We start from the raw sequence: 72,089 nt of genomic DNA on the forward strand, positions 1-72,089 counted from the left end.
GAAAAGTTCTTTCAAACATAACCTTCCTTGTTTAACTGTCACAAGAGAATGGGGAGATAAAACTCATTATCTCATACTACAGGTGAAGGAATTGAGTTCTGAGGGATTACATGATTTGACCAATGTGACAAAATTAAGGAGTAAAGCTAAAATTATAAATTAGTATTCTGACTCTCCAGTGCTGTCTACTTTGCCACCCAGCCTTTCACTACCACCAAAGTCACACTTTTACCTTGACATGGGTTTCTCTGGATACAATAGCATTTCATAGGGGACAATGTCCCTGGGCCTCTCAGAAGGGAACAAGAACTACCATTCACAAATAATATGATGGGGAAGGTGGCACAGCCCTGTAATAGTTAACGGTTCAAACACTCAAGGGGGTTCTTGGGGAAAAGTTTTCCTGGAATTACTCCCAGTGAGTCCATACACATCATATTCTAAGAAAGGAGGAAAAAATAAATAACATGTATTCCCTCTTGAGAAGTTTATTCTTTAAACAGGAAGTTTTTTTTCAGATTTTATTTATTTGACAGAGAGAGCACAGGTAGGGGGAGCAGCAGGCAGAGGAGAGGGAGAAGCGGACTTTCTGCCCAGCAGGGAACCTGAGGAGGAGCTCTATCCCCGGACTCTGGGATCATGACCTGAGCCGAAGGCAGACGCTTAACAACTGAGCCACCCAGGTGCCCCTAAACAGGAATTTTTATGATATTTAGTCATGTAAAGTTTGCAAAACTGATGTCTTTTTCAATCACTTCCTTGCCATGAACTTACAGTCCTAAAGCAGGCTGAATTGTTTATTTTTATGACTCTTCTTCAAAAAGAATCTCATTCTTATTGCATAGAAAGAAAATGATGTTGTCAAATTAGTGGCTAAAGAACCCTTAACAACCTAGTGGTTGCCCAGGATTCTAAGGCAAACACCTCAATTCTCTTGTTTCTTAACCTATGCCATGCTACTCTACAACCTGAGGGTTCTATCTCCCTGGCTTCTGGGTAGAGAATAACACGAATCTCAGCAAGCATAGGTTTTCTAATGGATCAAAAATAATCAGAGGGAAAGAGTACAGAAAAAGGATAAATAATCAGCCATAACTGGGTAAGGAACTTCTTGACAAACTTACAGAAGAATTACCTCCAACCAAACATATATTAAATTTACTGTTTCATAGTTATTAATAAGTTCAACCAAGGGACAAGAAAATTCCAAAACTGAGTTTTCCCAAACTGAGGTTTTATTCCCAAATAAATCATTTTTAAGAAGTCACTGAAGTAACAGCTTATTTAGTATCTTTTCAAAATAAGAAATTAATACATCTTCAAAGTTTATAACCAAACCATAGGTCTGAGGCTTACATTTTGACAGCAATTAATTTCATCACAGTCTTAATTGGCTAAACTATATTTTCTGTTGAATCAGTGCATTCTCTGTCTCCAAAAGTCATATAACAAGAATGTGAGGGAGGTGATTAGAATAGGAAAAGAAGAAACGATTATTAGAAGAGTCAAGCAATATTCTAATGCCTCACTTTCCCCATTTGTAACCTAGGGCAATCTAGGGCTCATTATTCTTATTCATTAATGAGTTACAACCTATTTAGACAAAGCCCTCTAATATGTTTCAATTAAGTGGTATCTATTTCAGGTAAGGAGGTTCTTAAAGAAGCTTCTGGTTTTTCCTTGTTTCTGAGTGTTCTAGAATTGTCCCTTGATAAAAGGGCTATGAACTTGAGAACAACCTAACCCAGTAAAGAGATCAAATGACCCTATGTGACCATTGACTACAAAGCCCCGTAAAACACAAAGCTGTGGTTCTGACCTCTGCCAGCCTTACCCAGAGAGAACATCTTGCAGTTGATAGAGAAATGGACTCAAATCCAAAGTCCAGAGTCCTACTATGGACTCTTTCATAGAGGTTATTTGGCTTTGGCAACTAACTTCACCTTTCTAAGCTGACTCTTCATCTGCGGCCATCGCTCTGGCCTTGCCTGCTTCACAGGGTTGCAAAGATGATCAAATACAACAATATATGAGAGTATTGGAAAGTGTAAAATGCTACAGAAACAGAGCACCTAGTCTATAGGATAGCTGACCCCATTCTATCTCTGTACAAGTCACCTTCTCCATGGTGACATCTGAGATTCTTTTATTTAAAGAAAGGCTGAATAGAACAAAACCTGCGCCAGGAACATGGGCATACCTGGGAAAGATGACTGCAGCTATTGCTGCAAGATCCCGGCATAGCTTCCTCAGCAGATTTACTAGACTCTATTGTGAAGCAAAATGCATTCAGCTTCCTGGTATTCTCTATCCTGGAGCTGTCGTCCTCCAGCTTTAGTGCATGGCTGAGACCCACACAATGTCCCACATGGTAAAGGCATGGAAGAAACTGAACTGAGAAGGAGGAGAGGCTAAATGGCACATTTGTCCCTGGTTGTGTGGTGCGATGCCATTAAAGAAATGATAAAGTCCTGCCACAAATTTTCCGGTGCCAAGGCAGCCAGCCATTAGGGAACTGAACAGGATTTCTATGGGCATAAGAATTTAGTCATTATGTATCGGATCCTGACACACCCTGATAACCTGTGCTGCCTCAGGCCCCTTTCAGCAGCAGGCTAGAGTCAGATAGTATCTAAGAAACATTAAAAAGACATTTCAGTTATCATTAAAATATCTCCAGTACTGACAAGAGCAAATCCAAAAGATCACCACAAAATCCTTTCTCGGGTAAGAAGTCCCATCCAATTTCCCAGTCTTCCAAAGAGCTTCTCAAAATAATCAAACCAGCAAACAAGCCCCCTGTTTCTTCCTCCACACTCCAACCTCTAGCTCCTGCTAATAGGTTTTACTGATCCATCCCTGCTCATCTTAATACTCTGGTTCCTCTTCCGGAGCGCTACAAGCTCTAACTTTTATACCAATCTATCCTCTTTTTAATTCTGATGCTAAATCCACTCCCCAGACATCAAAAACAAAAACAAAAACCAAACACCACCAACTTTAGACACTCGTAGGTTGTTCCCCAGCAACAAAGTTTCTTTCTGGGGCGTCTGGGTGGCTCAGTTAGCTAAGTATCTACCTTCAGCTCAGGTCATGATCTCAGGGTCCTGGGATCAACCCCCATGTCAGGCTCCATGCTCAGCGGGGAGCCTGCTTCTCCTTCTCCCTCTGCCTGCCTCTCCCCCTGCTTGAGCTCTCTCTCTCACTCTGTCTAATAAATAAATAAAATCTTAAAAAAACAGCTTCTTTCTGTTTTAGAAAGTGGTCTGGAGGGGAGATGAGAAGAAACTCTAAATAAATTTATATCCTTCAATTTCCAGCTACACCTGGGTAAGTGGGAAAAGTCTGATCATAGATAAAAGGCATCTATTGAAATATAAGCACATTGATACTCATGTGGAGTTGAAATACACTGAATGTCAGTGGGTTTCCAGGACAATGTGTTTATTTGAGAGATGTGGAATACCGGTGAGGTACTGTGGAGGTTCCCAGGGTTGGACAGTGGAAGAGCAGAGACAGTGGTACTATGATTCTTGCTTCCCACGCCATTCGTTCTTCCTCTATGTGTCAATAAGAAACTGACTAAAACAAGCACGCATATGCAGGTACCCATATGGGCACAAGTTATAAGACATCATCAAGTATTTGATTTTAATTAAAAATATACACAAGTAATACAATTTTGATTCCATGATTAAAAAATATGTTCCCATCAGGTGATTTTAGGTAACACTTTACAGTGTTATGCTTTTACTTTTACATTTTCCTCTGCAACTGAAGTTCCAGCTTCTCATTAACTGGGTCAGTAAGCAATCACTAATGGAAATAAACAAAAAACACTCATTAAAAATAATCTTTCATCATGAAATTTTGGAACCTGAGTCTTCCTTCATCTCAGCAGCATGTAACAGCACATCTCTGGGATGTACTTTTCCCATCCTCTGACTAAAAGTGACATCGACTTGGTCCCTGTGTCATGGTCTCTACTCTAGCTCATTCCAATTAGTCAGCAGCACAATCCCCAGATTCTCTACTTTGGTGATTTCTGGGAAGCAGGAAAGAAAACAGCCAGGCTCTCATGCAAACTGGAGTGAGACACAGAATTATTATTTAGTAGCATTTTTCCCCTTCTTCCCACTTTACCCTATTTCTCCACCTGCCAAGAGACTGTTCAGAGTTTTTATAGGATAAGATCATTGAAAACTAGTTTTCCTCTAAGATATGTTATCATTCACAGTCACAAGAAGGATGTTCTGTTCCCAAGACCAGAGAAGGAAGGTTTTGAATAATTTATCTTGCAAGAGTCTGAGAGAACAATATGTTGGTTTGCTGAGACCTGTAGGGCTAAGAAGATGCAACTGGGAACCAGGAGGGGAAAAAAAAGACCTTGTTTTTTTAAGCTCAACCTGGTGTTGTATATACATGTGAAAGGTGCTCAGTAACTGCTTGAGGAACTGAGTACAGCTACGTGGTGGTCCCAAAGCAGGGAAGCAATAAAGGGCAGAGACCTATGCTACAGGCTAAGAATGGAGCCAGCTGTGGTGCCCATGGGAAGTGAAGGCTGCACAACTACTTAGGCACAAACTCAGAACCCACTTTTTGTTCTCTTAAACCACATTACTGCCAAGGCATGCCTGGTTCACCACTTTCAGAAACCCAGGAATCCAGAAAGAGCAACAATAAATTTGAGGTTACCACTTTGATCTTGTGGATAAACTGGTGCTTGGGAATCTCTGCAATCAGGGAAATCAGGAGTCCCCATGCCGCCTATCATGGCCCCACAGCCTGCCAGCTGGGTGAGCCACTCCAGTCTCGTGGCCTTCACTTCTTCTCTGTGAGATGAGTGAATGGACTAAATGGATTCCTGAGACCCTTACACCTAAAAAATCCTCTTCTCTATCTGCCATGGGAAGTTTGAGAAAGAGCAGGGGGGCCACAGATTGTATGAAACTATTTCACAGGCTTCAAGTCACTTAATCCCTGAATCGTCCCTGCAAATTACGTATTATTTCCACCCCCACCTCTTTTTTTTAAAAGATTTTATTTATTTATTTGATAGAGATAGAGACAGCCAGCGAGAGAGGGAACACAAGCAGGGGGAGTGGGAGAGGAAGAAGCAGGCTCATAGCGGAGGAGCCTGATGTGGGGCTCGATCCCATAACGCCGGGATCACGCCCTGAGCCGAAGGCAGATGCTTAACCGCTGTGCCACCCAGGCGCCCCCCCACCTCTTTTAAATAGGAAATCTGAGGTGTATAATGGTTACAGAACACGTCCAAGGTCACACCACTAGTAAATGGCAAAGCTGGGACTCTAACTCAGAGCATACTTATAGTTGCAAATTTTATAGGCAGATTAAGGGGAAGCAGCCTTGGTCCCATTCTGAAAACAACAATAAAAGGACGATCACTTTAGATTGCATCCTGGTGCTTAAAATAGGACTGTGACATGAATTGTCATGAAATGATTATTTTCTCCCTTGTGCCAAATATAAATAAGTGGGAACTGCCGTTGAAGCCTGAGAAAAATCTCTGTAGAGTTTTGAAATCATCATTGGATATATAATATAACTGTACTAAAACTCCATTAACCCCTGCTCTTGCTTCAATCAACAAAACTCTACTGAGACATCAAGTGTGGACTGAATGCTGAATGGAGAACTCTAGTCAGCTTATCTTAAAATCCTGGTAGCATGTAAAGGGAGCAGCACATGTAGTTAGTGTTCATGAAAATAAAAATAGGGAGGGAAGGATTTTAACTTGTCTAAACTAAAACTGAAGGTTATAAACATTTATAAATTATATATATATAATTTACATGTACGTACATGTATCAGAATTTATATGTGTATACACAAACATATCCATCTATTTTTTAGATCCAAAAAATGGATGTTGGATAAGAAAATTATTTCAGGATCAGTAAACAGATCATATCCATCTATTTTTAAGATCCAAAAAATGGATGTTGGATAAGAAAATTATTTCAGGATCAGTAAACAGATCATATTTTTCATGGGCTAAATCTGAGGAAATTAATCCCAGTTTGTCCAAGAAGATGGAGAGGGAATTTCTGCATCAGGTCATATAATCTCTAGTTATTACACACACACAGAGTTCACATTTTAATTAAATTTTATTTGTTAGGGCCTACCTAATTTCATTATGTACTAATAGTTTTTGTAACTGTATACTTTAAAACATATACACATACACATCTGTATGTATACACACATACACACATACACACATACCTACTTAGGTATGTCTATCAATCTCTCTCTCCATCCCTCTACCAAGTAGATTTCCCACTGTAAACAGGCAACTATAAACTAGAGAGACTGACACAAGTCCTTCATGTTTTATAATCAGACACATCATTTATACCTTGGACTTCCAACATGTAAGTGATATATCTGTCAGACACAGAATTAATCAAAATCAGGAATGGGTATGAGCTGTGTGCCTAGTGCTGTGATAGGAGCTAACAGGAAACAGACATGGCTACTCTGCATTCTGAAGTCTTCACCTCAGACTAGGCCAGCATCAGCTGTTAGGTGAAATGTCTGAGGAAATGCTGACAAACTGCATACTCTCAGGAGGGACTTTGGGGTCTTGCCCAACAGTAAAACTCAATGACCGTCCCATTTTTTGGCAAACAACAAGAATATTCTGTCTACTCAATCTTTCTGTTCCTTTTGAGAATAAAAACCACTGCTGTCTTGAAGCTGGGCTTCCCCAATGAGGAAAATATGACTCTACATGGAGTTAGGGAATGAAAAGATAGGTATTTTATAGACACAAGATGGTATAGGTTGTCACATTGCTTTGAGGAGTTATACCCAGTTACTAAGCCTTCCTAAAAATCTTATAGAGACTCAGGCTGTGTCAGGGTCGATCACTGTCAGGGGACTTGTTTTGTGTCCTTGGCTGCTATAGTCATTTTGTTCAGCTTTTTTCCTTCATCTTTTTTTTTTTCTTAGTATACTATATACCTTGATTGTGACAGTATTTCTTATTATGACTCAGTATTGAGATTTTTTTTGAAGGTGCTGATAAATTTGTCCTCATTTGAATAAGTATTTTATAACCAAATGGATAAAAAAGAATTCTAGGCAGAGCATTGCTTTCAGTATTGTCATTCCCTATGTGCCCCAACACATATGCACCAAGGAGTGGGGGAGGTTTCATTTTTTTTTCCATTTAATTCTCAGCCATCTGGCTATTGTCATAATTTCCCTTTACTAATGGATAGACCAATATATAGATGGGTAAATGTCAGAACATAATTGTTTGATTGAGGAGGAGGACCTAGAATTTCTAACAACACTGGCTGTGAAATGGTTAAATAGCAACACCACACAGATTGCTGAAAAGGGTATCTTTAATGTTGTTACTTTCACCTTAGATGTCATCAAAGCAGTGGCTCTCTTCACCAAAGAGAATGGAATAAGATCCTTCCTTTTGCTATTAAACACAGTCAAGGAAGGATCAGCAGGACCAACCAAATAGAAAAATAAACTCATTCCTGGTATTAACATAAAGCACAGAGTACAGTCTTGCTCTGCAGGGTACAGCCCAGAGTTCAAATCATGGTTCTACTATTGCCCTGGGGAAATACTTATACCTTTAAACTCCATTTTCCTTTATTTTAAAAAAAATGGGATAAAAAAATCACCTCTCAGAATTATGAAGATTGAATAAGAAAATTACGTAAAATCTAACAAGGTAGTTAGTGTTCAATGAATGTCAATCCCTTTCCCTTACTCTGGTCACATTTGAAAGTGACAAAAACCTGTAATTTTGGTAGACTTTGATGAATAAAAAGACAAGGGCCATCTATAAATAATAAAGATCCTGAATATCTCTCATAATAAAACAGGAGTTAGAACTCAGTGGGACACATAGAAAGATGGGTAGAAGTAAGATGGTACAAAGTGATGACAAGTGCGTAATCTGGTTAAAGATTATCACCAGGATCTTTGGCAGGAGGAAACAGAGATTAGTATTTCTCCAGAAAAGGAGTTTGTGAGGTTATATTGTATAAGGGTTAAGAGCACAGGCTAGGGAGCCTGAACACAAGTTCTACCACTTATTAGCTATATTATCTCGAATAAGTTGTTTTACATCTTTGTTCCCCACTACAAAATGGAAATAATAGGAACGGAAATTTGAGGTATGGTTTTTAGGGTTACCTGCGTTGATATACACAAAATGCTTAGATGAGTTCTCAAGATGTGGCAAACACCATTCGACAGTGTTAGCCTGTCTGTGTGCATGCTTAAGATGGTCTAATACAATACAAATAGCTGCCACTTCAAAGTAGGGACTGGTCATTTCTGAATAAATCAATTTGCCTTTCTCATAAAGCCCATGGCTCTTGCAGATAATTCTAAACAGGGGCCGAGGCTGGGGCAGGGGCAATCATACCGAATTCAGAAAAGATATGATGACCAGAAATAACAAAACACACAGTACCATTCCTTCCATGATGTTTCTCAGAGCATGGAATTTAGGCCCCTTGTATCAGGATGACCTGAAACATGTGTTTAAAATGAAGATTTCGAGAGCCTATTCCTAAGGTGACTATATACTTCATTGTTCAAACCTGGACATTTTTGAAAGTGAAAGGGATTGCTATAAATAATCATGCCAGGCTAACAAGCATAAACTGTACTGCCCTGGGCAACACAGAACACAGGGTGCCCTTACACATCCCAGATCTGTAGCATTTTGGGGATTGGGTCTCAGAAATTTGCATTTCTTTTTTTTTAAAAGATTTTATTTATTTATTCAACAGAGATAGAGATAACCAGCGAGAGAGGGAACACAAGCAGGGGGAGTGGGAGAGGAAGAAGCAGGCTCACAGCAGAGGAGCCTGATGTGGGGCTCGATCCCACAATGCCGGGATCACGCCCTGAGCCGAAGGCAGACGCTTAACCGCTGTGCCACCCAGGTGCCCCAGAAATTTGCATTTCTATGCTTCCAAGATGATTCTTTTGCAGTGTTAAGTTTGAGAAAAGCTGTCTTAAATTGTGCTTAACAAAATTTAATGACTTCAGGGACTCTGTGAATTATATACCATATTTCCATTTACTGAGTTTTCTATCATACTTCCACTTCCATTTCTTTGTGATGGGGAAGAAAGAAAAAGGGAAGAGGAGGGAAGGGGCCATTTACTGACCATCTACTCATGCTAAAGCTTTCCCTCTTTTTGGCAGTACAGTGTCTGGTGTAGTCTATAAAATAGTTTTACAGGTCTGCTCTTAAAATTGAGTGAACCCCATGTGAATATGGTAAAACCACACTACCCTAGCTATTTTACCAACCAGCATTTTACCCCAACAAACTCCTGCAGAGACTGATCCTGGGAAGAAAGGAGACAATGATCAGCTAACTACCCATAATAATAGAACAAAGTAGACATTCAATAGGAATGAACCCACCATGCTCTCATCCCTGCTTACAGTAGTCACCACTGGCAGTACAAGCCTCCCAGTCATCTACCAGGGCATGGACTCAATCTCATGGAGCTCTATGCCACCCATAATCTGACCTAAGCTTCTGCCCCTTTTAGCTCTCTCCCCAAACCTTTCAATTGCCTTCTAAAGTAGTCAGTCTCTCATCAGCAAAATCTCCTTTACCCTCAACATGCTCTTCTTGTACTTGCCTCAACTGTAATGTAATTATTTCTTGAGATCACAGATACCCTTATAGTTCTCTCAGTGGAAGGCTCTCCCATGGCTTAACCTCAACCCTGAAAACGTCCTGGAGGTGGGGTCACCTTCCTTCATGATCTTCATTGTCACGCTGGACCACTTCTCCTTCCTCCTCTCTCAACAACTCAGTGTTGAAATATGTCACCATTGCACAACATCTTCTATTGTTTCTCATTTGAATCATCCACTGACCTACTGGCTATCCCTTCTTTCATTAAAAATATATAGAACCTGCTTAGTGTCTTTGAAAAGACTTGAATTATCGCTTTATTCACCATATAGGTAGATAATCCAACAGCTTGGGTTACCGATTTCTAGTTCTTTTCACTTCAGTGATCTTTTCCCCAAACTCAGCTAACCACTCTGGTGGTGGTTCACTACACATTGTTATCACCAACTCTAAAATCTTCATTTTAATCCATCCAGTCTCTGTTCCACTTCCTTTTCTTGAAAGCCCCTCATTCTAGCCCCTCAGTTGCTCTAATTCTTTGGCCCTAGTGAAATTGCTGATCCATTTATCACCATGTCTACAGTTTCTCTCTTCCTTCTCATCCTGTTTTCATTTATTTTTCTACAAAGCTTAGATGGAATGATTCATCACTACAGTAATCCCTTGCAAACACCATCAACTCAAACCTGGTTTTCCTTCATGTCAAAACCCTAGTGGGTAAAATCTGGATTTTCTCTTCTTCCATTACTGTACGTGAGCAGTGTAAATAGGTGAGAAAAACACCAAACTCTGATGACTGGACCTCCCCTAACTTTCGACCATGTATTTAACATGGGACTTTAGTACTGCCAACAAGTCTACACTTTCTCCAAAGTCAGTTTACAATTTCATTTTTTAGGAGGACTATTTCATACCTTTGCCTCTCTCCTGAAATATCCCGTAAGACCCAACCCTACTTCGTTATCAACTAATGACCTCAATATTTATTTGAGAAAATAGAAGAATTCTGAATAAAATTATCCTCACTTGTCTTCCATCAAATCTTCCATCCTGCTTGCATTTGGATCAATATACTCTGCCTTTCCTCCTGTTTAAATTGATGAACTGTCGCCACTCTATCTAAGGCCAACCCCTGCACTTGTGCTCTGGAGGCCGTTTCCTTTCACCTACTAATGGATTTTACTTTGCACTTGTCCTCTCTCTCTCCTACATCATCAACTCTCTCCTCTATAGCAGATCATTTCTATCAGCATATTAACATGTAGTAATATCTTCCATGATATAAAAATAAAATTCCCCTTTGACCAAATACTCCCTTCTAGCTTCGGCCCCTTTTCCCTGTTCCTCCTCTCAACAAATCACCTCAAAAGAGTTACATATATTTGCTGTCTAAACTTCCTCTGCCATTCGCTCTTCAACCTATTCTGATCAAGACTTGGTCCTGAACATTTCAGGGAAACCATTTTTTGTCAAATTAATGATGATTTCCACTTTGCTAAATTCAATAGTCAATTATTTGTGCCTATCTTATCTACTTTTTGGCAGCATTTGACACAACCGAAATATGATTTTTACTTGGCTCTCATGTTTCCCGGTTTCCTTCCTACTTCATTGGCAGCTCCTTCTTGGTCTCTTTGCTGGATTCTTTCCCTGACCTCTAAAGTTTGGAATATTATAAGACTCAAACCTCATTCATCTTCTCATTTCTGTTTTTCCTCCAGTATTGATTGATTGATTAAAATATGTTTGACATACAACATTTTGCAAATTTAATGTGTACAATATATTAATTTGATATGCTTGTATAGTATAATATGATTGCCATTGTCGAGAAGATTAGCACCTCTATCTTATTATATAATGATTTGTTTTAGTGGTTGCTATCATTAAATTTTTTAGCATATTATGTTAAGTGAGATACATCAGAGAGCAAAAGATAAGTACAGTATATCACTTATATGTGGAATCTAAAAAAAAAAATACAAACTTGTAAAAATGGAAAATAAAATGGTCACCAGAGAATTGGGTTGGGGAACAGGACAGGTGTTGTAATAAGGTATAAATTTGCAGTGAGTAGCAGTGAGTGGTGCATAGTACAATGAATATAGGCAACAGTATTGTATTATAATCACCAAACTTGTTGAGAGACCAGGACTTAACGATTCTTCTCATTTCTATTTACTCCCCTTAGATAATCTTGTCCAGACTCATAGTTTTGTTTTTTTTTTTTAAAGATTTTATTTATTTATTCGACAGAGATAGAGACAGCCAGCGAGAGAGGGAACACAAGCAGGGGGAGTGGGAGAGGAAGAAGCAGGCTCATAGCAGAGAAGCCTGATGTGGGGCTCGATCCCATAACGCCGGGATCACGCCCTGAGCCGAAGGCAGACGCTTAACCGCTGTGCCACCCAGGCGCCCCCAGACTCATAGTTTTAAATACCAACTGTATACATACAGAAATATGTATATATTTACTGATAAAATGATACACTCTCCATAGTTCACTCTGAATAGTACAAAAGAGACAAAAGTGGTGGGGTTATGGATCAAACCATCTTGGCCATGAGTGGATAATTCTTAAAGCTAACTAATGGGAAATCTGGATTCACTAAGCTCTTCTGTATCACATATTGTTAGATTTTCCAGAAAGATATATTTTAAAATCATCTTGAATTTTCTTTTCTAGTCCCATCTATAACCTTCCAAGTTATAGATACATATATTCATTAGTCAACATTTTCACGTGGGTTTCTAAGAGTCATAACAATTAACATGCCCAAAAGAGAACTCTTAATATCCCTTTGTGTTAAACTTACTCCACCCTTGTGTCCTCAATCCTAACAATACCTCACTGATGCAGGTCCCAAATTTACAAGCCATTACAAATTCATCTTTATTCTCTCACAGATTACAGCTCATCTGGCAACAAGCATTGTTGGTTTACATTTCAAATGACATGGCATTTTTATCATATCTCGCCATCCACACAGCTCTCGCTCAAAAGCGACCATGTAGCCTTTTACTCAAACTACTTAGGAACCCACTAACTCTTCTTGGTTTTTTTCTGTTTTTGCCCACAAAGAATCCAACTCAAGTGATTCCCGAAGTCACTTGTTATTCCCTTGTTCATTCGATTAATGGTATTCTTTCTCATTTTAAAAAATAATTGGAATCAAGACCCTGTGTGGTCTGTCTTCTACTTACTTCTCTAAACTCATTTGCTGCAAATGTACCTCTCATTTATCTACACCTATAAAAATGGCCTGTTACTGTCCTCAAATACACCAGGCTTATTCTCATCTTAAGGCATTTGCACATGTCGCATCTCCTGGCTAGAACGTTCTTCCCCCAGAGCTTCACATGGCCCATCCCTTTACTTCCCTCTGCCTCTGTCAACTCATTAAGAGACCTTCCCTGACAAGCCTTTCACCTGTCAGAACCCTTTCTCCTGCTTCATTTTTGTTTCTAGCACTGATTACTACTTAAAATTATATTCTACCTATATTATTTTGCTTGTTAATTTCTGTTTCCCCAGCTACGATGTAAGTTCCCCAAGGGCCATCTTTTGCTATTAAATCTCCGGGACCTATATAGCACAGCCTAGAGTCGATAGATAGTGAACACAAAAGGCACATGTGTAGATGACATAAATGAATGCCAGACTCTGTTATGTACTTTCACATAAAACTGACATGTATGTGCTTGTGAAGGTAGGAACTAGGTGCTTTGAAAATGGGCTTTCTCTGTGAATCTTCTCTGCTTTAGTTTTAAGACTTCAAGAGGCACTAAGACCCTCACAACAGCAGCCCAGCACCCCAGTGAGATTTTTGGCTTCAGTTTGACCTGTCAGTTCTCAGGAAGTGAGCCTAGGCTTAACACTCTGCTGCTGTTTCCCTGATAGTTCCCTTTACCTAAAACCACACAACCCTTTCATTCCCAAATTACAAACATGCAGATTGCCACAAGAGAAACCAAGCAACAAAGACACTACCTTTCTTAGTAATTCAGGGTTAATGAACCTTTTACTTTGAGTGATATTTAAGAGTAGGAATCTCTACCTCTCTGATCAGGCTCCTTCTGTAGATGAAGAGCACCCCAGGCAACTTGTAGAACCTGTATTTATCCAGTCCTTAGAGTTCTCTTCAGCCAAGGGTATGATAAAGTTCATTGACAGTTGCACTCTACCAAACAGTTTGTGAGTTTCCGTTATACCATTCTGAGCTTCTTTTGCCCTAATCTTCTGGGCTATGAAAGTTGAAATTCCTTTCTAACTCTCCTCCTAATAGGTGGCTTTTCCTAGTTCATGAGGTCAATATCATACACATTTAAGCCCAGAGAAAATTCTTAGTACATACGAGTGCCTCATGTACTTGAAACAGTACACATTTGCAGTGAACTTCAAGAATATCTGTGTTCACAAGGTGTGCTTACAAATACTTTCACTGGGGTTCTTATTCACTGACCCCTGGCTTGAGTGTAATTTATCTGGGAAAGAATTGGAACAAGGAAAGATATACTTTTATTTCAACAACATAACAAGGGGGAATAAATGTTCAAAAGCTAATTTCCTACCGTTGTGTCAGAATCCAATGAATTTATCTGCCCATCTTTTCTTCTTCCTTTCTTTTCTCTCACTCCCACCTGCCTGAATTGTACCTGTGCTTATTTGATTCACCAATGAAGTATTTTATGGAGCCCAACCATCTGTGCCTTTTTCTTTCTCAAATGCATAAAACCATAATCCATATACATAAATTCATAATCCATGTGCACTGCTTATAACTCTATTAAGACAGTGAATTTTCCAGTGCAATTAAACTATGAGCTAAAGAGATGATTGCAGTTTCAGACTCTATCATAAATAGTCAGGCCCTTATAGCTATACACCTAGTGAGAAATTGGGGCTGGTTTGTATTTTGAAATGCCTTAAAGTAAAACTGAAAGTATAGCATAAAGCCACAAACCCTTTCGCCTCTAGTTATCCAAACTCTCACCAGCCAAAGTCAGGATAGAGAAGAGTTTGGTATATCTATAAAATATCCCTTGTTCTCTGAGCCTCCTACATAAAACACACAAACAAACTGAATAGATGAGGAAGCAATTAAATCCCTTGCTACCTGAATATGGTATTGAAATTCTTATTATCCAGATTGAAGAACTGCATAGATTTGCTTAGTGAAAGATACACTTGGAAACTCTGACACTGTCACCTTTTAAAATGAACCAACATTATGGGAGTAAGGTAGTAAGAATCACTTTTGTTCTATAGGATTCATAGTAGAAAGTAATTGCCAAGTTCTGTGGAGAAGTAGAGAGGTCATAGGGTATCCATGACCCTAATGAGTAAGTTACTCTGTGCATTCATAACCAGTGCTGCAAGATCTCTTGGTAAATTTTTTATGATCACTACAGCCAGATGGCCCTGACCACTCATTCATCAGATATCACTGTGAAGGATACAGTGGAGCTTATTTCCCCCTCCCCCAGGACTGTATTAGAGCCCCTCTGAAAGTGGACTGCTATTGATTAAATCAGTTTAATAAAACCTGGATTTCACACAGAAAAGAGCAGTGAGTTGTATTGTTCAATAGCAATTAAAACACCTCAAATGGTCATAGGGTTCCTTTATCTCTTCCTAAGACTTCTATGCCTCAGCCTTCATACTTATACAAAAGGTCAAGGTGGATAGAAAATACTATGGCAGGAGAAGACACAGCATTTTCACAGGGCTTGGTACAGCGTCTTTCACAGACCACAAACTCAAATACTTATCGAGTGATACTGAATTTATTTAGAAAGGCTTATTTTAAATTCTCTTCTGAGCCATCAAGGAGGGACCTCTGAATTCAAGACAGGATCAAGCCTGGCATGAAGATCAGCCTAGATCTGTATCTGGCAAGCAGAAATAAACTAGAAACTCAGAACTAAGGGCCACACAGAACTTTCTTGAACTTTCAAAAGCCTGCCTGCTATTTACACGTGAACATAGGATGCTTCTGGGCCAGAACTGCAACATCCACTTTCCTCTCCAGGTTCATCATGGCTAAAGTGATTTTGTGTTGGGAGTTTTTAGGGTATAAAAGAAAAAGTTTCTCAAAGCAAAAATCATGAGTCTGCCGGAAGTTCTTGGGCTTGGAATTTGCTTAAGACTCAAACCTAGATCTTTCAGATAGTTTGCCAGTAAGATGGGAGGCATGAAAACCTTATTAGTCAACTGGTCTAATGTAACTTAATGTGCATGAGCAACTAGATCTAAAGATTAGAACCCTGTGACAGGAGACAAAATGGCCTTTAAGTATCTGGGTGAAGATGCATTTGCTATAATTTCATTCATTCATTCATTTTAGTGGAGGTATAATTTATAAATAGTAAAGTCTATAGATCTTAAGTGGACAATTTGATGAGTTTTATACAGGCAGACATTTGTATAAATCACACCTCATTGAGATGCAGAATATTTCTATTACTAAAAATGTTTCCTAGTGCTTGTTTCCTGTCAATTCCTCTTCTAACCCAGAGACAATCACTGCTCTGTCTTTCCATCACTGAAGGGTTGTTTCCTTTTTCTAGGACCTCATTTATATAGAATCCAATAGTATATACTCTTTGGTGTCTGGCTTCTTTTGTTCAAATGTTTCTGAAATTTCTCTATATTGTTGCAGTTTGTTCTTTCTTTTGCTGTGTAGTTTTCCATTGAAGGAATATATCAAAATTTATTTATTCCTCTTCATGATGGACATTTGGGCTTTTCCAGTTTGGGCCAATTATGAATAAAGTTGCTGTGAACATTCTTGATCAGAGTTAATATATTATTATAATTAATGTATTTTGGTATATTTTCATTTCATTCTTTTTTTTTAAAGATTTTATTTATTTATTCGACAGAGATAGAGACAGCCAGGGAGAGAGGGAACACAAGCAGGGGGAGGGGGAGAGGAAGAAGCAGGTTCATAGCAGAAGAGCCTGATGTGGGGCTCGATCCCATAATGCTGGGATCACGCCTTGAGCCGAAGGCAGACGCTTAACCTCTGTGCCACCCAGGCACCCCTATTTTCATTTCTTTAGAAAGAGGTCATTGGGTATATATGTAAATGTTTAATCATCTTATAAGGAACTGCCAAAAGGTGTTTTTTCTTTTTTAAAGATTTTAATTATTTATGTGACAGAGAGACAGCCAGCGAGAGAGAGAACACAGCAGGCGAGAGGGAGAGGAAGAAGAAGCCTCCCAGCCTAGGAGACCAATGTGGCACTAGATCACGCCGGGATCACGCCCTGAGCCGAAGGCAGACACTTAAGGACGGCGCTACCCAGGCGCCTCGCCAAAAGGTGTTCTTAAATGATAATACCATTTTACAAATTCCCACCAGCAACAATGGAATTCTGGTTGCTCCACATTTTTCATCTTTAACATTTTTTTCCATTCTATTAAGTGGGAAATGGTATCTCGTGAATTTAGTTTTAATTTTTCTGATGACTGATGCAACTGCTTTCTTATGAACATATTATATCCATACCTTTCTTTGGGAAGTGCTGTTCAAGGCTTTGACTCATTAGTTTTGTTTGATTGCTTACTTCTATAGAATTCAATTGCAGGAATTCTTTAAATATTTTGGATACTAACCTTTTGTTTATATATGTATTTTATATTTTTATTTTATATATTTCATATATTTTTATATTTTATATGTATACATTTTCAGTCTGTGGCTTGCCTATTTATTTTCTTTTTTACTTAAGATTTTATTTATTTATCAGAGAGAGAGAGAAAGCACACAAGCAAGGGGAGCAGCAGGCAGAGGGAGAAGCAGGGTCCCCACTGGGCAAGGAGCCCGTTGGGGGACTTGATCCCAGAACCCTGGGATCATGACCGGAGCCAAAGGCCAATGCTTAACCAACTGAGCTACCCAGGCATCCTGCCTATTTATTTTCTTAATGGTGTCACTTGATGAATAAAAGTTTTAAATTGTGATGAAGCCCAAATATCCATTTTCTTTATGGTTAGTGCTTTCTCTGTGCTTTGTAAGAAATCTTTGCATATCCCAAGATCTCACTATATTCTCCTGTGCTTTCTTCTGAGAAGCTTTATGGTGTTGGCTTTTATACTTAGGTCTATGATCCTTCCTGAATGAATGTTTTTGTATTTCGAGGTACGGGTTGAATTTCATTTTTTTTTTTTCACATACAGATATCCACTTGCTCCAGTGTCATTTCATGGAACAGAATTTCCTTTTTTTTCATGGATAACTGTTGTTTTTAATTGGAAAATTAGCCCCAGTGCTTTTAACAGTATGAAAAATGCCCCTCTAAATGAAATTGTTCTAGGCAGACACTATTCCATCTCTGATATTTACAACAGGCACTGAGGATGTAGTGGAAGACCCTTTGTATCTGCTTAAATAGGTTAGGATTTACCTTGAATACTCCTATCTTATCTTAACATATCCATAAATAACGGGTTCATTCTGCTAGGGTCTTGCTTATGGATGTATGTGCTGTTGCCCTACACAAGAACACCCAGGCAAGGGGGACCAATGAGAGCTGAAATTCTCTATGTGCCCCTGCTTGCCAATTTGCTCATCCTTGGGAACACAGGTGGGAAAGAGTCACAACTGCATTATGAAAATGTCCCCTTTGTCCATGCACAGGACTCAGTCTGTGTAATTTATTGAGAGGAAATATTTTAAGGTTTACCCAGAGGTGACATCTTTTCTAATTTGTATAAAGCAATTTTATGTGCTATCATAGGCTTTGCACTGCTATCTAATAAAAAAAAAAGTGAGCCAGTTCCTAGGATCTGGAAAATAGAAGGTTGTTATATGATTGAAATGAAGAGTGGTATTGGATGATATAGTCTGATGACAAGCTGCAGAGGAGCTAAGGGTTTTAAAAGAGGAGGGAAGAAAAGCAATACCTTAATTCGCCTTAAGGACCTGTTTTAGATGGGAAGTATAGAGGAAAAAGTCACCATTTAAGACAGATATGGCAGTATGGGGAGAATCTTCAAGCAATAGTCAGGTTTCCAGTAAAGTGAAGAGATAGAAGGGAAGTTTAGTGATACAGGGTATTTTAACGATGACAGACTGTTAGAGGGGTGTAACGGGACCTTGTGGGAGTGAGTGCTAAATCGAGTTCGGTTAGGGAATGGGCAGATCCCTATATGGAGATGATAAGTGGACAGCAGGACCTTCCAGTAGTGATGGGGAAGAGAGACATGATGTTGTCATTTCTGTTAGTCTTGGAGGAAGGTGGGTACACAGACACACATACGCTAAATGTGAGTTTTACTCAAAATAAAGCTACTTAGTAGTTCATGAATTGGGAAAAATCCATACATTTCCAAAATGTATCACATGTTTGTTTTTGTGTCTCTTATAATTTATTTCCATCTAAGAAAAGGATAAGATAGTGAAAGTGGAGATGGTTGGAATGAAAGTCACTGCTCAACTAACTCTGAAAACCAGAGATACAGCTGCAAAAAGGGCTGTCTAAATCGGTTATGCTTTTTCCCCAAGTGTTATGATATGTCTTTCTCAGATGCAGTCCCATCCATGAGAATGAAAGGACTAACACAGCAGCAACAACAAAACAGGAATACTGCATTTTCAAGAGATAAAGCATCAAGAAAACTAAAACGAAGTGCTTCTCATTTCCTCTAGGGACTCCTGTTACATAATTTCCATTTTAAATGAAGCAAAAATACTTCCAATAACCAGAGAAACACTTAAAAATTAAGAAACACTTGTTCTAGTTAATGTGTCTGAATAGTACTAAGAAAAAAAGTCCCCCCCAGGAGGTCATTATTATTCAAAAATTACTCTAATTAGGTCATGAATACATTAGGCCTTATTCAGTGCCAACAAGAGAAAAAATAGAATTGGAAATGTGACACACATAACACTCCCAACGTGTTAGGGCGATTTTATTCCAAAATGCCATTAAAAGATGAAAAGGTCACCCTGTAGGGAAGTAATTGGTACAGCACTCTTGTAACTGATTAAAGGGGCTTCTATTTAGGCATATCTTTTTTTTTCTTTCTTTGAAAAGGGGTCTTTCTAGATAGAAAAGTTTGTATGCATGTGTATGTGTGTGTGTGTGTTTATACATACATACATATATATATAATTATAATGTATAATATGTATAATCATGTATAAAAATGTATAAATATACTATATATATATATAATTCTGATTGGATGACTGGCTGTTTTAAGACAAAATACAGGAAAAGAGAAAAACAAGAGCTCTTGACATATCAAAATAGACACATGTGTAGACTGAGAACGCATTGCATAGAACATCTTAAAATATAAAAAAGCATAGGTATTTCCTTGGATGATTTTTTTAATTTAATTACTCCATCTCTACAGTTTCTTAGAATACATGCCACATTGAGGAGTTCTGCATTTAATTAGAATAGAGTATAAAGTTTTAATGAGTTGGTAATGTCTAAAGAAAGCAGCTAGGATGCTGAAAGCCTTCAATTTTTTATTTTTATTTTTTCTTAAAGATTTTTACAGAATCTGATAATGAAACACCTGGTGAAGTTTGATGGCTGAATTTGTGAAATTCTGGTAAGTCACATCAAACTACATAGAAAGCTGAACTAGGGGAAGCATGCACAGGGTTTACACATGCATTTGCCCTCTGTTGAAGGCATAGAAATATGAGGACATTGCTTTATCATTTGTAGCATGACTTGTATTTTTCCTATAAAATCTCATAATGTGAATGTCGTTTTACATAAGGGTAGTTTCCAACACTCATCATCAAGACTGCTTTCTTTAAAACCTGCTAAAATCTTCATCATATGCACAAGATTTCCATTTCAATGACATGACACCTAAATGGGAGACACCTGAAAACTCATTTCTTCCCCTGTATTATTAGCTTACAAATATCTCATGTCTTTAAGAATTCTTATATGAGCTGCAGAGGGAACCAAGTATACCAGATGTCTAAGCGATTTTATTCTGATTCCTGATGATACTTGGATTCATCCATGTTCACATTCCCTCATTTAACCACTTATTTATCCAACAGTATATTTTTTTAATTGTAACTTTTTATTGTGACATAATACCAGACTTACAAGCAAGTTGTGAGATTTCTCACACTACCTTTACTCAGATTTCCAAATAGGTACAGAAACACATACCCACACACCTGAGGTCCCACATCTTGAACCTTTGAAAGTAAGTTGCAGATATTATGCCCCTTTACCCATAAATAGTTCAGTGTGAATGCCCAAGGACATTCTTCTGCACAGCTACAATATAATGATCAAAGTTAGGAAAGTAACATTAATACAATAATATCATATAACTTACAGACTTAGATTTTGCCTATTGTCCCAAGAACCTGTTTTTGAATACCTAAGATCCTGTTGGACGTAGCCCTATAAGAATAAAGGAGTTCTGAGAAAGTAAAAGGTTTCAGAGAGTTTGCTTATGAAAATACATTTCATTTTAGTATATAACACATTTAATACATTTTAATTCAATAAAAAGTTATTGGGTATTAACTATTTATATAGGATATAGCTCCCATTTGTTGGGTGCTTACAGTGAGTCAGGCACTCTGCTGATATCTTCATATAGTGTTCTAATTTCATGCTTACAACAGTATTATAAACCAGATATTATTTTATAGAGGAAGAAACCAGGCTCAGAGAGATTCGGAAACTTATTTGGTCACAGAGGAAATACGCTGCAGACCTGGAATGATGTCCAACACTTTCTGACTTCAAGACCTAAAATCTCATTCCACCGTATTCTTCATAGCATAAAACAAGAGACCCTGATGATGCATTTCCTACTCTCTTGGAACTTATAATCTTCCTGAGAGAAATATATAAATACATACATAGAAACTCAGAGTATTAGAGTTGGAAGTTCATCATCATTTAAAGTTGGAACCCAACTGCTGACCTTCCCCCAGGACTCCAATCCCCCTTCCCCTCACCTACTTTGTGCATAGCACTTATCATTCAACTCGCTATGTAACATATGTGTAATTACTATGCTAATACTGTGTTCTCTCCCCACAGGAATGAAACTGCAAGTGAGTAGCCAATTGCCCTTGTTTTTAATTGTTAGGTCCCTAGCACATACAAAGGGACTTGAACAAATTGGGCATTAGTAAAAAATACTTGTTGAATAAACAGTTGAATTCCTTCAGTGGCTTAATTTTATAGATAAGGAAAGTGAAACCCATAGAGATAAAGTTGCTTCAAGGTCAGTAATTTAGTGACATGAAATGTCATTGAGTTGAAGGTACATAGACTTACAATGAGTGATTCCATGGACACATGAAGAAGAAAGAGATCAGTACAGCCTGAGTGTGGTAGGAAGCCTTTCATGAACAAAGATGCTAGGAGAGAAATTAAGAGGGCAAATTAAGAAGGCATCTTAGATGACCAGATTATGCAGGAAGGTTCATTATGGGAAATCAAAAATCAGGCTCAGAAGGAATAATCCTGCCAGATGTGGGAAGATTTTTTTTTCTTCATGTAGGGAAGATTGCATTCCCATAAGCAAGGTAAGTTGGATATTTTCTGTCAAAACAAGTTAAGTCATCAATGAAATAAAGGCTAACCCCACCTCTACTCTAAGCAGAAAGCATTACAGTTACCAAAATTTAACAGTGATTTTCTAGAGTTGATTTTATGTTCATCTTTCATTTTCCAAGTTAGTCTCTGGTTTTAATGAATTTGATACATCATTGCTCAGAGAATGACTGAATAGATCACACCTACAATTGATGTTCTGGAATTCCAATAAACAGAGATAAATAAAATGTTTTAGCCAGGTAAAATAGTAAATAATAGGAAATGACAGATGCCAAAAAGAACAGGAAAAGAGAAGATGTGCATGGTTAACATTTGACTCATGATACCAGTGAAATGAGAACCTAACCATTCAGATCGATCTCTCTCTTTCTCTCTCTCTCTCCCCAGTACATACAAATCTATCCCAGATTTAGGGCTATACAAATTCTGGAGTACATCCTTTTTTACCCTACCCGACTAAGAACCCAGGTTGATTAACACTATCTGCTCTGACCGAGATACAGAAAATCTGAAAATAATGTATGATGTATCTCCTCTAAAACCAAACGAAACTAAACTTCTTTTTGTTTTGTAGCATACTGTCTATATGTAAAGTCTCATTTTATAACACTTTTTGATTTGTTAAAGATATTATCCTCCTTTTACAGATGGGAAAACTGAAGGATTAAATACCTGTATTAAGCACACCTGTGAATATAAAAACCAGAATCTCTGTTCAGATACCCTGGCGGTGTCCATTGTATTCTACAACAAGGCCCCAAATTAGTTTCCTTTCCCCAAATGCCTCTGTAATAAAAGCAGAGAATATATACTTCCTTATTTGATGTAGAGTACTCCGTGGTTGAGATTTGATATTGAGTATTATGGATTCATAGTCACTGAAAGCACTGCTTTTTATGCTAATATATGTGAGATACTTCTCGATACCATCATCAAGTCCAAAAGGAGTAAGACATGCCATTTTGGCTGCTGGCTCATCTCTCCCTCCTTATTCACAGCTTAAAAATATGCATTTGTTTTTCTTCTTCTTCTTCTTCTCTTCTTCCCATAGCTACTACTAAATTAATACATGTTGATCAAACAACAAGCCAGAGGGTATAAAAAAGGAGAATAAAAATGTGCCCCCTTATACTCTGACCACCATTTGTATTTCCAAAATAAAACCCCTGCTTCAGTGTTATTCCTAATGTTTTGTTTTGTTGGTATATTTTCTTCTAGTAATGTTTATACAAGTGGTATCCTAGTTACTTCATTTACTTATCAATATACTCTGACCACCTTTTTATATTAGTCTATATAGCATTCCTTCATTCCAGGACATGAATGTAATAGCGTAGCCAACTTCTATACATATGTAGGTTTCCAGTTTTCTTGCTATTAAAAACAATTTTGCAGTGACAATCGTTGGACTTGTAACTTTGTTCACAGGTACAAGTAAATGTATGGAAGAAAAATCTTAAGAGGTGGAACTGCTGTCTCAATGAGCATGTAGGCTTTCTATTTTGCTAGATATTGCCAAATTTTTCAAGATATGTGCCAATTTATATTCTCATCACAAGAATATGTTAGTGCACACTTCCCAATTCCCCCACCAATTTAGGATATTATAGAAAAATTTAATCTTGCCAATCGTACTGATGTATAATTGCTGTCTAAATTTGCATTTCTTTGATTATAAGTTGAGAATGACCAAATGTTTATTTATACATCCTCTTTTAGTGTGACTCCTATTCATGCCTGTCATCTATTTACTGTCCTTTTTTTTTTTTAAATTTTAAGAGCTTCTTGGTTTTATAGATATTAGCTCTTTGTCTTTTTTTCTTTATGATAAACTGTACTCAAGTTTATCACTTATCTTTGTTTTTTGACTGTTTTGTGGGATTTTTTGGCCAGTTATTTAATATTCTTACATTTCAAATAATCTTTTCTTTTTTTTTAAAGATTTTATTTATTTATTTGAGAGAGAAAGGAAGAGGGAGCAGAAGAGAGAGAGAGAGAGAGCACCAGAGGGAGGAGAGGCAGAGGGAAGAGAAGCAGACTCTCCACTGAGCAGGGAGCCAGACAACATGGGGCTCCATCCCAGGACCTTGAGATCCTGAGCCTAACGCAGACATTTAGCTGACTGATCCACCCAGGTACCCCAAATAATTTTCTTTTTTATGTATAACTGCTTTTATATTTTTTTCCTCTTTAGATAGAGATTTCTCATTTTAAAATTAAAGAAAAATTGCATTCTTAAATTTTTCTGGCTTTTTAAGGTTTCATTTAATATCTAAACCTTTGATTTATCTGGAATTTATTACAATATAGGAGTCATATGATATATTATGATATACAGGATATAATATAGGATATATATTATATATATTTTATGATATAGGAATATGAATCCAGACTTTTTTTCCCAGTTGCTAGCCAGTTTCTCTACAGTATTTACTGAATCCAGTTTACCCCTCACTTTTAAAATTTAAGTTCTCATATAAATGTTAGTCTATTCATGTCCTCTATTCCCTTGCCTTACTTTGCCTTCCTATTTTTATGTCAATATCAAACTAATTTTTAATACTTTGGTTTAAAAATATGCTTTCACCTTCTAAAATTATTTTAGATTTTTTTAGAAAAACTTTAGTTGTGTTCTTTCAAGTTTCCTGAAAGTCTTGATTTTCTGCGATTAAAATTATATATTATTTTAGGTATAATTTGATTTTTTTAACTTTACTATACATCTTTTAATTTAAAATCAACTAGCCAATGTGTAGTACATCATTAGTCTTTGATATAATGTTCAATGATTCATTAGTTGTGTATAACACCCAGTGCTCATCACATCACGTGCCCTCCTTATTGCCCATCTCTGATGTTATTACCCCATCTCCCCGCCCACCCCCCTTTCTGCAACCCTCAGTTTCCCAGAGTCGAGTCTCATATGGTTTGCCTCCCTCTCTTATTTCTTCCCCTTCAGTTTTCTCTCCCTTCCCCCTTGTCCTTTACACTATTCTTTATGTTGCACATATGAGTGAAACCATATGATAATTGTCTTTCTTTGACTGACTTATCTCACTTCACATAATCCCCTCCAGTTCCATCCATGTCGATGTAAATGGTAGATATTCATCTCTCCTGACAGCTGAGTAATATTCCATTGTATATATGGACCACATCTTCTTTATCCAGTCATGTGTTGAAGGGCATCTCGGCTCCTTCCACAATTTGGCTATTGTGAACATTGCTGCTATGAACATTGGGGTGCATGTGCCCTCTTCTTTTCACTACATCTGTATCTTTGGGATAAATACCTGGTAGTGCAATTGCTGGGTCATAGGGTAGCTCTATTTTGTTGCTCCGTATTGCTTTCCAGAGTGGCTGTACCAGCTTGCATTCCCATCAACAGTGTAGGAGGGTTCCCCTTTCTCCACATCCTAACCAACATTTGTTGTTCCCTATCTTATAATTTGATTTTTATAAAAGTGAGTCTTATTTTAAAACAGTGTGCATTTCCATTCATCCAAGACATTTTTGTTCCTCAGTGGAGTTGTAACATGTTCTTCATATTAGACCCACACATTGCTTATTAAACTTGCTCTAAAATATCTTTTATGACGGGTTCAGTGAATTGAAATTTTCTTCCATTAATTTTCAATTTGTTTCTAATTGTTATGTATATTATTATTTTAATCAATCACCTTTTTAATATACTATTTCTAATTGTTTTTTGTTGACTTACATGGATTACTAGACATATAGTCATATAATTTATAAATATCTTTCCCTTTCCAATATTTAATCATATCTCATTCATTTGTGAAACTTTAATATCTATGACATCCAGAATAATGTTTAATAAGAGTAATAGTGGTAATCTTGTTATCTTTCAAATCTTATGTTTTCTTTCAAAGCAATAATGAGCATGCCTTGAGTGTCTTACCATTAATCAAGAACCTGGTTTTGAGTATACAGAATGTACTCATGTCATGTAAGGAACGTCTCCACATTTTCAATTTATGCAAAGGTGTTATAAGTTCCTTTAAAGTTTCAAATGGAGGTTGAATTTACTCACCAATTATTTTTTGACCTTTATTGAGATAAACATATTTTCTCTAGTTAATTTTTTCATAAACTTGAAATATTTTAACAGATTTCTTATTATTGAACCATTCTTGCATTTCTGAAATTGACCCCACTTGATCATAGTATAACATTATATTTATTTACTCTTGAATTCATTTTGGTAATATTTTCTTTATGATGGTAGTATCAATATTCATATGACATAATGCTTTTTTTCTTTCTCTTTTGAATGACTGTTTTCAGACTTGTTTTTAAAAAGGAAAGAAATGGTTTCCTTCTGGTGCATAGTATTAAAAGTATCTCTAATCAAGACTTGAAAGAAAGCAAATAAGCAAGTTTCTGGGTCTGCCTTTTTCTTGATATTTGCCTATTTGATAACTTTCTCAATGTTTCTTCTTCATAATTTATCTGATTTGATATAATGCATATTCTAATTCAAATTTAGATAGTTTCCAATTTCCTAAAGAAGTGTTTCCTTTCAATCATGTTTTCAAAGTATTTTTGAAAGAATTTTAGAAAAATATTTATTATTCTTCTAATTTCTTTTTTTCCAAGAGTCTATTTCCTTTGTTCTTATTTCTGATTTTGCGCCTTCTTCTTTGTTATAATGATAACTTTTCTTCTTTTTTTAAAAAAGTCAGCACCTAGATCTGTCATTCAGTTTTAATTAGTTATTTTAAAAGTTTAATTTCCTTAGATTTTTCTGTTGCCCCCTTTTCTATCTTTTCAGTCGAATACTTCTTAAGTATTGTTGTTTAGTAACGTAGTACTGTTAGGCTATGCATTTTCCTCCAAACATATCTTTAATATAAATTACAAACATTTTAATACAATCACTATTTTCTAGGCATTCTATACTTCTATTTATACAGGAGATGTTTAAAATATATATTTTGCTTATTTTGTTTAATTCACATGACATTGGGTATACCAGATTCTTTTTTGCCAATGGTTTGTAACGTAATTATAGTTTGGTTAAAAAAAATCTGTGTTATTTCTTTTTGGTTTCAAATTCATTGAGGATTTTCTTTGAAGCTAACATAGGGTTAATTTTTGTAAATATTGTATAACTGATTAAAAATAAGTTCTGTTCTCTGTTTCCAGGGATTACAGTTTGATATATACCTATTAGAGCAATTGTATTAATTATATTATTCAAATTCTCTAGGACTTTATTATAATTATGATTTATTAGAAGCAAATAACTAAATCTGATCAAAGGAATAATTGAGAGGAATGTGACTAAAAAAACATGGCATGTAGAGCTACATTTTTTAAAAAAGGGGACAACCTACATATGTATTCAAATTATGTGTCTGAAATATGAACTTTCTAAAGGTCTGCCACTTATGTGTGTGTACTGACAGAACACAGTGGCACATTTTTTTAAAAGATTTTATTTATTTATTCGACAGAGATAGAGACAGCCAGCGAGAGAGGGAACTCAAGCAGGGGAGTGGGAGAGGAAGAAGCAGGCTCATAGCGGAGGAGCCTGATGTGGGGCTCGATCCCAGAATGCCGGGATCACGCCCTGAGCCGAAGTCAGATGCTTAACCGCTGTGCCACCCAGGCGCCCCGACAGTGGCACATTTCTAATTAGTTCCCCCCCCCCAGGTTTCTGGATACTTTTGCAAAGACAAACCCAGAAATAGTCATCTCGGGAAGCATCTACAGGTTGGTAACCAATAATCTTCAGTACAAAGAAGAAAAAGTCAGGCCAGCCACTTTTCCTATGGTTCTTGATGCTCTCTGCTAGAGGCAGGGTTTGCTAAGCATGGCCCTTCTTCTACTGGTTTGCCTGAGGAGAATCTGATCATTACAATCTTAGCACATAAGCCATTACTCTAAACTTTTAAAGCATGACCTTGCCTCTGAAATCCCTATGAAGAAGAAGGAAAAAAAAAAGTAGTTCAAATATAGGGTCAACACTTTCCCCTGATATTTATTTTATTTTATTTTTTGTCATAGTTAACTTGGATAAAGATAGATGATACAAGCGAGATGTGAACATGGACTTTCATTAAGGTATCATAACTGTCTGTAATGGAGAACTGCTCTCCAAATGTAGAGATGGAAACATGAAGATCACACAGACAGCTCATTTCCATCAATAAAAGCACAGCTTTCTCTCTGGGCCCTTTTGTGCGGATGTGTGTCTCAAATCTTTTCAAAAACTGCCAGCATATTCTTTGATAAAGGATTACAAAGTGGAGCTGAAAAATATGACATGGATCCTGAAATGACAGATGTCTAGGAGTGAACCAAACATCAAGGAAGATAGAGCTCCATTTCTTTTTCTTGTAAGACAAAGAAATTTTCTCCTTTGATGAAGTCTCAACTCTAGGTACTTTGTTGTAATAAACAATATCTTCTTATTATGGCCAGAAGAGGTGCTTACAGCTTAGAGGGCACATTTCTTCAAACATCATGGAAACAAATTAGAAATGCCCTGTTTGGGCCACTATTGTCTTTCCCTATCTCACCCATGCCACCTGTCGAGTAGTACTCCTGTGTTGGCTTTGTTAGAACATGGCATACCAAAAGTTGGAAGTTCTGCAATGTTGCCAAAGACAGTGTTTCTCAAAATGCACTGCTCTACTACCTCTGTCTGAATCACCTGTGTAGCACATCTCTACTGAACTGCGATTTTGGGTGTGGCTGGCTCAGGAAGCTGTATTTTAAACAAATCACCCAGATGATTCTTGGGTATATGGAAATTTCATAGACTTTACAGATTGTCTTATCAAACCTCCCCTGACTTATATATGATGACTCTGTTACAAATAAGTTAGTTAACATGTTCGAAAGAAAGTACCAGAATGGCCTCAGGCTTTAGTAAGCATGCTTATATATGGTAACTGGTAGCCATAAACCTAAAATCATTAACTGCATTTCAGGGAATGTGCTGCATGGAAACGTTGCTATTAAATCTCTTGTGTCTGCTAAAGCCTTTTAAAGCAAGGTTTTTACAAGACTTCAGATACCCCTGGTTCTGTTCCAGGCACTTGAAATACAAACATTCTAGGATTCCTGGTCTTGTAAAACTTACAATCCATCTTATGTTACTTTTGCAATTACCATCCCTCCCCAAATTATATGTGGAATATTATGCATATGTGCCTTTATGAGAGTTAAGAGCTGGGCCAGAGACTTCAACAGATCAAAAATGGGATCAGGTGGCTTCCAGAATCCACAGAGCCATTCCTGCAGTTCTAAATTGTCTCTGGGATGTAAAAGTCCAGAGTTAGAGTTCTCTGGTCTGGTTGTCAACTAGGAAGGCATCAGGGGACATTTCTGTGTCTCCTTCAAAACTCAGATAAAGGTTGAGATATCCTTTCTGCTGAGTTTTGCTGCCTTTTCTAAACCGGGGTTCAAGAGAATTAATGTAGGTATGTTAACACAAGGTGATTTATACACACATACAAATTAGGATCATATCCTCCTATCTTCTACTCACTGCAACTGAGAAGAGCCTCTGAATCCTAAATGATAGGCAACCTAAATGACAGTGAGCTGCACATACTTATACAGAATATGGTTGAGTGGAAGGCTGCTGTTCTGGGGCCAGTGATGAGGGCGAACATTGCCTGTCTGGCACTGCTGAATATCCACACATTTCTTGCCTTCTTATATTTTATTTGTCTTTCACAACAGTTCAGTTTGAGAGGCTGGAGAAAGCCTGATGTTGGTGAATGCTGTGGTAGATTGAATAATGGTCACCCAAAGATCTCCAGCCCTAATCCCTACAATTTGTAAATTATCTTATTTGGGGAAAAAAGAAGAAAAAAAAAACCTTTGCGGATATGATTAAGTTAAGGATTTTGCCATGAGCAGATTACCCTGGATTATCCAGGTAGGCCCTAAATGTCATCATAAAGGCCCTTGTGAAAGAAAGGTATGCAGACACACGGAGGCGAAGGCAGTGCAAAAATGGAGGCAGACACAGTAGTGATACAACCAGAATCCAGGAATTCTGGGGCAGCCACCAGACATAGGAAGAGAGAAGGGAAGATTCTCTCCTAGACTTCCTCAAGGAAGTAAAGCCTTACTGGACTTTGGCCATCTGGCCTCCAGAACCCTGACAGAATAAGCATCTGTTGCTTTAAGCCACAGAATTTGTAGTAATTTCTTACAGAAGTCTCTGGAAATGAATACAGTTGCCATGCACCATATCATGCACCTACTATGATGGGCTAATGATCCTCTAGGTAGCCTGGCTGGACCTCAGTGGAGAGCCTTCAGTGTTCCTTTACTTGTTCATATTTCCTACGCTTTATCACCTGAGTAATGATACTTTTCTGTTCCCTGGAACATGAAATGATCTAGGACACCCTGTCCATAAGTTTTTGTTTTCTACTCTTTAGCAACTTCTTAGGTTGTCTCTTTCATCATTTGGCCAGTGTTTGCTTGAAGAATGCAAACTGCTTTTATTAAAGATTTATGCAATACTTAATCAAAATGAGTAAGATTTAAAAATAAAGCAGGAATAAAATGTTTTAAAAAGCTAAGTAATGGGAATTTTTAAAAATTCTGCTTCAATTTACGTGTGCTGCTATTTCCCTCCAAAAGGTAAATATAGAATTAAAAATAATGGAACGGGGTAATCAGAAGGGGGAATGAAGCATGAGAGACTATGGACTCTGAGAAACAAACTGAAGACTTCAGAGGGGAGGGGGATGGGGGAATGGGATAGGCTGGTGATGGGTAGTAAGGAGGGCACGTATTGCATGGTGCACTGGGTGTTATACGCAACTAATAAATCATCGAACTTTACATCAGAAACCAGGGATGGACTGTATGGTGACTAACATAATATAATAAAAAAAATTAAAAAAAAATAATGGAACAAAATGAAGGACTAGTTTTTTTTTTTAACAAATATGCCAGAATTTATACATGTGTGGTAGATTAAATACGGACATAATATATTTGTATTTTCTCCCAGTAAGAGGTGAAATCTATTCCCAATCCTTTGAATTTGGGCTAGCCTATGACTTGCTCGGACCAAAGGAAAATACATTTTTCAAAAATTGAGGCTTCACTGACATATAAAATTCTATTAGTTTCAGGTGTATTACATTATGATCCAATATTTGCATAGACTGTGAACTCATCACCACAATAAATCTAGTTAACGTTTATCACCATACAAAGTTATAGTTTCTTTTTTCTTGACATGAGAACTTTTAAGATCTACTTTCTTAAGCAACTTTCAAATATGCAATATGGTATTATTAACCATAGTCACCAAGCTGTACATTATATCTCCATGACTTATTTGTTTCACTAGCATGAAAATACATGACTTCCAGAGTTTGGGCCTCAAAATACCTTATAGATTTTTCCTGTGCCCTCTTGGAGCACTGCTCTGGGACTAGCATGTCAGAAAGTGGGCCTCGCCTGCAGGAGAACGAGAGTGCCTGTGAAGAGAACTTAATATCCTTCCCCTAGAACTACCTGCCACACTGGTGAATGAGTCCACTGTGTAACTTCCAGTCCACAAGACTTTCCTTCTGAATTCAGCCACTTAAGTGAGGCTGGGTGAGCTAGCAAAAGAATAATCTAACCATTCCACAGAACTGTGAGACAGAATAATAAACTGATTTTTTCTAAAGCCACTAAATCTTGGGATGGGGCGTTATGCAGCAAAACACAACCGATGTAATATCCAAGGAGTACTTTCCAGAAATTTCTCTGTGGGAATTGCCATCAGATCCTATTAAGAAGCCATACCCACGGGGCACCTGGGTGGCACAGCGGTTAAGCGTCTGCCTTCGGCTCAGGGCGTGATCCCGGCATTATGGGATCGAGCCCCACATCAGGCTCCTCTGCTATGAGCCTGCTTCTTCCTCTCCCACTCCCCCTGCTTGTGTTCCCTCTCTCGCTGGCTGTCTCTATCTCTGTCGAATAAATAAATAAAATCTTTAAAAAAAAAAAAAGAAGAAGAAGCCATACCCACTGTTATGAAATGAACTGTGTCCCTCCCACCCCAAATTCATAGATTGAAGTTCTAACCCCAGTGTCTCAAAATGTGACTGTGTTTGGAGCTATGGTCTTTAAATAGGTAAGTTAAAATGATGTCATTAAAGTAAGCACTAATCCAAAGTGACTGATGTCCTGATAAGAAGAGGAAATTTAGATGCAGGCATGTATCTGTGAAGACACACGGAGAAAACAGCCATCAACAAGCCAAGGACAGAGGCCTGGAACAGATCTTTTTCTCATGGCCCTCAGAAGAAACCAATCCTGCCAGTGAGCACCTTGACCTAGGACTTCTAGCCTTCAAAACAGTGAGGAAATAATTTTCTTTTTGTAGTTTAAGCCATCCAGTCTGTGTTACTTTGTTATGGCAGCCCTAGAAAACTGATACAGCCACCCACGTCCCCTCCCTCATGCACACACAAGTACAATCTTCATTGCTTCTTAAAAAAATGAAAAAAAAAAAACAAAAATAAAAATGGTTTTGCCAAACTCAAATATCTACCTTTTTAACAGACTTGGCTTACTCTCAAAGAATACAGATTTGCTTTTTTTAGGACAATTGAAATAACATGCAGGAGAATCTAGAAGCAATTTCCAGGAGAAGAGCTCCCTAAATATTTTGAACAATGACAGCATAATTAGAAAATATATTGCCTCCTCGGGTTAGTACATTGAAGAGAAAAGCCCTAATTTTTTTTTCAAAAAAAATTATTCTTTTAGAGTCACATTTTTTAAAGCATCTTACCTTTTCCCCATCTGTATGGTGCATGTTTTGGCGATAGCTCTAGTTTATGTAAACATTTACATGAACCAGGGAAATAGCATGGTATTGGAGTTATACAAATGCTCTAGGACAACAATGCTTCTGTTCCATTTTAGGAGTCCATTTAATCTAAAACAGCTCTTCCTTCCCAACCATATGCCTCGAGCCTTCTCCCACTCTGGCAGTATTCGGTAAGTAGGAAAAAAAAAAAAAGGAAAAGAAAAGAAAAAAAAAGCCTTCAACAGCAAGGAAGATAATGAAAAAAGAAAAAGAATTTTATTATCTGAATTGAAAAAGGGAGAGTTCCAGTTAAACAAAAACCCTAATAAAGGAAGGATTAATTTCTGCATTATCAGGTGGTTTCCATCTCATTGCTTTCCTTGCTGTCTCTCACAAGATATATAAAGTAAATGAAAGAGTTAGGGTGACAGATTTAATAACTATTGTTTGTTAAAGCATGGAGATACAGTTCCCTGCCCCAAGCTTCTCCAATTAAATCTCGGGCAAATTACTCTTCCATTTTGTATAGATCTACAGTGATGACAGTCCCTATATTAAAGATGGATGTAAAAGAAACAAAAAATATTATTTTCTCTTAGTTTTCCAGTTGGTATCATACTAGTTAACACACCCCATTTATATCCTTTTCCTTTTGATTGTGTTTATCTGTAAAAATCGGAGCTACTCCTTTCTAAGACAATGGCCTGGAAGGCTCAAAGAATATCAGCTCCAGGAAAAATTATAACAGTCATTCCTTGGTCCACTCAGCCAAACACAAATCAACAAGTCTTTCTCTAAGTTAGAAGTGTCTTCCTTTAAATGCCCAGGTTAATATCTAATTGTCTCTACATGGTAGAAAACAGGCAAGGTTGTCATGACAACTGGGTGGAAAGTTTAGCTAGAATAATGTTTTCTTTGAAAAGAATGAAGCAATTTCAAGCTTTGAGTGCTATCTGGAATTATAAAAATTGCTTTATATCCCCATTTTTAGATTGCAGGAGGTGACTGATCATTTTTTAAAAACTGGCTTACGGATTCTCTTAACACCATTTTTGAAAAAGTGGTGCTTTTTTTTTTTCTTTTCTTCCCCCCCCCCCCCCTTTTTTTTTTTTTTTTTTTGATAGCAGAATTCTACATTTGTGAATGAGGCAAATAGTTCTCTTGTTCATTAGTTCACTGGACCTATAGCATCTGAATAAAATGAACATTTAGCTACAACTCATTTGATTGGTATATTGCAAAGCTATCCTAGAAATAAATCTATGGTTACCAAATGAAGAGAAACAGTACTTTTGTTTTTCTACATTGTAAGACAGTAAATGAGATGTATATCTTAAAATTTCCAAATGGATGCCCACTAACAAGACATGGAATAGCTCTGATCTTCAGAAAGAAACACACAGTTCTCTCTCTTTATTCCCCTTTTCTCTTTTTAATAAAATTTTATTTCTTCCTTTTCTCAGGAACTCCTTCAATTATAGTTCCTTATAATTGTGTAATTATTTCTAGAGTGTTGCCTTGGGTTATTATGTTTGACCATTGTGAGGACATAATGAACTGAGTGCTTTAGATAAACCAATTGGTATTTCTATAATGCTAGTGGTGCCTAGGTACAGCCAAAGGGGAGGGGTACTTTTTGGAGTATTTCTGGGGACACTGGACTCAAAGTGAGGGTAAAATTTTTGTAAAAACTTGCTACAGATTTTGGTATCACTGTATTTACCTTTCTTATTTCAAAACTAAGCAAGAAAAGTCTCAGTAAATCAGAGTGAAATAGACTCAAGATGAAAGGAGCTAGAATCTAAAACTATACCCACCACAAAAGCAGTACAAGTGCTGGGCGTGGGACTGGAACATCCAACAGCAGAGGATGGAAGGGAGTGTCTGTGCAAAATCAACAGAGTTTTTCCAGTAGGGATTTGGGGATAGCTCAAGTCCCAGTGTAGTGATGAGGGTATCCAGAAGGGAATAACAGGGGCAGTCCTAGTCAATGCAATTGTGGAAAAGAGAGAGCAACAATATTTCAGGGAAAAAATACAGAGAGAAACACAGTACCAGAAAAGTTTAAGAGTCTGATCACCAAATTGAGTTTTAGGGGCTATGCTCCCATCCTTTGGACAGGAACTAACAAGAGCAGGTCAAGGCCCGTGTTCTAAAAAGACCAAACTCTCTGGTGCTTATGTCTACTCGGTTGCTCAAAACCAAAAATGCAGTAGCTATCTTTGATTCCCCCATTTGCCCTTCAATTCCCTCATCTTCTACCTTCAGTCCTTTAGCAAGGCCTATCTGTCCTACCTCCAGTATCAATGTTCAGTCTATCAACATTTCCAATCCACTAACTTCACCGACTAGGCTTCTGAGCAGCAACCCTGATTCTACTTTCACTCCTTGCTCATCCATCCTCCATACAATATCCAAAGTATTCTTTGGATTCAAGTCATTTAATCTCTCTATTTAAATATCTTCATTGGCTTCTCACTGCACTTATAATACAAGCCATTGTCCATCATGTGACACAAAGCCCTGCATGATCCTTTCCAGGTATGCATCTCCAACTTTGTCCTTAACCACTTTCTCCTTGCTCACTATGCTGCTTTCCTGCTTTGTGTACTAGCATCTGGGATGATGTTGCAGACTCAGCAGATGGGGCCAAGAAGTCCAGGCTTACAAACAAAAGAACCTCCTTGGGTGGGAATGAGGCAGAGTCTGACTCCAGTCTGAATGTACATGTTAATTCCCCCTCCCCTGTCAGTTTTGACTTTTTAATTATTTTGCCAATGCCATAGAAGCATACGAGCCTACGAAGCAATTTGGACATGGGGAAAGGATTCTCATAGTCGGAAATCTATACAGAGAAACGTCCCAAGCTAGAACCCCAGGGTCTTTACTGAACCTTGTGTTAGAAAGTTGGCAGTGCAAGTCTCTAAAGTAATTAGAAAGACTCCCATACGGGATGCGTGGATCCAAAATGAAGGCCCTAGAGATTAAGGCAGTGACTAGAGAAATCAGGAAACAAAAGTAAACATCTCCCCACCCACCTTGGGGCTGATGACAAAAATCAGGAGGGCTCCTGTCCCTGCAGGCATCATTCCTTTGAAGAAACTTAAGTGTATGGCAAAGCAATTAGAAGCGGCACATGGAGAGCATCGCAAGTGCCCCCCCTCGCTACCTTAATCAAAATATTTCCCTTTAACGAGCAGCTCATTTAGAGGAGATGTAAGGAGCTGGTGTCACCTCGATTCTCCAGGGTTAGAGTCGTGTCATGTGAGCCCGCCAGCACTTCACGCTCTAGTTTCAGCCTCCTATTTCCTCACTGCCTACAGTAGACAAGGCTGTCACTTAGAAGATGAAATATATTTGCAAATTAATTAACTTTGTCCAGCAACTGGAGAATTAGATTTCTGTTAAGGGTTCTGTCTGAGTGATAGATTCTCAAGACATTGAAGGAATTAAATACCACTTTTTTTTCACTTGCTCTGCAATAGGATCATACGGCTGCATCATTGTTCCACGCCTTTTATCCATCTTCCATTTATTACCACATCTCACCTACAAAGCCAGTGGAAGGGCTTTGGTGGACGAGGACTCTTGTGAGGATTTTTAATCTCTATAAACTCCTTATCAATTCATTACAAAACCAAAAGCTAATAAACATGAGGGGGAAGAAGAGTAGGAGGCAGCTGTATTAGAACAGCACTTTGTGAGGATTTTCTTTCCTGGGCTGGCTCTTTGTTCTGATTTTGAAATGCACAAGGAGGAGGCCAGTAGAATATAAAATGGAGACAAGGGTTTACAGGATCTTGGGCATGCAATGTAAACCCATTGAGGGATTATTGCAATTAAAATCTCAGGTGAGGGAGAAAGCATTTCTGGTTCTCTCTTAAACGATATAAAAGAGCTGCGTACTGATGTTGGGTGTGTTTATTCATGCTCACTTTGGATTTAAAATGATATATACAAAAGCAGCATTTTAATGATACTGGCATGTCCAGTCTTAATGAAGTTCTGCCCTAACAAAGACAGAAAAAGTTCGAGGAGAAAAGAGTTCAAGGACATGTTTATTCAGATTATGTTTAAAAATGAGATCCTGAAACATCAGCCTTTCTCTTTTAAAAAAAACAAGCATCACATAATGATACCAAGGAATCACGACTATGTCTGTTATCTTAAATTCTTCATAATTTATTCCTGGACAACGAACAAGTAAGAAAAAAATAAAATCACTGGGAGATCATACTCAAAACGATCTATATGTGTGTGTGACTCATTTATGAACACAGAGCACACAACTGTGAGATATCCAAGGTGAAAAAGAACTGATAATTAAAAATAGTGTATTAATTTTAATTTCTTATTTTTTAGGAGCAGAATGAAAAAGATAAAAAGAATCATGAACTCAAACAACTTGCTAAGTAGAATTGAATTTGAGCTCCCTGAAGATCAGAACAGCATCTTTCTGTTTTGTATACCTAGGGCCAATCAAGGTGCCTGAACTACTGTGAACATTCAATAAATATTTTAATGAAAGCAGCAAAGCAGGACATCTTTGGTAGAAGCTTCAGCAGATAACAATTATTTTTTTTTCTATTCTTATAAAGTCTTTCTCAAACTTAATGGATATCCAGTAGTGGAATCATTAAGATCAACTTCTTGGTATCATGTTAGTCAATTATATCAGGAAAACGTTTCAACTAAACAGTACAAAGAGTTCTCTACCCATTCTTTTTCTTTTCTTTTCTTTTCTTTTCTTTTCTTTTCTTGATTTGAATTTCCCTGATGGCTAATGATTTTGAACATTTTTTCATGTGTCTGTTAGCCATTTGTATGTCTTCATTGGAAAAGTGTCTGTTCATATCTTCTGCCCATTTTATGATTTGTTTATTTGTTTCTCGTGTATTGAGTTTGAGAAGTTCTTTGTAGATCTTGGATACCAGTCCTTTATCTGTGGTGTCCTTTGCAAATATATTCTCCCATTCCGTGGGCTGTCTCTTAGTTTTTTTGACTGTTTCCTTGGCTGTGCAGAAGCTCTTTATCCTGATAAAGTCCCATAAGTTCATTTTATCTTTTATTTCTCTTGCCTTTGGAGATGTGTCGTGAAAAAGGTTGCTCTGGCCGATGTCATAGAAGTTGTTGCCTATGTTCTCCTCTAGAATTTTGATGGATTCCTGTCTCACATTGAGGTCTTTCATCCATTTGGAGTTTATTTTTGTGTATGGTGTGAGAGAGTGGTCAAGTTTCATTCTTTTGCATGTAGCTGTCCAATTTTCCCAGCACCATTTATTGAAGAGACTGTCTTTTTTCCACCGGATGTTTTTTCCTGCTTTATCAAAGATTAGTTGCCCAAAGAGCCGAGGGTCCATTTCTGGGTTCTCTATTCTGTTCCATTGGTCCATGTGTCTGTTTTTGTGCCAGTACCATGCTGTCTTTGTGATCACAGCTTTGTAGTACAGCTCGAAATCCGGCATTGTGATGCCCCCAGCTTTGTTTTTCCTTTTCAACAGTTCCTTGGAGATTCGGGGCCTTTTCTGGTTCCATACAAATTTAAGGACTATTTGTTCCAGTTCTTTGAAAAATGTCCTCGGTATTTTGATCGGGATAGCATTGAAAGTGTAGATTGCTCTGGGTAGTATGGACATTTTAACTATGTTAATTCTTCCAATCCATGAGCATGGAATATTTTTCCATCTTTTTATGTCTTCCTCAATATCTTTCAAAAGTGATCTATAGTTTCTAGGATATAGGTCCTTTACGTCTCTGGTTAAGTTAATTCCAAGGTAACGTATGGTTTTTGGTGCTATTGTAAATGGGATGGATTCCCTAATTTCTCTTTCTTCAGTCTCGTTATTCGTGTATAGAAATGCAACCCATTCTTAATGATTCCCAAAGACAGAACTAGGTAAATCTTGCAGCTGCTTCTGAACTAAATAAAATGAGGCCATAAACCTAAAGAATGGTGATTTAAAATTTGTGTGTGTGTGTGTGTGTGTGTAAATGCCTGAGTGGCAGTAGGAGTGATACATGAGTGAAAATGCCTCCTCTGGGATTGAAACAGGACGCTCCTATTCAGATGCTAAACATTTACTATCATTACTATCATCATTGTTTAAAGCACAAGAGCGTGTGTGCACGTGTGTGTGCACGTGTGTGTGCACGTGTGTGTGCACGCGCGTGTGCGTTTAATCAAGTATTTGATTCTTTCTTATTATAAAATCATTAATTTTACTTTAATTTTACTTTTAATTCTTTTACTTTTACTTCTTTTACTTTTAATCAAGTATTTGGTTCTTTCATTTACTTCCATTTAGCAAAAATGTTTTGCCCCATAGAAAGCCACCTGAGTTTCCTTGGCATTCTATTTCAAAAAATTTCCTCATAGAATAAACATAGATTGTTTTTGCTAAACACTCCATTCTATTCCAGGCTTCCAATAGTGGCAAGGAATCCTTGAATTTTATACCACTATAATAGATTGAAATTTATGATAAGGTGTAATAAATGTATGATAAGGTGTAAATATAATGAGGGTAATAATCTGTAAATACCCCTTGCTACATGCTCTTTTGTTCGTAAATAGATTTCTCTCCTTGCTCCCCATTTACCATTACAGCTAAGCCCTGATATATAATGTCCTCAGGAAACTGGAAGATAAAATTGGGCAAGTTCCCTCCAGGGGAGAAAAGGAAAAGGAGGAATGGTCTCTTTTGGTTAGTGGACCATGGAAGGAGAAGATAAATCAGGCAAGTTAGAGAAGTGGCTTTCGCCACTTTGATGTAATGGAAAGATTGAGGAGAAATCTAGAATCAGTAGATTGGTTACCCCTTTTCTTTGTTCTTTAGCCTGGAAAAAGAGAGTTGTGCTAGATGGCTTCAGTCCAATTTGGGGAGGGTGGTAATGGTCTTTCGGAGAAAACTGACCAGAGAGATAATTCTGAGGCAGTGCTCCTGGATCCCTGTCTCTTATCTGTGGCACGCAAGGGGTCCACACATTTGTGTAAGCTCTGTTGCATTAACATGAGGTACAGAGAGGACAGACCAATCACCAGAGGCCCAGGGTTGGAATGAAGAAGCGGAGGTTTAGAATCAGGTCCAGCAGTCCCTGTCATCACATCACACCCAAAGGCCATGCAGGACCAGACGGTTATCTCTATAATAGACTCATTCTTTGGTCATCAGTCCAAAGCCCAGGTCAGAGCAGCCACCCCACTGCAGAAATGAGACCCACTGTTGACATTCAGGACACATTCCAAAATTATATCTTGTGCCTCTCACCTAGCAGCCAGATGCCACATTAGGCCACCACGGGAGAAGTAGTGTGAATGTGAATGGCACTACAGATGGTCTCTAACTTAACAAAGATTCAGTTTAACAGTTGACAATGGTGTGAAAGCAATACACATTCAGCAGAAACTGTACTCAGGATTTTGAATTGTGATCTTTTCCTGGGCTAGAGATATGTGGTATGACACTTCGTCATGATGCTGGCAGGGGCAGCCCCACGATTACAAGGGTGAACCACCAACACACTTACAACCATCCTGTTGTTCATGTCAGTATTCAATAAATTACATGAGGTATTCCACACTCTATTATAATATTTGTGCGAGAGAATTTGCCCAACCATACACTAATGGAAGTGTCCTGAGCACATTTATGGTGGACGAAGCTAGCTAAGCTACAATGTTCAGTAGGTTAGGTGTAATAAATGCATTGTTGACTTAGGATATTTTCAACTTTGATGGGTTTATCTGGATATAACCCCACCATAAGTTGAAGAAGACTTGTATTCATCTAAAAGACACCTGGATATTCAAAATTGACTATTTAAACCTGAGGAGATAAAGAAACCATTAATGGTGAATAATGGTGAAACATATCCTCCCCACTACCCCTGCCCCACCCCTGTGTGCTGAGCACAAAGAAGACTGGGAGAAATATTGGGGCAATTGCATGTCTTGTCATCTGAGTAATAGTGTGTACATTTCCAAACCAATTCAACAGAATGGTGGCTCCTAAAAGCCAGCGCTTTTATCCTTGAGTTCCCTGAACAGAACCCCGTTCCCCTCATGATTAGAGAAGGCTGCCCCATTCCCTCCTCACAACAGAGCAAAGCACCAGCCGTCACATCATGTTCAAGTATCAATGAGCAGAGCCTCTTCACAGTCTCCCTCTTCCATTCTGGATGACGGGAAGGGTCAGAGCTACCAGCACACATTGGATTCAGAATCACAAGAGTCTTTCTCCCCTCCTAAATTTAACTATCTCCTAGGAACCACATCATGTTCTTGTATGAGCTGTTAACAATTTCTCCTCCTCCTCTTTTTCCTAGTCTTGATTTTTGTTTCTTCTCCCCTCCTCCCAACTAAAAGCATAAACTTTAATGATGACATTTCATGCTCAGCCAACTTCTTTATGGCCACTTAAGAAGCACCAGTGAGGTTATATACCTGCTCTTGGGAGCATTGCTGCCTGTTTCTTACGACATGTGGGTGGTTGAGGGTAAAGAGTGGTCAAGCACTAAGTAGCGGGTCCCTTCTACCCTGTGGGTACTCTCTGTCAAGTGTGTGAAATCCTATCCCTGGACACCACGAATAAGAGAGTATGACTTTCAAGCTTCTGTATTAGAGACTACAGTTTAAAATAGCCGTATGTTCGTATTCGTCCATTCCTTCCATCCAACCATCCATTCATTCAATCTAATTCATAATTTTGCTTCATTCTATGATGAATCCTTTGTTCTTTGTTTCCTCTACTATTTTTTTAAATGATTGAGTTTCAACATGTTGACATTCTTGACAAAAGTGCATTCTTCTCTGCATCTTTCCCTGTGATATCTATTATATCCAAAACATACCTGTATGGTTTTGTTTTTGTTTTGAGAGAGGGAGGGGGACAGGGATAGAGGGAGAGGGAGAATCGTAAGCAGGTTCCATGCTGACACCCAGTGCAGAGACTGATGCAGGGCTCCATCCCACAACCCTGAGATCATGACCTGAACTGAAATAAAGAGTGGGATGCTTAACCAACTGAGCCACTCAGGCGCCCCAGCTCTGAGATTTTTTAAACATTAGCATGGCTCTTTTTATTTTCTCCGTAATCCTTGAACATAGTGTATGCAACAAAGCTCACATTCAGATGCATAAACATGTACATACCACACTCTAACAACATTTAACTACAGAAAACAATCTTATGTTACATATTAAAGTTTTTTTTTAATTTTAAGTTTCTTTTGTCTAGATTAAGCTCATTTGTCAACCCCTGCAAGTTGCAGTGTATAAATAACATTTCATTATGCTGCCAGTGTTATTATAGTTTTAAACCAGTGGGTTTAAGAGTAAAGATTGGGATTATGTCTCATCAATCGTTGCATGATCTTGCAAGAGTCACTTAACCTCTTTGAGCCTTAGTTTCCTCTGGAAAATTGACAAGGTATTACTTTTACCAATAACTTCTAAATAGGACTCTACTGAGGATTAACTAAGAAAGGGTGTGAGCTCTCTGAAGCAACAACAACTGAAAAGTACCATAAGGCAGGATTCTTTTCTATCATATCATCCTTAAGAAAAGGCAAGAAACTGATGAGATTGAATTACAAATTCAAAAGAGAAGAGAAACATTTCTTCTGAGTAGTATCAAGTCATAAACGTATTTTTCAGATTTTTATTTTTTGCCCGTGACCAGACCTGGCATCACCTTAATCAGGAGGCCTGATTAAAAGTAATGAAAGCTATCACATGAAGGAAAGAGCCATAAATGAAGTATATTTTACATATGTGGCAAGTTTTCTGTCACATTTCTTGTAAGCTTCTTCTCCCTCTAAGTCTTTTCCTTATTGCCCTATACCTCTTGCTATAAGAGGAAACTAACTAGCAAAACAAATACAATCAATCACTTTTGAATTAAGTGGTTCTTGCTACATGCCTTGCTTTTTAAGATACAGAAGCAGGTAAGGGGTCTATTCTCAATGAGTCTACATGCTATTATTGTTATAAAAAGATATAATCTCAGGGACCTTACAGCTATTTATTTATTTATTTATTTACTTACTTACTTTTAAAGACTTTATTTACTTATTTGAAAGACAGAGAGCATGAGCCGAGGGAGGAGTGGCAGAGTGAGAAGCAGGCTCCCTACTGAACAGGGAGTCCAATGCAGGACCCTGGGACCATGACCTAAGCCAAAGGCAGATGCTTAACCGACTGAGCCACTCTGAACCTTATAGTTGTTTAGAGGTCACATCTAATAGATGAGTCCCCTCTAGAGTGGAATCCCCAACCCACTGTTGGGGTTGTTCAGCCAACTTTTAGCTATCCTCTGTGAAAAGGGATGTTAATACCTCATAAGTCAATCTGTTTCGCCCTTTTGGCTACTCTGAATGAAAATTTTCCTTATTTTAACTTTTTCAGTAGCACCTACCTCTCCATCTTTAATTCTACCCTTTGTGGCTATACATTCAAATGCTTTATGGTGAAGCTGATAGGTGAATGCTTTAATTGTTCAGAGAAGAGAAAGGGGAAGCTGGGACTGTAGCAGGTAAGGAAAGCTTGTTCTGGGTTTGGAAGAATGCCAGGACCTATATAACTAAAAAGGAACAATGCATTCTCCAATACAGGCAAGAACATAGCCAAGGCTGAGAGACAAAAATGAAGGCGAGAGGTTCAAAGATGCCCTCTTTCGGGACTACCTGCATGTTGGAAGGAGCTAACTGTAGAGATCAACACTTTTATTATAAAGGAGGACCAGCTCTTACAATGGTAGAGATGGCAATACTTACGCAAATTTTATTTGGCCCCTAAACCTTCCCTCTGAAAAAGAGGGGAGCATTTTTCATTTTTGTAAGTCCAGAAATATTTCAGAGAGGGCTTTGGGAAGTAATTCATATAGTCCACTCACTGAGATTTGCAGCAGCCCTGTATTTTTATACACCAGGGAACAATTAGGTTATGTATCTGACCCTATGATTATGATAAGCTTAAGAGAGCTAATGAGTGACATGTGTGGTTGTGTTGGGCTGAGAAATCCAGATTTGCAGGGCTCCTGAGAGCAGAGGTGCGGTAAATCATGTCCTTTAAAACAGTTCTTATTCAATGACTAGTGCTGCCACTCCCTGAGATTTGCAGCAGCCCTGTATTTTTATACACCAGGGAAAAATTAGGTTATGCATCTGACCCTATGATTATGATAAGCTTAAGAGAGCTAATGAGTGACATGTGTGGTTGTGGTGGGCTGAGAAATCCAGATTTGCAGGGCTCCTGAGAGCAGAGGTGCGGTAAATCATGTCCTTTAAAACAGTTCTTATTCAATGACCAGTGCTGAACCCCAAAATGGCAGTGAATTTTTAATAGCAGTGACCAGTAGTTGTGTGTCCGAGACACTTAGGAAGTATTCATTGTCTAGGGATATGTATGCATTTTCAAATTCAGAGTAAAGCAAAACTGCTTACTGACTCATAGAGCAAGGAACAGATTGCCTCAAATAAATACAAAGTTAAGAATTACATCCCTATTTTAACCCACACTCTGTCTTCTAAACCATTTTTGAATTGTTTTGGCAATTTTTTCAATCATCTCAGAAAAGGCTTTCAAATGAAATATTTTCCTTTCTAGACCGTGAAATTTGCACTTTCTAAAGATACACACAAATCTTATTAGGTTCAAGAGACTATGAAAAACTCATCTTTTTGCCCAATGTACTCTCCCCACCCCACTCCTAAAACAAAAGGTGGGGAGTTGAAGTCCACAGGTTGACGGTTTGGAAAACCCAATAGAAAAATTGTGGAGAATGGTTTATTGCACAAGACAGATTTAAGAAAACAAATCTCTCTGGATGTATTATGGGCATTGCCATCCTCTAGATCTTCACCAGCCCCAGTATTTTGGCTATAAAATTAATCAATACCCTACTATGATAAGGAGCTTCAAGTTCTGTGTTTGGAGAATTCTAATATGCTGTAGAATGGAGAGAGTCACATATTAGAAATCAAAACATGAAACATTTATATTTGTTTATGTGTTTTTCTGAGTATTTTTGTCATTGGCACTAAAATATGTAAATATTATCACATAGCACTTGGTACTAAAAGAATACACTGACAACAGCTGGTATTTGAAATGACTCAGGATTCTGTTTAGATTTTACACTATGAGGTTGAGTTTGTGACTGTATCCTGAGTAGGTGTAAAAGAGGGGGTGCGTAGTGACGAGGACACTGGGTTAAGGGTCTGATGAGCAGCTTTGAGTGCTTTCTGTGGGCCAAGCACTGTGTAGCTTCCCAATATTGTGTCACTGAAACCTCAAGACAGCTCAAAGAGTAGGTAACTGATTCCTCCCTAATTTACCAAAGAGGAGCGGAGGCTAACTCAGTGATTCAAGGAGACCTTGTTTAAGGTCATCCAGCAAAGAGTTGAGGCCAGATCACAATTCCAGGCTGTCAGACCCAAAAGCACACTTTCACCTTCTCAGTGATCACCAAATCTTGTCATCTGCTCACACTCACTGCTTGACTCTGTTAGTCATACTTCCTGAGTCTCCATTTCTTCATCCATTAATTGGGGATAATTATGATAACAGCCCTGCTCACTCCACAAAATAGCAGGGAAAAGGAAACAACATCATAGGTATGAAAGTGGTTTGCCAATTTAGAGCGTAAAAGCATTTTAATACTGTTATGTTTATTATTATTTTACTGAAGCTAAACAGGGAGTGTTCACAAGGTATCAACCTGTTCTCCTTTGAGCAAATCTTACCTTGGAGCAATTTTCTAAGGTTTTTCTTATAATCTGTAGGTATGTGGTATTACCCACTAAGAAAGCAGGTAGCTGTGTGCCTGGAGTGATTACTGGGCACCTCTTTCTGTGTCCTAGAGATGTCTGAAATATTACAGGGGGGCTTAAGGCAAATCTCAGGAAGGCATCAGGCAAATGGAGGAGTAGCCTCTATAAATAGCAGAACTGGCATCCAACTGGTACTGGAGGAGTTTATCAGTTGTGAAAATACAGGTATATATCAATATCAATTGCAAAAATCAATCTATTGTCGTATCCCTCTGTTGCCTCTCACCCATCCCCACTCCTCAGCTGTGGCCACCACAGCCCCCTTCCTGGGACCTCCTGGACCTCCCAGTGTTTCAGCAGCTAATCTATTAACATAGGCATAGCAAGGGGTCTTGGGGCTCTGAAATATCTACTATGATTGGTTGGTCCTCAAGCCACTCAGGTTGTTAAATGTTTTTAACACAAGTTCGAAAATACTCCTGATGAAAGGTAACATTTCCAACCCTATCATTCATATGTTTGTGTCTTATTATAAATAAGATTTAGTGGATTATTTTCATTGGTAGGGAGGGGAGCTGCTCTCTGAGTCTCCAGACTGTCTCCATCAGCACTTTCCCAAGCTTACCTCTCTTGAGGTGCATAACAAGCATGCTGTTTTTTACCTGCCTGTTTGCTTGTTCCCTCTTCTGGAGGGCAAGAACTGTTTCTGCCCTAGTGTCTAATGCAGATTCTAATCAGTGGTGACAATGAGATAAAGCATTAACGTTGGGGCAAGAGAATGGGGAGGACAAAGGAGGAAAGACCAAGGTCAGGGGGAAGTATTAGGCCTGTTGGTATCTAAAACTCTTTGGCTAACCTTAGCATAAGTGCTAGACCTCCTGATTGTTAGAACACTTTCAGACATCCCACTTTCATTGATGCTCTTTGTTAATACAGATTCTGTTAAACATTCCTCTTCCATAACATTCCCAACCCAGGGAGGCCCTGGGATTTGTCTCAGATGTACTGAAAACAGCATAGGACTCAAAATCAGATAGACTAGAGCTTAAATTCTGTTCCTACTTAGAAGCTTTGCCATCTCTGATGAGAAACTACAACTCAACTTCATTACCTATACCTAACTGTATGAAAAGTCAATGAAAACCAAAATGTACAAAGAACTCTGAGTGGTGTCTGGTCCTCAATGTGTAATGGTTACCTGCCTTTTATATAGCACTTTAAACTTCTACAATCATTGTTATAAAGGTATGGAAAATATCATGGAAGCAATCAAGGTTCACAGTTGTAAAGAGAAGAACCTGAGACTCAAGTATATAGAGTGACTAACCCAAGACCATACAGCAGCAAGCGTAAGTGCCAGGAGTAGAAGAATGGTATCTCGATACCTGGTTGAATGAATTTTTGAATCCAGAAGACTCTCAACTTACACATGAGATTGAAGGTTACACTTTTCTTGCTACTGTTTTGTGACCCTGTGTGAAATACATCTTTCTTTGGGTCTTCACATCCTCAGCTGCAAAGTGGGTGTTTTATGAGGACTGCTTTAAGTACCCTATGTCCCAGGGGTCTGTAAGCTATGAATAACCACCTAGTTGTCTGCGATGTCATCATTATCACCCTACATGGCATGGTGTATGCTCCTCTCAAGACACAGGCTTCTGCTTATTGGGCATTCAGTTTTGTAACAAAGACACAGGCCCTTTGTGGACGGTCGCTCTCACTTTCCATTCTAATGGGCAAGATTAAAGGATAGAATGAATTGCTTTTATCTCCCTAAAAATAATTAAGAATATTATTACGTCCTCTTATAGTTGAAGTTCAAATGGGACCTAGAGGAGACTCTGAGATCGCAAATATGTGACCTGTTATAGGGGAGACACACACCAGTGAGGTTATTCATCTCCCATTTTTAGGCTGTGTTATTTTAGCTGCTGCACGGCCGCTGTGCTCTGTCCCTGTGACCGCGTTCCAGTGGTGGGCAAAGAGCTTCTAAGTACGCTAAATGGGCTGCATGGTAATTGCTAATTCTGTGCCTTTGGATCCTCTGGGGTTGGAAGCATTACGAAAATAGACATAGGGAAGCAGGTTACCATTAGCAAATGCTCTGATTTTTGAGGGAAAGGGGAACTTATGGAGCATCTGTTTTCTAATTTCACTAGAATCAAATGCAGTTCGTTTCAGAAAAGCACTGTGCTGGGTGATAAGGAGGCAAATAAAGTAAATGCTAGTTCTTGGTCCTGATATCATATTTATTTTAGTGGAAAAGGCAGCAATGCAGAAATGCACACAACTTAACTACAGGTCTTGGATCTGAGTGACTGAAATTAGACAAAATCTTATTTTGATAGAAGTGTTTCTGAACAGAAGCCCTCCTTCTATCCAATTGGTTACATGGAAAGAATGATACTTTCCCTTTGTAGCAGGCACTGTCATTGCCTCACCCACAAGCTCCTTAGTCCACCTTGGAGGTCATCAGGAGCTGCCGTGGACAATTCCCTAACCTCTAGCACCTATGTTTCTCTGTCTCTGTAGCCAAGGTCTTTCTTACATGGAGAGCAGAATGGTAGTGCAGGGAAGTTAGTGCTTCCAGGAGTAATCTTCAACCAAGGAAAGATGGGAATCTGTGGATAGATCCTTCATTGTCCTTACCTCTTAGAGGGACAGTTCTGAGGCATATTCTACACAGTCGCCCAGAGGGTCTCCAGTAGGATTGCTCACAGTGGTCACAGGTTTATTAACGGGCTCTTTAGTGACCTGCACCCAAATATATTTCTCAGTCTTATTTGGGAACAACCCAAGCTAAGCCATCTTTAGTATCTTAAGAAAAATTTTTGCTTTGAGAATTGAAGCCAATGTATATAAAGCCTTCAGATGCTCAGCAACTTACTGTTCTATATTTTTTGTGTTTCCAAATGTCTTCATGTATACTGTACACATTCTGGAACCGGGCATGGAGCGCTGCATTTTAGTTCATCCTGCTCTTTTAACCCCGATTATATCCTCTGTGCCACCGGATTGAGCATTCACTAAAAGGGATCTCGCTAATACCCTAGAGTGGCTCCGTTTAACCTTATCACCTTATCTTACTTTGCGTTTGGCCTGGACATGGTATCTTTGTCACCTTACCTTTCACTAGACTCTTGTAATTATAGATTGTCCTTCAGGCAGAGAATTTTGGTGTATAGTTCCTCTCCTCCACCAAAATAGCAATTTGCCCTTCAGATCATTCCCAACGCTGGCCTTCATGGAGAACATTCCAGCCCAAACCAGAACAGCCCCCAATTCTCCATGCGGATAATACTCCAAAGATCACTGTTGTGTTGTATTCCCAATACCCCTGCATCTGGATAGGAATGTTTTGTTCAACATATGCCGGTGACAATGTAAGGGGAAATTACGCCCAAGTAATTGATACATATGCTCTGGAAAAAATAAATAGGCAAGCCTGATTTATAGAGAAGCAAAGAATTTCTAAAACCTATTTGTGAGGTTGTCTTCTTTTCAAAGCTGTCTAATGAGGGAGATGTTTAGGCCAGAGATGAGCTCCCCTGGACAGAAGTCACCTGGTAGATGACAGAATCAGGAAAACAGGGGCAAGAGGTCAGATGGCCATAATAAAAGAGAATGGGCCTTCATCAGGGCATGGAGAGGGGAAATAATAAGGTCCAGATTAAAGGAGAGGCAGCTATAAAACAGGAGGGAAAGAAGGAAATAAAGTATCCTGAAGACTGTGATACACAATGATACAAAATATGATACACAATGATATACAGTATGCTCTCTTATGCAATCTGTATGTAGACAGCAGAATCTCCTCAGATGGGGGAAGAAACCCCAATTAAATCACTCATGCATGTGCAAATAGAAGGTGACAGGCAGAGTCTATGGAACTAGTTAATTCTACAGTCAGGCCCCTTTTCCTGAAATCACACTTCAAGTAAACAGCTCAAAAGCAATTGTTTCACAATGTGTATGTATATCAGAACATCCTAGATATACAGTTTTTATTTGTCAATCATATATCAATAAAGCTGGTGAAAGAAAAAAAAGCCACTCAAAAAGATTAGCAAGGTCAAGGTCCCTGCATTTACAAGCACATATCCATCCTCTGACAGAAGCAAGCTAACCCAAGAATGGAGGCAGCCTAAAGCCCACAGACACAAAAGTAGACCGATGTACGTGAAGAAACGCCTCTTGGTTTTGACAGATGGGGAGGGGAGAAATGAAAGAGAAAAGACCAACTTCTCTGAAACAGAAAGGATCAAAATTGTGTCACAAATTCTCTCTACTGTACTCCACACCCCACCATCCAAGGCATCTGCTCTGAAACGCAATATCACTTATCGTATTTTTTAAATGAAGTTAGAGGTTTTATGTAGTGAAACCTCCACATGCTCATGTGACAGCAAGCTCTAGAGGGTAAGGAAACGCTGAGGTGACAAGGACAGCGCTCAGGAGGACTCCTGCGAGTCTGGGTAAGTGGGCGTGAAAGTGGCGTATCAGCATATGAGCTTCATTTAGCAAGAGTAGATGTAAGGTAATCAGTTTTGGGGGAAATAATCCAAACTTCAAGATTATGGGCTCCAAGCTATCACTGACAATCCGGAAACCTACGAGTGCATTATTCACTGAACACAATGGCTGAAAATGCTGCCTGGGCCAAGAGAGCCATGAAACACTGTGCTTCCTCTGCAGTTTTGTAGAAACAGAACCAAAAGCATTACCTACCCTTGCACGGGAAACAAAGCAAAACAAAACAAAACCTAGTGTAACAACAAGTGGGTGCACATCACTCTCCAAGATACAGAATGGAACTGGACAAGATCCAGACGAATTAGCATGGTCGGGATGGAAGGGTCTCCCCTGAAGATGATAAAATTAAGAAATTTTCCATTTGATAGAATGGCTTCTGCACAGAGGAATGACAGAGGTGTACTCTTCCCTTAAATTATAGTTAGACCACATCTGGAAGTGAATATTTGAGTACCTGAATTCTACAGCATCTAAAAGTATTTCAAAGTTATAGTTCTGCCCAGAGCACCATACGTCCTGCCTAGTCCATGCGTCATCCTATATCCACATATCCATATATTTGGTCCTTGATCAAACAGCCTTATCATGACTACTGATTTAGTGTCAGACACTGAATAGTGTAGAGATGAGGCGCTGGGATGTAGAGGTAGGCATAGCCTTCACGTAGCAGTTCATTGGATATAAGGAGTAAAGCACGGAGATATATATCTATATATACATATATAAAATTATAATACAATGTGATGATTGCAATTAATTGAAGGCAGTCCCAAAATCATGATGGGTGGTGGGAAGTAAACCCTGAATTAATCTGGGGGAGGGTATATTAAATTGTGTTTTCTATTATGTGGCCTTATATACTTTCCTTTTTATGTTTCCTTTTCAATAGCACACTGACTGTATCTAAGTAGAATAAAAAAAAAATAGTGAATACAGGATTCAAGCAGCATTAAAACTAAGCATTTAGCATGCCAAAACACTTTTTTCCAATGTTATTAATATGGTGATTTTCTATTCTTGCAGACTCCTACATATATAAATTTATATTTTGCATACTCTTTCCCTTTCCTGGTAAATGCTTATCATAATATATGGCATTTATTTTTTAAATGCATAATGCATTTTGTTTCAGAGCTTACAATACTAAAGTTTTTTGTGTGTGGTTTTTTTTTTTTTGGCTTATAAGTGCTGAATTTCTCAACTTTGACCTTGCATCAACATGAGATGTTGAATTTAATAATATATTGCACTTTTATATGCTCTTCATCACCATGGATCCAATCATGCTTTATTAACTACAGTGAATGCAATAGATAAAAAAATAATAATTTCTTTAAACAGCAGCAGCAGTCATCCTAGAAATAATATCTCAACAACAAAGTTAAAACTTTTCCTTAGGCAAGAAGAATTAATGAAATCTGATAAGGAAAATTCCAAGACTGATAAAAGCAAGCTTACCTTGTAATGTATATGTTACACCAAAATACCTATTTTAGAAAAGTTCAATAAAGTCTTCATAAAATTGTTTTTCATATTTGAATTATACAGTTTATCACTTTAATAAATCATAAACAAATGTAGTTAGAATGATACAGGGGATACATACTAACTTTTCTTATGATTTCTGCTCTTCTCGTCAACAAATTAGGAAATAAAGGTATTTAAATCCATCTCTATCAAATTATTAGCATTCAGAAAAACGTCTGGGGGATTTTGAACGCCATTTTTAAGAAGAATTTGGATCATTTGATGTAATTTGGATAAAATAATTCAGAGAGAGATTCCATTGCCCTCTTTTCTCAGTGTAAATTTCCCTGCAGCAGGAATAGATATTAGAGATCAAGTTCTTGTCTTCCTCCTGGGTTTGAAACAGAATGTCTCTCTCTTTTTTTTTTCTTTCTTGAGTAGCCATGTTCTCTGCACCAGCAGCTTCACCCTGCACCCTAACAGATTCAGTCAAACCTGCCTTTAAAATGCATGAGCCAACCTTCACTTGCACAGAATTTTTCACCCTTTGATTTCTCATAAGATTGTTACTTTACAATGTCAAAAACCTTGAAAGGTTTGGCTTGAATGTCCAAACTCCAAGGTACCCAGTGCCAAGTTTGATCCTGAAACCACAAAATCAAAAACCTCCCCATTTCAGTCACACATTTTGCCTGTTGTCTTACAACAACAGAAGTGGCAATTAGTAGAAATAGCTTTATACTTTTCTAGCCAAATTTTTTAGGTTTATAAAAGTAAAGATGCAGATGCATTTTATACTCTTATACATGCAAACAATATGGTTATGAGACACTTTCACCCTAATGATCGTTGACTCTTAGTCTCCTTGGGTGGCTCAACAATGTTTCCTCAGAGTACAAGGCATTTTTGAGCTTCCTATTGGGAACTGTCTTCAGAGGTGGCTTCTGAACAGGTAAGGATATCAATGTGAGGCGATGCACCAAGATGCACTCCCTTGGTTTGCTCCCTTTGCTCTTCCTGTGCTTCTTTTGGACTCTTTCTTCTTTCTCCTGCCAAAACTGAGGGAAGTTGTGCATTCTCAAGGAGGTGCTGACAAGAGGCTGCCTCAAAGCGGAAAGTAACTGGGAACTGGATTGGCACCTAATACAAATCATCAGAATCAAAGATCGAGATCAAATTCCTCAAAACCAGGAGAGAGTTTGGCCTATCTATGGTAAAAGTTGCCTCATTTTAATGAAAGAAATGAGGTCAGACTAAATCTAATATCTGACTGTATCAAAACTGACAGACCATTTGGATTATTGGAGGGAAAAAAGAATGTAAACATGGTGCTTCTTTAGTAACAGGCCTCAAAGAATTTGCTCCCTGAGTACAATTTTCAGACTGTCCCCCAAAGCCAACATCAAAAAACTCCACAAAGTGTGCATTTCGAGTAAGTAAATAGTTTTGTTTTTCTAGTTTTGGATTAATCCACAGGATATAATTAACTGCAGGGAAAAAAAGAACAAAAAACAAGTGATATTCTCATGGGAGCTCCACAAATAGGGAGGTATGGTTGATGTTTCCCTAATACATATTATAGCACTAGTACAGACATATAACACAGTAATGATGAAAAATTTCAATTACTTGTACTTCTGCAGAAAATATGGTAATAAAAGTGGAGCATCTGATAAATTCTTGACAAGGTTAGAAGAAGGAAAAGTGTGGAAAGTACCCTGATTGCATTTGACCCTAATGCCCACTGGATATCTTTATGTGTTAGTAAGTTTAGGACAGACATGAGAATATTCAATCTACTCACTGAATTCACATAAAATATATATGGTGGTTGGTTTTAATGATGACCAATAAGAAACTGCATTGCACCGAAGGAAGTAGTGGGACTCTTAGGAGAAAGTGTCACCGTGACTTTGTAATGGGGGAAGAAGGAAGAAGGGACAGTTTATTTAATTTTTCTCTTACCTTGTTACAAAAAGAATTTGTGGTGATTCACAAAGATTCAACATAGCAAATAACAGTAGGGATAAGCTCAAAATGAACTTAATACTAAAGTGCAAGGCATTCCTATACTGCACACTTTTAATGAGAGTCACAAATTTGGATCTTAACTTTCTCGAAGAGGAAAGCAGAATCAGTTAAAAGAATAGCAGTAGAATTGTAACTCTTCTAGTACCTAATACAGAAGTAGCTTGTCGTGGGCACATAGAAATACGACAGCCTCAGCAATATCCTGTAAGCAAAGCAATGAATTCCATAGGGATGTTTCTTGTTTTGTGATATACCTTACAGGACATGATATTATATCAAAATGAGATTCAGTTAAAGAAATATTTTGAAGTTCAATCCATTGCGAAATGATTATTTCTCTCCACTCAGTCTTTAAAACCTATCCAGACAATAAGTTTGAATTTATACTCCATAAAAATTCCTGGAGAGAAGTGTGTTTCTGTTCCCACATATGTATGTGGTTGCATAGGGTGTCACAAGCAGGACAGTTGGGAGTAGGAATGACATTCCATAAAAACTCAAGAACCTAACAAGGCAGGGTCTCAAATAACTACTGCCATGTCTCTATCAGTGGTACATAAGCCAGCCTCACAGAAAAGTCAGGTGTCCCAAGGGAGTAATTTTGTACAGAGATTTAGCATCGCGTGCCCCCCTCCATCCAAAATCAAAATTGCTTAAAATAACTGCAACTAAGAAGATGATAAATTGTAGAATTGGTTTGCATCACCATTTTCTGAAGAGGACGTGACTAAGTTAATATAACTGCAAAAGAATCTTTTGTTTATACTTTAAAAGCCATGCAATAAAAAGGGAAAAGAGAGACACAAAAGATAGATATTACACATGCTGTGAACACATATACACAGTGTCAAGAAGCCTTCTGGCCAGAATGAGCTTCAGGTTCATGAAACACCCTGAAATCAAAAGAAAAGTGTCTATATTTGTGAGGTTTATTCAGAAAAGCTTATGGCTTAAGGAAGATAGCGATCTAGCAACAAATGTAAGAGGGAAGCAGGATTTTCAACTCCTGTGTTTCATCCGTCTTCTCTAGCAAGAAACTAAATCTTCCCTGTAGAAGAGGTAGGATAAACATTGTAAAAACGAATTAAAGTTCTGGCAGATGAGGTGGCAGTAAATTATTACCTGGGCAATTTAAATGTCTTCAAATTTCCAGGCCTAGAAAGATTTTATTGCAAGAATGTAAAAGAATGGGCACTAAATCATAGAGATTAAAGTGGGACAAAAATCCCAATTTTAAGAAATGGGAAAAATTATGGATCGGTGAACTTAACGTTGATTTCTAGCAAAATTCTAAAATGAATTGGGAGACAGGTTAGTTTTGAGCACTTATTATTAGTTATATGGAACTAAATTTATTTCTGTTTTCCATACAGCAGCAAACAGGAGAAGTCTTTTGATCCTTTTTGCCTATTTTCAGCCAAGAACATGAAAAAGCATATGGAAAATATAAACAAATTATAGTCTGGATAATACTCCACTTGATCAACTCATAGATGTCAAATTATTTGAAATATTTAATGGCCTTCTCTTCCCCAAATGTTATATTGATCAATTGTAAAATGTAGACTGCAGGTATATTTCCCAAGATGGGCCACAGGGCAAGCAAGTCTCCATCTATACCTACCACTGTATCATCTACTCTATGTCTATCTATCAATAGCTTGGATGTAAACAGAGAAAGAATCTTAGGAAATTTGTAGGTAACACAAACTGCTATGGCTGAATCAGAATTCAAAGTGATCCTAAAATACGAAATCATTAATTTTTTTTCACTTATTTGTATAAGTACCAGGACTCTCAATTTGAAAGCCCAATAGATACCACTCACAGCTATAAGCACGTGAATACAAAGCTAAAAAATTGAGTTCCAGCACTCAAGATGCTCAAAGTTGAGAGAAAAATGAGCATGAAAACAGATTCACAACCCAAGTGACAAAGTGGTATAACAGGAGAGAAAATGTGCTGTGGGAGCCCAGAGGAGGAAGTGCCCTCTCTGCTTGGGATGGAAAGAGCAAATGACTGCAATGGCATCAGTAAGGAAGGAAGTATCCAGACAGACAGTGTTAAAACAAAACAAAACAAAACAAAACAAAACAAAACAAAACAAAACAAAACAGGAAATGAAAGTTGGCGTGAGGAAAGCTTACATGGAAAAAACCCAGTGGTCAATGTCGAGATGTCTCAAAAGTGACCAATAGTTTACTTTGTCTGAGACTTTGAAACGACTCCTAACAATCTCAAAATTAACAAAATACTGTGCCTGCGTTAGGGAGAGAATAAAGGGAAGCCCCTGATAAGCTTTTTGACCCCTTCAGACCCTAGTTCTCCTTAGAAAATAGCTATGTGCAGCAATGTAGCACATTTTACACCTTCCAACAAAGAGAAAATCTCACAGGGGTGAATGCACCTTCTCACCTTCGTGGTGTCACCAAAAAAGAATGCAGTTATTTTGTCATAAACGCTCATCCACAAAAATATTTTCTATTAAACAGGTCTTGTAGAAATGCCTAAACAATAAAACAAATCTAAAAGTTGGGGGTTTTATTTGTTTGTTTGTTTTGTCTTGCCTTTAAATATTTCCTTCCTTTTTTCTAACATCTCCCATTTGGGTTTTATCTTATGTGAACACAACCCTCATTAGGGGAAGGAAACATTCCTTCCAAAAATAAGTTTATCTATAAAATTTTGCAGTAAATAAAAAGTCTCAGAATTAAAGGAAAAATATATTTTGCTTTTCATTAAGTTAAAAAACAAAACAAAACAGAACTGAGTTTCAAACAACCAGGGAAGATGATCTAAAATTATAGAGAGACAGATAAATCATAGTATCTGAATGATCAATTTAAGAAATCCAAGTATAGACATAGACGCACACACACTCCTCCAGAAACGTGGATTTAGTACTCAATAATCTGGTCACATCAGCTAACAACAGGCTGCTTTTCAGGAAGAGCTCTCAAAGACACGGCTATTCAGATGAAAGATTCTTCATACTTATTTTTTAACTGTCTCATTTTTTTCTTTGAAATATTTCTGCTTTTTCTCTGAAAGTAGAGTAGCCCAAGTTGCCAAGGTAACATAACAGTTGACTGCAGTAGCAACAGGTAAGCTTAGGATCAATCTACAGTCCAGGCAAAATGGGGGGAAGTTAGGGATGTTATGGCAATCTGGCACAGAGCAATGAGTTATTTGAAGAGACTGACCTATTCTCATGTAAACCAAATTAGTCCAAGTGAGCCTATTTGGATGCAAACAATCCAGTCTGTTTAAATAAATTTTACTTCATTTGCTTAACTGCAATTCACGTGTGTGACTGGGAAATGGACTCCGAAGCACTAACACCTGCTAAATTTGTGTAAAACGTAAGTAAACCAGGATCATATTAAGCCCAAGTAAATAGTTTTGGGGAAATAAAATATTTACATGAATATCTACTATTTACTATTAGGGTTTTTTTTTTTTATCCCTTAAGATGAAATTCAATTCTAAAATAAATAAAACTTATGCAGATAATTAAGTAGGGGTAGCAAAGGAATGGGATGATTATTCTTGGGCCTAGCCTAGGTGGCGCAGTCGGTTAAGCATCCTACTCTTGGTTTTGGCTTGGGTGGAGATCTCCGGGTCATGAGATCAAGCCCCACATTGGGCTCTGTGCTCAGTGTGGAGTCTGCTTGAGTTTCTCTCTCTCCCTCTGGCTCTCCTGCTCATGCTCTCTCTTTTTCTCTCTCTCTTTAATATAAATAAATTAATCTTAAAGAATAAAATTAGTCTTACTGAATGATAATGTGACAATGACATAACCACAGTGTTGTTGCTAGCAATAATGTCAAACTTATGCCAGACTTAACTGGTGAAAAGACAAAGTTGCTGGAAAGTGACTTGCAACTATGACTGGAGCTTACCCTGATGCACATTAGTCTCACTTGGAAGCCACCAGTTTATAGAAGGTAAGAGCTGGGTTGATCCTCTTGGTTGGATGACAATGGAGCCAGATGAGATTTTCTGCAGACTTAGGAGTTACAGCAGAATGAGTCCAGCTCATTAGCACACAGGCCAGAGGGAATGTCTGAGAAGTCTAACTATACTTTATTTGCTTGGAGTTAACGTAACAATGCCTTGTATGCTTTATTGTTGCTACAGCCAGGACAGCGGTTACCAAGAGCTGCTATAGATCTACCAAGAGCTAAGCAGACAAATCCTGATTATTCAGTCCTACTCTACAGCTATACTCATGCAATCGGTACTGCATTTATATGCTATAGGTATACACAGATAATCAAAGAGCCAACAGATATCCTAATACTTGGTGTCAGATACTTGGTGCTGGGGATATAGATGTTTACAAGATGCCTAATTGCATGATACCTACAATTTAGAGAAGAGGGGTATTAAACAAATGCCCATGAGAATGATGGACATAACAAAAAGCAGAATGAGACCTTGGGAACAGACAGCAGGTAACCTCACCAAGCCTGGGACATCTAAGGAAATGACATGTTTGCTGAGTCCCAATAGCTGAGTTAGCTAGGTCAGGGAGAGAGTTTCAGGCAGAGAAAACAACAGACTCCCCCTGACAAGAGAGAACATGGACCTCTGGACTTTAAGAACTGAAAGAATTTTAGAACACTGGAGCCAAGAGAACAAGGATAAGACAGTCAAGAGAAATCACGTAAGGGCATTGGTGCCAAATTAAGGACTTGGATCTTTATCACAAGGGCAATGAAAAGTAAATGAAGATTTTGAGCAGAGAAAAATACCATAGTCTTTGTGATCATCATTTCATTAAGTCCTCACAACAACCCTGCATGCATGTGACTCTACAGATGAGAGCACTGAAAATCACAGAGATTAAACCAAATGCCCAAGGTCACACAGCATGATGTCATGGGCAGGTTTTGGATCCTAGTTTTTTGTTTTGTTTTGCTTAAGCTCAGTGCTCTTCCATAGGGAAATCATTGCCATGAGCTGGCAGGGTTTTTTCATTAGCAGTATCTTTGGGTAAGGAACGTCATCATGCCACTGGTATTAGAGAGAAGAATATGCATGGGAAAAGGGAGACCCCCAAAGGCTTCCTGACAGCCCGAAAGTCTTTGTGTAGTTACTGCCAGCACTTGAAGGGATCAGAGAAGAGAGATCTACTTGAGGAGTCAGAATCTCCAACTTCAGCTTCTTTATTGATAAAATGGGGGAAGAGGTGATTGGATGATCTCAAGGCTTTTTCTCAGTTCCAAAAAACAAGATTTGTCAGGCTCAGGGCACAGGACAATGTAGCATCATTCACATCAGGAAACCACTAGAAACTAACGATCAAGGGAGCATCAGTGCGTGGGAGTCAAGGCACAACTATTTGCACATCCAGATAAGAGGTCAAGAGCAGAAGAATCAGGGCAGAATTAACTCACGTTATTATTAGCAGAAAAAGCTGGTAACACAGCAAGAAGGAATGTATCCACAAGTAAGAAGGAATGTATCCACAAGGATACACAAGGATCTCAGATGGGTACATATGTATCCGTTTTCTGAACTCTCTGACTACTAGTTAAAGGGAAGAACAGTTTCCTGAATTAGAGCAGTAAGATGTTAGTAAGGACCTATCTATTTCACTCCTTTTCCACCTGAAATTGAGAACCAGGGAAAGGGCGTGTGTGTGTGTGTGTGTGTGTGTGTGTGTGTGTGTGTGTGTGATTCATTTAATTGCCTCAAGCCTCAGTCTTCTTTATGAAGAAAGTGGGAATAAAGGAGTCCTTTAATTAACAGTTGTAATTAAGGAGAAGGTGGACTGGAACAAATGAAATACAATTAGCATTACAGAAACCCTTTTTAAGGTGACCCTATTCTCAATTAACCGTATTGTTCTCACAAATATAAAAGTAGAAAGCTGTTTTCCTAGTACACTTGGCTTCTGTGGTGGATAGGAAGATTTCTACCCCCCCCCCAAAAAAAAAATCTGATGCATAGATACCAAGTAGACACTTAACTGTTCTTGAAAATTCTAATCCTTTCTACAGTCCTGATTTATGCCACCTACAAGATAAAGCAACAAACGAAAAATACAGAGGAGGAAGTGAGATGTTACAGACCGCACATCCTTTCATTTCCTTTTTCTGCTAGCGGTACTCCATTCTATTAATATATATTTCACATGAATATCAATTCAGGAAATTTTAAGAAAAAATGTGAAAAGCAACATTTTTCAACACAGCCTAGTATAGTTGTTAAATCATGAATTCTGGAGTCCACTAGGTTCAACTTGTGGCTCTGAATTTCCTGGTTGTGTGGCATTAGGCATGTAAATTTACCTCCCTATGCCTCAGCTTCCCGATTAATATGACAGAAATAATAATACATCTACCTCATGGGGTTGTTGTTAGGACTTAAGGCATTAAGACACGTAAGGATGTAGAGTGGTCTCCAGCACATAGTAAAAACTCAGCAAGTATTAATTGTCATCATTGCCGTCATTCTTTCATTCCTTCCACGTTTCTATTCCCTGCTCTGTTTTGGGGGAGGGAGGGTTGTTTTGTTTCATTTTGTCTGTTTGTTTTTCCCATTAGTATCTTCTAATTGCCCAAAAGAGGACTAGGGCTGGGGGAGGGGGGAGAATACTCTGATGTCTTAAGATTTGTGTCTCTTAATTACAGTTCTTATTTTAACTGTAAAAATTGTTGACACTTTTATGGGAAATAGAGGCAAAATAACAATGCAAAGCCCACCTATGCACGTGCCTGCTTGCACACAACCACTCCAGTGGAGTAAAAATTAAAACTAATGGGGCTAGAAGAGAAAAGAGCAAGACATTATCTTCAAATATCATTTAGGGAATTGAAGAATAATACAGTTTAATAATAATATTTTACATGAACAAATTCCCCTTCTTTTGAGAAGAGCTTAATGTGCTTAATTTGGTTTTCATTTATATTAATCATTTATCTTTATTAAAGCACTTATCACATTGTATTGCAATTTATCTATTTATACGTCAATTTCTCCTACTAAACCATGAAATCCTTGAAGACAGAGTCTCAGTATTATTCATCTTTCTGGCCTCAAGGCTAATACAGTACCACAGAAAAATCACAGGTGCTCAATTAATGTTTGGTGAATAAACAAATAAATGAACTCTTCAATCACACTGTGGGTTTAATTGTCATTATAGATAGTCCACACCGTATATATTTTAAGCAAGCCTATAAAAAATCTACATCTGTAACTTCAGCAGTAAATTTGCAATATCCTACAAAAGAGTGCTTAAAAGGAGTCAGGTCACAGATTGTTTGAATAGATTGTTTGGTAGTCCAAATTTTGGTGTTTGAAAGTTTTTGTAGAAAACTGGCCATGTCATTCCTAGAAAATATCCTTCTGTTCTTGGGCTGGCTCAGATGGAAACAACATGAATTTTACTCCTCTAACCCTAGATACATACTCCATTTGCAGGGCTCTGACTGATGGCTCAGTCTCACCAGCAATGTGACATGGACCCAGTCCTGGATAGGTATTCACAAAGACTCCACTCTCAGAAGTGATGGCTCAAGAACAGATTCAGTTTGAACTCAGTTTTCTTGGTCTTAGTCCAGAATCACTGCCCTTATCCAGATCCCTTCTACCTGGACATTCAAGATCTGTTTATTTCTCCTGTTGCCTTCCTTCTCCAGGTCTACATCCTGGTCCCATATTTCTGGTTTCCGGATTCCCAGAGAAACAGCCTGAATTCTGCGGGGTCTACATCTTAACTTATATCTCAGATTGGAAGACCACACAATGGTTACTGTGGATAAGAATTTAAGAGTCAAACTTAAGAGAAACATGGACTAGAGGAATCTAGGGACTTATCATACAGTAACTCTGAAACCAGTGCCAGGTAAAGAGCTAGAACAAAATCCCTTGTCTCCATGTGTAATCCTTCCCCACTGTATCATGGAGACCTGGTTACTCTGTCCATATGAATCCCAGACTGTAGACCCCACTTTCCTCACCTGGCTAACATGGCAAGTCCCGAGTGACTTCCTATCATGTTCCAGGCCAAGTAGGACTTGCGTATGACCCCACTCTTCTGCTTTTTCTCAATAGCTGGGTCTGTTCTCTTCTTTCCTTACTAGACAGTCTTTCAAAGACTCGGTACTTACACACCCCTCTCACCCCCAGATCTCAGGTAAATGAGAAACAAGTGTATAAGTAGGAGATGCCATCTTCTGACAAATATTTGAATGCTTGTCATAGACACAGCTCTGACTTAATTTAGCTAAAGAGAATTCTCACGGGGACATATACTCTCTTATCGCTCTCTGACTTTTTACATTTACTTGAATGACTTGCCTGGTTTGGGGCTTTATTATTCCAAATCTCAACTTCTGTCATTTATTTATGCAATTTCTCCATGCTTTATCTTGACCTATACTATTTACATATCTCTCTGTATTTTAAACGAGGTATTGTGACATACTACTAGGTTATAAAATCAATTTAGCAGGTTTCAATAATTTTTTTAAAGAAATGGAGTAGAAAGGAAGGGAGGAATAGAACATGTCATGCATAGAAGTGTCAATAGTGCTTTTTGAAACTTTAAAGTGTGTGTGTGTGTGTGTGTGTGTATGTTTCTGTGTATCTGGCTACTAAGTAGTATTTTTGTTGCTGTTGTTGTTGTTTTTTAAATTACAGGTCATGGTCAAAAACACTTGAAAGCCCCTGAACCTAGAATGTATTTACTTTACTTCTAATGACATACTAAAGTATTATAGGCATGCCATTTTTCTTAAAAACTATTCTGTAATTTAAAGAAAGAAAGAAAGAAAATGACACTTGGAAAAAAAGAAAAAGAAAAACTTCAGTGATGTTTATACTCCAGTCTTAAAATCAAGTATATTTATAGAAACAGGAGTGAAGTAAGAGTCACAATCCCTACTCTAGCTTTCAGATGCACAGAAAACGTATGGTCAAATTTCTAATGCTATTCCAGTGAACCAAACATCTAAATCAATTTTTAAAGATATGATTTATATGCAATTTTCCAGAACACCAGGTACCATATAGAGAAAGTGCATGGTACTTGCTAGCCTGCTTTAGTTAACGCCTGCAGATAAGTCAATTCCTAGCTCTCTTTGGTGCTTTTCTTCTTTGCATATTGTTTGCTACCCTTTTACTACATTAAAACCTGAAACTCTCTGATTAGTATCCCTGGAGCATATAATGACTGTGGATGCATGCTTGAGATACTCTTATCTACTTTCAGGTGGGCGTGAGCAAAAGAGATGAAGAGAAAAACTGCTGTGTAAATCCTTTAGGCATCTGAAAGGTACATTAGTGAAGGAGGAAGAGAAGAAGAATAAAGAATGTTCTGAGACTGAGAATTTAAAAATCAGAAAACAGAATATCTTCCAGTCACCTAGAGTATTTGTAAAGTTTCTGATGTTTTGTTTTCTCATATTTAGAGGAATAACAGACACACAAAATATAGAGATAGAGTAAACAGGAATGACCTTTTTTGGAAGACTAGCAATAAAGAGGAATGCAGATATAATTAAAAGTCTGAGAGAAGGAGATGCTTGTAAATCCAGTCACTTCCATCACACTCAGTGTGATTTATGAATCATTACAGCTACATCCGGCACCAGACCAAGAATGGCTTGGGAAATGTCCTCCTTCACTTGTTTTATTGCATTTGTTTGTTTAAGTTTGAGAGACAGATTTCTTTTTCACCGCTTGTTACAACAAAACTTCATGAACCAGAAGATGGATGAAGCCCAGATAGATGCTGGAGCACACATCCCACCAAACAAGAAACTCAAACCCACGCCCCCCAGTTCAGCTCTCTCTAGGTCTCACAGGCTCTCAAACTACAATTCTTAATCTTTTACAAAGTATTTTTTATCTTAGTTTTCTTTTTATGTTATGTTATTGGGTAAGAACAAGCAACATGAGATCTAACCTCATAACAAATGTTTAAAGGACAGTCCATTATCGTTGACTCTCAGCTCAATGCTGTGCACCAGATCTCCAGGGCTTATTCGGGCTGCTCAGCTGAGACTTTATGCCCCTTGATTTAGAAGCCCCATCCCCCGCTCCTCCCACCTCCTGGCAATTCCACTCTGAGTCTGTGAATTTAAGGCTGAGCTGATTCTTAAACTTCCTTAAGAAGGGGGATCCTTGTGTTATTCTACCACCCAGCCCAACATAGAGGAAGAGTCATAAGTCCAGAGTAGCGGACCTCAGACGTCATCTATCTAACTCCCTGTGGCTTAGAGAAGTGGAAGCACCTGTCCAAATTTACACCAGTTTCAGTAGCAATGCCAACCCTAACTACCCCTCGGCCAGTTCTACAGAAGCACACCACTCCAGACTTGTTCGGATAAACATTTTAACTCTGATAGTGCACCTACTAATTTTAAAGGAAAAGCTCATGTTTTGAATTAACCAAAACCCTAGATTTTGTTCCCCACTGTCATTAAAACTGAAAGGACATTTTACAAAGAGACATTCACTGTAATGCCCAGTCAGGCCCAGGGTTGCACATTAAAACCATTTGCTTTCTCACTCTCGTCAACAATGTCCACTCATTTGCCCAAGCTCACACTGAAAGTAAGGGGTGGAGTTTGGGACTACAGTATATTTGATTCCAAAGGTTATTCTTTAACCTCTGTGCTATTCCACAAAGGTGACATCAGCAATAGCACAGCTGAAGAAAAAAGTACAAATACAAGCATAATCTATCTCCTAAAACTTCAGTTTCATAGTTAGATGTGCCTATAATGAGAGAGAGTACCTTGGTGAACTGACATTCATCGAATGTGATTCTCATTATGGATTTTACATGCTAGAGTCCACGTTTGAGTTGCATGCAACAGACAACCCTTAACTTGTGTGGCAATTGGAAATGCATCGATTTTTCTGAATGACTTCATGGTATTTACTGCAGCCACAAATGCAAAACTCATTTCAGTGGACTGACCATATTTATAAACCTAGGTACCATTTTAGGGACTGCCTTCTTGATTATAATCGGCCCCCCTTCTTTGCTTCATTTCTTATGAGAATAAAGGGGCTTTCTCTTAAAGGTTTCCTGTCTGTCTTCATCTCCGAAGATCCCTTTGGATCCCAATAGCAATTTGTCTACAAATGACTTCAGTCTTTTTTTTTTTTTTAGAGATTTTATTTATTTATTTGACAGAGATAGAGACAGCCAGCGAGAGAGGGAACACAAGCAGGGGGAGTGGGAGAGGAAGAAGCAGTTGCATAGCAGAGGAGCCTGATGTGGGGCTCGATCCCATAACGCTGGGATCACGCCCTGAGCCGAAGGCAGACGCTTAACCGCTGTGCCACCCAGGCGCCCCAACAAATGACTTCAGTCTTAAACAGTGACTATTTACTCCTAACATGAGGTTTTACTCTTTTCCAAACAAAACACAATAAGATACAATTGAAAGAGAAAATAAAATAAACCCCGCAGTGACCTAAGTTGTCCCTTCATTACTCTTATGAGGACAATTTCTCTGATCAAAGCTGTTGTCCCTTTGGCCATAAAACAGGGTCCTGTATTCCAGCTAGCAGGCTAGACTGTCAATTATTTTTTCTGGTCCTTCTAGTACCTGTCTTCAAGTTAGTGAGATGAAAGTGTTTCACTTAAACAAATATCAGAGTGGCGCCATCACCATGGCAACTAGAAACACGAGCTTTTTAACGTGGAAAAAAAAAGTGAATGGGGGAAGGAGAGGTGTTATTATTTATTTTATGTTAAATAAAATGCATGCAAGTTTAATAGTTGAAAATAGCCTAGAATATCACAAAGAGATAACAGACCAGCCTCCCTCAACCGGACCCTCACACTTTACCTGCTTTCCATTATTATGAACAAAATAAGAATGATCCTGTGGAAGAATTCCACTTCCTTTGATAAGGAATTCCAAATGATACCCATTATTTCAAGCCATTTATTATTAAAAATCTTACAAAGTTCATTTGGAAAATAAATGGGCATATGACCTACATTTTCAGAAAAGAGAAACCAATAATAAGAACATGAGACTGTCAGCGGAGTTCTTAAAAATACAGTTCTGAATCTTATATAGATTATCAGTCAATGCGTGGATCTTAGTAACCTCGTTCGAGGGTGGAGAAAGGGATTTGCATTTGCAGCAGAGCTGTCTTTGAGAGCACATTTCAGAGGTTAGTAAGTATTAAGTTTGAACACCTTAATGGCTGGATTTCAACCACTTTAAACTTGTTTTTAAACCAGTCCAAATTGCATATTTCATAGCTTGCATCTTTCACCTGTTTTTCTCCTTTAAAATTTCTAACATACATACATGCTTAAATGTATTTAATGCACTTGCCAGCACATTTCTTGAAATATTGATGTTGAAAGAGTTTTATTGTTTAGTCGTGTGATACAGATATTTAGAAAAAAGCTCAATCCTTATATTGTTCGGAATGTCATTATTTTCATTGTCCTGGAGAAATTAAAGGTAAAATTGGAAGCACTAGCGAGAAAATTACTGACTTTGCTTTTCCTTGAAAATAGAGTTGTGTGACTACCTCAGTGTGAGACAAGGACCCTGCTGTCTTAGTGACAGGATAGGGGGTAAGAAATAAGGGGATCATTTCCTCTCATTTGTTCTTTGGGATTCTCTAGACACTGTTTTCTGGTGCCATGAAAATTTCTAAATGAGGGAGTCTGAGACAGACTTCACAGAAACTGTCTCCACCTGCTGATTTGGGGAGCAGAATAGTCTTGGCCTGAAACAAAGACTGAAAAAAGAAATTGTCTGGCAATTCAATATTCCCATGCTTTATTTTGCCTGAGTGGGACAAGCCCTGCTATTTCAAAATAAAGTTTTTAGTTTACATACAGCTCACCAGGAAGTGTAAAACGGATTCCTCTAACGACCTCCGCTGATACTCAGCGCTTTATATAAAACCTTCAGTCATGTAAGCACTGTCTGTGAAGGAAATCTATCTAGAAGAAGAAACAAGGAATTCTGGCAAATTCTTTCCTGGTCAGAATTAGGCTAAGGAACTTTGTTGTCCTAGAAACTCTTGCCTGGCAGCCTATGGTGGGAGCTTTAGACTTGTCACCTCAAAGCAGCACAAGACAAGATCGGATTAGTCTTGGTAGCATGGAAAAGCAATGGACAGGAGTTAAGAAACCTCGCCTCTCATTTCCCTTCCTCCATGCTTTTCTTTGTGAATTTGCAAGGGTAACATCTTTCAAAGCAGAGAGAATGTTAGAGCTGCTAGGAATTTAAGAGATTATTTATTTCAGGGTGTCTCATTGGTTTTTTTAGCATAAGAATTTCATGAAGCGTTAGTTACGAGAAGATTAATAAGCAAAAGGATTCTGAAGCAAACAACTTAGGGAAATGTTAGGTGACAGGGCTCTTAGAGCTTTTAATATGATACTTACAACTGATTCTCCAGGAGGGTATTAAATACTTCATTTTCCACAACCATATATATAAGATATGTATAATATCATATTATATCTATATATTATATATGAAATATATTTTTTAAGGACCTTGGAAAGACTGTATTTCTAATACAATTTGACACGCCTGATCCCACCCAAACTTGTTACCTTACCGAGATGGAAACTGAAGCCTCAGAGGATTCAATAAAATGATTTGTCCAAGGTCCTCTACTACTTGACTTATGAAGACACGAGTACAGCCCTGTGCTCCCGACCCCCAGTTTTGGTATTCTGTCTGCTACCCCATGCTGTCTTCCTAAGCTTTGTTGAGCTCCACTTTCTGCCACTTGTAGAATGGGAAAATTAATTTTTTTCTGACTCCCTGACAGAGATACTATGACTAAAATGATAAAAAGTATATAAAAGATTTTATGTGAATTAGTATGTGAAAAACACAAATATTTCCCATTAGTATATGAAGTATGGGAAAAAAGTGTGTGAAAGTATGTGAATTAATTAGCCTAACACAAATACCTGGTTTTAAACCTGGTGACTGTTATTCTACTTTTGAAAAACTATCCAGTTATAAGTCACTCATTTTGGAAGCTCCACATTTCCTCGGTGAGGATGAGATGTAGTCTTGCCTTCATGCTGCATGATTTGCACAGAAAAAGAGGTCTCTCGAGCACTAGGGAGTCCACAGACAAGTCTCAGGGTGTCCAGGGTCCTTCTGCAATTGTATTTTTTAATATTTTCTTTTTTTTTTTAGATTTATTTATATTTTTATTTATTTATTTGACAGAGATAGAGACAGCTAGCGAGAGAGGGAACACAAGCAGGAGGAGTGGGAGAGGAAGAAGCAGGCTCATAGCAGAGGAGCCTGATGTGGGGCTCGAACCCATAACACCGGGATCACGCCCTGAGCCCCTGCAATTGTATTTTTAATTTTTTTAATTCTTTGCTCATCCCAGATTGTAAGGGACCCTGTGATATTCCCCCCCCCTCAATTTTATGGGTGTTGTAATCAAATGGAACCCGAAGCTGGGAACAAACAGCTCTGAGTGCTCCAACTCCAAGTCAAAAACTTGCTCAAAGGTGTTATTTCAGCTGAACCAGCAACACTGCCCCTTTCCCCCATGGTAAAGAATCTAAAATTACACATAAACCTACTATATGATCCAGTTATTTTTCTCCTAGGTATTTACCTAAGAGGGAAAAAAAAAAAGCATTGGCCTACATAAACACTTGTACATGAATATGCATATACTTTTCTTTGTAATAGTTCCAAACTGTAGCCAATCCAAATGTCTATCAGTAGATAGATGACTGGATCAACAATACGTGGCATAGATCCGTACAGTAGAACACGACTCGACAGTGAAAAGAATGGACTCTGGAAATGTGCAATAACATGGATGCATCTCAATGTAATCATACTGAGTAAAAGAAGCCAGACCAAGAGAGTACATACTGTAAGATTTAATTTATATAAAATTCTAGAAAATTCAGACTCATCTATAGGAAAAGAAAGTAGATGAGTGCTTGCTCAGAGATAGGAGAAAGCAGAGAAGGTGGGGATAGGGGTGGATTATAAAGAGGCATTGAGGAGACATTGGGGGGGTGATATCTGTGTTCATTAACTTGATTGTGCATTGGTTTCACAGGTGTGTAAACATGTCAAAATTTATCAAATTATAGACTTTAAATAAGTGCAGTTTCTTGTATACCAATTATACTTCAATCGACTTTATTGAAAAAGGAAAAAAAAAAGAAAACTAAGCTTCCTTTGCGGAAACTGAGAAGACCACTGTGGGGAAAATGATACTTTTTGTGAATTATAAAACTTGAGCAGTCTCCTCCCCCATGACAGACTGCTCCCATGACGTCCTCTGATGGTTCCACAGTTGTGCCTTTCAGCAAAGCCCCAGAGCCAGCAGAACCCCCCCTTTTTTTTTTGTTCCTATTCTGGGGACACAGTGTCTACAGAACAGAACTGCTGATTCTCTTGTTCTAAATGGTGTCTCTAGGAATTATTGCAGTGTATACATCAAGGCGGCTTTCTTAGCAATTAGTTCTCTGGTGTGCTCCCAGCTCTAACCTTTCTTCCTGTGAAATTTCACTGTTGCTCAAAAGCTTTAAAGCTGCTGTGTCCAGGAATATTTTTGCCAGTAGCATCCAAACATAAAAGAGCTCTAGTGCTCAAAGGAATGACTCCGAGATATGTTTTCTTCCTAATTGACATAGTTACTGAGCATTATCTGATTTTAGAAATTCTGTGGAAAGTGCCTGTTTTCCACATTTATATGGTGTTCTCAGTGTGGGAGCACTAACAAGATAGAAATTTGGCATTATTAAACTCAGAACATATTTTTATTCATATTATTTGTGGCATGTTTTTAAATGAAATGAATCCTCTTAATAAAGCAACTTTAAATTAATGCACGAGGCTGGGTTTTTACTATTATTCCTATTCTGCTGGATGGAATACAAAGTAGCATACTCGAAGATGTTAACTCTCATGAAACCTCTAAAAGGGAGACAATTTACGAAGAAATAGCGAAGTCCTACAAAAGGCAATGTTGAAGTGGAAAGTGCATGGATCAGGGGTCTGAAGAGCTGAGTTTGAATCCTAAGTTTGTATTAATTAACTGTAAAACTTTGGCAAATGAGCAATCCTCACTGGGACATGGATTCCTTACCAATTGAATAAAGGGTTATAACAGATGTTCCGAAGATACTTTCCAGCTTTCCACTAAAGATCAGTTCCTTCCTTGTGGCATAAAGTAGGACAAGGAAAAAAGTCAAACTGTCCTTAATTGTAGGTTCCTTTTATTTATACCACTGTTTAAAACCATAAGTTTTCTTCTTGTATTACTTAGAACAACAACGAGTGTCTTTTCTTACCAATGTTTCTAGAGTAAGGTAATTCTACGATTTGGTACTCTGCACTAGAAGTTATTTATACAAATATGTCTTTATATATGCATAAATATAAATGTCTTGTCATAAATACTCTGGCAATACTGAGCATGGTACCCATTAGCTAAATGGAGGTAATTTAGGACAAATGTCCACACTGCACTGACAGAATGAAGTTTACTATAGGAATGGTAAAATAACGTGACAAACCCCTTTAAACAACAGCCTAGCAGGTACTTTCATTAGATGATTTTGGTTTGAAATAATACCATCAACTTGGCAATGTGGGAACACTGGATGACAAGTCAATGCCTGGAGCTTAGAATTGTTTTTGTTTTTGTTTTTCCCCTGTGGTATGTGGTGTTTTTACATACATGCTGTAGAGAATCTAAAAGATTTAAAGAGGCTAGTCTATTCTTATTCCTAAGACCCATGATAAAGTAAAACTTATTTATTTTCTGGACCCTATTATTTATTTTTTGATCATTAATGCTACATATGCAGTAATTTTCTTTTTTCAATGGAATAGTAAAAACACTTCTCTGAGTACAATGATGGACGGACATGACATTAGAGAAAATGCCAGGGAAGTGATCACAGATTGCCCTTATGTGACACCTGGGAGATCTTCATCCCCAAAGTTTCTCACAGCCATCAGGAATTCAGAGAGCAGTACAAGAATTTCAGTAGACTGCTTCATAATTGACCATTTCTTTCTAAGAATCTCTAAGGCATGAATTAGCTGGCTTTGCAGAATCTCTCTTATTGTTGTCATTAGAACATTTTTAAAACTTTCCATTTTATATGATGATTTTCCAGAACTCCCTAAGAATCTGTGGTACAAGAGAATTTGAAACAATGCCCCGATTTTCCCCTCAGGGGGTCTGCACCCTCCTGTGGGCCCTGGTTTCTTCCAGCATCTTTACTGATTGAGCCTGTATGCTGGGCCTTGAAAGCCCTGCTTTTGTTTATTGTTCAAACAAACTCTCTTTAATAGCAGCACATGTAAAAGAAGACTTTAGAATTTAATTTATTCCAGTGTAATGAGGCTGCCAAGAAGAGATCAAGGTAAAAGTCAACCTTCCTTTTTTTTTTTTAACAGAGCCTGTAAGAGCCTGGCTCTCTCTCCAGCCTCCTCTGCGGCCTCTTCTCTCTGACAGGGAGCTTATCCTCCACCTGTACAAAACCATTACACTGCCCATCAAATGCCTCTTGTTTCATGCACATGTCCTATTTAAAATGCCATTCTCCTCTCCCTCTCCTTTTCTCCCAGCTACCTCTAACTTGTCCTCCAAGCCTTGATTCAGGGCTTCCTCCAGAGAAAGTCTAAGTCTTCCTCTATTGTCCACCACCAGCTCAGCGGGGGGAAAGATGTGTGTGTGTGTCTTGCACTGGGTTCTCATTTTGTGCATATGAAAATCCGAATAGACAGACAGGGATCTCTTGTAGATTTGGGGTTGTTTGTTCCTGGCTCGTCTCTAGAGCTCGTCACATGCCTGGCCCTTAGCGGTCAGCCAGTCCATTTGGGATGAGTGAATAAATGAGTGACCCACCGACTGAACGTAGGGTTTTAATCTAGAGAAGAGGACTCGAAGAGGCACATGAGAGGGGTCTAGAGATCCCAAACTACTGTCATTACCGTAATAATAGTTAATTTTTATTTATTGCTTAATAAGTGCCATGCTATCTTCCAAGTTCTTCATATATGTCAAGTAATTTATTCCTGGCCAAGACCTAATCTGGTGGTATTGTTACCACCCTCATTTTGCACATGGAAAATCTGAGGCACACAGAAATTAGGTAAGCTGCATAACCTTGAATAATACAGGATGGATTTAGGCTTCAAACCAGATCGTCTGACCCCAGAAGCCATACTCTCAACTACAAATACAGAGAATCTGACTAGGCCACAACTAGAA

The sequence above is a fragment of the Ailuropoda melanoleuca genome, chromosome 1 (assembly GCF_002007445.2).
Source record: "Ailuropoda melanoleuca isolate Jingjing chromosome 1, ASM200744v2, whole genome shotgun sequence".
Lineage (NCBI taxonomy): Eukaryota > Metazoa > Chordata > Mammalia > Carnivora > Ursidae > Ailuropoda > Ailuropoda melanoleuca.